A 72,089-nucleotide genomic window follows, 5' to 3' on the forward strand; every position below is an offset into this window, starting at 1 on the left:
ATAATACGACACCGTTTTAATTTGAAAAGTCGTTTTAAAAACGCCTTCGAATGTGTTTTTTTTATTTTTTTAATATATGAGAACTTAAAGTAGCGTATTCAGTCTCCCTCTTTCTGACTATAACCTTGATTTCACTCTCTCTGTCTCTCTGTCTCTCTTCTCTTCAAACCCCTTCGTATTTGTAGAACCGCAGCTGAACCCCATTTGTATTTGCAGATCGATTCATGTATTCGTAGATCGATTCAAGTATTATTCACTCTCAGTCTTGCTCTCTCTCTCTCTCTCTATAAACCCTTGATTTCACTCTCTCTCGCTTCAAACCCCTTCGTTTCAGAGACAACCCTTTATATTTGTAGAACCGTAGCTGAACCCCTTCGTATTTGCAGATTGATTCAAGTATTCATAGATCGATTCAAGCCTTGTCTCTAGTTCATGTTCGCGCTCGCAGCTCTTTCTTTGTAGTAAGTGTTGATCAGTCTCATTTCTATCTTCTTACTGATGGAATCATTCGATTAAAGTATGCTAGGTTTCATCTACTTTGTCATTCTTAGATCAGATTGAAGATCTATTGATTCGATTCAAGTATGGTAGGTTTTGATTGAAGATCTATTGATCGATTGAAGATCATAATGTGTATTGTAGATGTTAAAATTGAACACAAAATAAATATATGCATACATATATATGAATAGATTGAGAAATTTTTTAAAAATAGATCTCAATAAGAAACTCTGTAACATTTTATATATTCATATGGATTATATGTTGAATTATGTATCAAATGAGTACGGCCAAGTTCAAAAACTAGCTATGTTTGCTTAAAACAATGGATTGGAATTCACTAAAGTGATGGTTTCATTTAATAATTTATTAAATTTGATTATTTCAGCCGTTTGATGTTTTATTAGAGTGCTTGTCTTCAACTAATAGATTTGTTTGATGATAAGAAATTTGTAGCAATTTGTGATGCTGCATCATAGCCCTTTTAAGACTTCATTCATGAAGAAAAATAGAAGATATTTTGAACCATTTGAGTGAGTTTCTTTTATTTTTTATGCATAATAAGTTGTTGGAAACTTCATACTTTATCATCATAATAATATGAAGGTGTAGACACCCCATTAAATATGCATACCTTGTATATAAACAAGTTTTGTTCTGCCTGGTCATATATGCCGAGACTGCAAGCAGTGAAGACTCCAAGAATGTATATTCATCTAAACTTCTCTATATGCATACCCGGTATATATATATATATATATTTTTATAGTGTAGTCGAAGTAAACAAAGAAGATAAAGAGGCTAGTTATTTTTATTTTTGTATTTGCAGTTATGCTATTTAGCTCTAATTTGTTCAAAATTATCCTTTGAATCTACACAAAACATAACATGTTCTGTTTCTGATTTTGCTAGGCAAGTTCAATCTTTAACAATTGTATTAAAAAAATTTAAGACCTGTAACAATGTAAAATTTTTTAAAACACAACCAAACAGGATTTCTTGGGAGCTAGTTTTGCTGACTTGATGGTGTTCCCTACATGGTAAGTCAAACACATTCCTTTCTCAAAGTGTTCCTAGAATTTCATCTGATAAAAAGAGCGAATTTCAAATGCTCCAAATACTTCAATTCCATTTGATTCAATCTTGTTGCACATTTATCACAGATTGATTGCATTTGAAACAGTGCATTTATAGAATTGTTGTTGTGGTGGTGGTCGTCGTCTCTACGTCTGCTCGAGTTGAATTTCAGATCCTCTATTTTTGAAAATATATATGTACATATTTTATCATGGTAGCTAGTCATGGATTGACATTGCCACATTGACTTTTTCTCTTTTTCCATTGACGATGTTCGTGGTGCTTAGATTAATAAACGGCATTTTAACTTAAAAATTATAGTTTATGTTTATAAAAAAATATAGCTTTTGAATGGCCCTTAATTCTTATTGAATGCAAGAATATTGTAATTCTTCAACAAAAGTTATAATAGGTAATGGTAAAATTTAAGACAATAAAGTACACAGTTTTAAAAGATTGGTTTGGGATGAAAACTAGGAAACAGGAAATATGAGAAGGCATTAAAATTTATGGAGAATTCAATTTTGAGATGATCGAGTCCGTTGAAATCAATGTTTGTCTTGAGCCTCTTACTGAATGGAAAGGCCATTTCAGACCCCTATGTGGACATATACATAAATTTCACTTGTTAGACATATTAACTCTACAGTGTGTATCTGAGCTTGTGAGTCTCATATATGTAACACATTGTACCCATTTGCATTTGAGTTCACGCGTTTATGAAAGAACCATGTAATAGAAAATGATGAAAAACTTGGTTCAAGGTCATTACAGAAGAGCGTGATACTCCTCTGCAAATTTACCTATAAGTAAAAGATGAATTCATTATTCATTTCTAGGTGGCCAAACAGGTTAACATAGGTGGAAACTTATTCTATATGGACATGGGTCAATGGGTCATACATGTCCATCATTGATAGGTAGAAGAGTCTCAACAAATTCTAAACTATGATGGTTTTATATTACCAGTGTAAGATTGAGATGTTTTAGACTTGGGCTATTGGTTGGTTTTGGTTTGTCATGGCATGGTTTTTCTTGGTTGCTCATTGTTGTTTCCCTTTCTTTATTGATTCACTGAAAAACAAAACAATGATGCATGTTTCAATGTTCTCAACTCAACTGGCTCATTGAGCTAGATTGTAACGCCGTCAAAATAATAACATTAAAACCCATCAACTTAGACATGCATTGGTATAAAAGATAAATATTCTTCTATTCATCAGAGTAGTTCCTTACAAAAGTATTACATGTTAACAACAAAAGCAAATGCCCTACGGGCTTACAGCTTTCCAAGTTAACACTTGGTTACAAAAAGAAGAGTGCTAACTCAATACATATTAAGCCCTTGGCTTGAAATTACATGTAATACATCAAAAGAAAGCAAATAACAAAGTAGTCTGTCTGCCTCTAGCCTCCCAAACTATGTCTTTAGAGGTGGCATGCTACCTGTACCTGAAAATGATGTCCCATAAAGGGTGAGCCGCAGCCCAGTAGAAATACACTAAACCAGCTATGAACAAAGACTAAAAGATTAGCAGTTGATAGATGGTCAACACCGATACACTCACTTATATCACATTTTAGTTTCATGACATTTAAGTCCATGTTACACTTCACTTTCCATTTCTTATTCAACTTAGAGTTTGAAAACAAGGCTCAGTGCACTGGCCAAATCATTTGATGAGATCATAATTCCCCACTAGAACACTTTCAAAATTCGTGATGGATATACATGTTGGTGTCATATCTAAGTCAAACAAAACATTTCCATATTTCTCAACGATATACATTTTAGTGCTATATCAAATCAAACAAACAATTCAATATTTCACAAATGATAATGATATAAATTTTAGTGCTATATCAAATCAAAACAAACACTTCCATAAGTCTCAAATAATACACATTGTAGTGTTGTATTAATGAGACAAAAACACTTCTAATTCGCAGCCTGATACACATTGTAGTGCTGTATCACTGTCACAAGATTCGGCTTAGAGGTTCAGCCCATTTCTTCCAATAAACCGTGGAGTACAGCCCCTTTCTTCTCCCACACAATACAATGTATATAAACAATTATCATATACACATTCAATCTATCAATACACATTTTAGTGTTGTATTGTACTGACCACCATATCCAATGGCTTACTTAATTGATTAGTTTTAGTTTGCCTAATCATCATGCATTGTCTACAACAATCAAGACTATCCTCCACCGATAGCCCAAAGCAGTTATTTCTATACTGAAAATAAATGCACCAAATGGATATATAATCAACATCTCAACTAGGTGAGCGATGAACGAATCTAACTACACCCTTTAATCCCATACACATCCAATTCCAACATTCTCAATTTAATTCCTCTTTTCTACAAATTAATTATATCAATTAATTTATCAATGTAATTAGAGTATTTCCCATAATTAACATCACAACCCTAAGGTTCCATTTTCACCAATAATCCAATATTGATCTCATTTCTCTATGCCAAGCATGCATATAAGTTTATATAAACAAAACCCCAACTTTTGTAAAATTACACAAAGGCTCAAACTTTCTAAAAATAACCCAACAACCCCCAACTCATCAAAATGCTAAAATTCAAAGACAAAACTCATGAGAATGAGTAGGATATCCCTACCTCGAAGTTAGAGCTCAAACGGAGAAGTTGAAGAAAACCAAAATGCTCCAAACTCAAAGATCCACGGATTAAAATGGAGCCCACGACGATCCACACACTTTTTACAAAGGCTGGAGGATAGTGAGACACTCTAACTAGATCAAACCCTAGAGAGAAGGGAGTTTCTAGAGAGAGGAGCTCTCAAAATATCTTTTTAGAAAGTAAGAGAGAGAGAGAGAGAATGTAAAAAGTGATTTTAAAATGCCCAGCTGCCAACTGATATACGACATTCCCGCTCAAGCGGAGAACACAACGCTTGAGCGTCAAGAACAAAAAACTAGGTACGCTTGAGCACAAGAAGGCCCGCTCGAGCTCCAAGACAGAAGAATAAAGTACATCCGCTCGAGCGCGAAAACCAGTCTGCTCGAGCGTAGATTTCCCCCACCCAGAACTTACACCAAAAAGTACTACCCGCTCAAGCGCCAGGGTACTCGCTCGAGCGCGACCGCCCGAGCATAAAAATCGCACCTGCAGAAGTTTTGCAGGGACACGAAATACTGGGAGTGTGCAATCTCCGCTCGAGCGCAACAAGGCCCGCTCGAACGGAACGACCAAAAACCTGGCAACAAGATTTTAGACCAAGGTTCAACCCACTTGTTCGAAACATGCCCAACACATCCTAAAACTCAAACAAATAGAGTTAAAGGACGACAACAAGATAGATACAACTACCAACTCCACGGAACCGAGTCCGGAATACAACAGAACAGTAAAGGGACAACCGGGATCGCTATAACCTCCCCCCCTTAAAGAATTTTGTCCCCGAAATTAAATACAAGTTTTTCAAAAACAAGATTTTCTCAATTCCCAACATTATCACAATGCTATATCATATTCAGTTTTCATGATATATTTCCATTTCTACAATACATCCAACATATGTAATGTTACATTAAACTTCCATTTTGAGGCAAGTTTCAAAATACTTCCATTAAATCAAAACATAAACCATGTTTTACAATCTAAGATATATTCAATACTCTTAAGGTTCAACAATACAACAAAATATACAATACATGCTCAAACATCCATAAATAGATCCGGATATCTCTCTCGGACCTCCAACTCACGTTCCCAAGTGGCTTCCTCCACTTCGTGATGTTTCCACAAGACTTTTACCAAGGGAATGGTCTTGCCTCGCAAGACTTGATCCCGCCTATCCAAGACCCGAACCGGTCTCTCCTCATACGAGGCATCCTTATCAACTTCTAAGTCGGTCCAATCCAATACATGCGATGGATCTGGCTCATACTTCCGAAGCATACTCACATGAAACACGTCATGCACTCTGGACAACTGCGGCGGCAAAGCTAAACGATAGGCAACCTCGTCAATCCTCTCAAGGATCTCTAAAGGGCCAATAAATCGAGGGGACAACTTCCCACTCTTCCCAAACCTCATCAATCCCCGCCTAGGTGATATCTTCAGAAAGACATGATCACCCACCTCGAATACCAAAGGTTGCCTCCTACGGTCGGCGTAAGATTTCTGACGACTCTGGGCTGTAACAAGCCTCCTACGGATAAGCTCAACTTTATCCGTCGTTTCCCTCACTAACTCCGGACCCAACAAAGGTGCATCACCCACCTCAGCCCAAAACACTGGAGACCTACACAGTCGGCCATACAAGGCCTCAAACGGTGCCATACCGATACTAGACTGAAAACTGTTGTTGTAGGCAAACTCCACCAATGGCAAGTGCCTCTCCCACGTCCCACTAAAGTCAAGGACACAACTTCGAAGCATATCCTCAAGGATCTGAATAGTACGTTCAGACTGCCCGTCAGTTTGAGGATGATAAGCCATACTAAAGGTCAACTTAGTGCCCAAGGCACTCTGCAAACTCTACCACAACCTAGCAGTGAAACTAGGATCTCTATCTAAGACGATCGTTACTGGGACCCCGTGCAATCTCACTATGTCCCGAATATACAAGTCGGCGAGATGATCCACCGAATCTCTCATGCGCATAGGAATGAAGTGCGTCGACTTAGTCAACCGGTCTACAACCACCCAAATGGCATCACTACCCCGCTGAGTCTTCGGAAGACCTACAACGAAGTCCATAATGACATGTTCCCACTTCCACTCGGCAATAGGCAAGGGTTACAACAAACCCGCTGGCCTCTGATGCTCGACCTTCACTTGCTGGCACGTAAGGCACTTCGATACGAAAACAGCCACATCTCTCTTCATACCCCGCCACCAAAACTGGCGACCCAAATCCCGATACATCTTAGTGCCTCCCGGATGCAACGCAAGGCGCGAATGGTGGAACTCTCGGAGTACTTCCTCTCGGCAAGACTCCGGCACAAACAAACGGTCTCGGTATCTCACACTCAGGTCGGGATACACCGTCAAACCTTTCTCAATCTTCCCACTGGAGATCTTCTCTCAGAAGGACTCTACCTCAAGGTCACCTCTCTGTGCCTCTAATACTCGGGTCACAAGTGTAGGCTACGCAACAACAGAAAACAAGGCCGCAGCCTCAACAGATTCGCCAGAAGTAAATCAAACTCGCCGAGTGCACCCAACATATCCCACTCCCGGATGGCTATACAAGCCACATCACTAATAGGTTTCCTACTAAGGGCATCGGCCACAACATTGGCCTTTCTCGGGTGATAGGGCAACTCAAAATCATAGTCCTCAATGAACTCCATCCATCTCTTCTGCCTCAAATTCAAGTCCCTCTGTGTAAACAGATACTTCAAACTCTTATGGTCCGAGAACACCTCGAACCTCTCACCATAAAGGTAGTGCCTCCAAATCTTCAAGGCGAAGATCACTACTGCTAACTCTAGGTCGTGTGTAGGGTAATTTTTATTGTGTATTTTAAACTGACGTGAGCCATAAGCTACCACTTTCCCCTCTTGCATCAACACACAACCCAAACCCTCTCTTGAGGCATCACAATAAACTGCATAACCCAACCCTCTCTCTGGAATAATCAAAACCGAAGCGGGGGTCAATCTAACCTTCAACTCTGGGAACGACTTTTCGCAAGTCTCACTCCACACAAACTTGACCCCTTTTCGCGTCAATCTAGTCAACGGCGAAGCTAGCCTGGAGAAATCTTTCACAAACCGATGGTAATACCCAGCTAATTCCAGAAAACTGCGGATCTCAAACACACTCTTAGGCTGTGCTGAATCTTGCACTGCCTCTACCTTGGATGTATCAACAGACACCCCTTCCTCAGATACCACATGGCCTAAGAATTTGACCTCTCCTAGCCAGAACTCACACTTTCCAAACTTAGCATACAGCCTATGGGCTCTAAGCAACTCAAGCACCACTCTCAAGTGTTCTTCGTGCTCCTCCTCAGAAGGCGAATAGATAAGAATGTCGTCCACGAAAACGACTACAAATCGATCCAAGAATTCCCGGAAGATTCGATTCATCAAGTCCATAAAGACTGCCGGTGCATTGGTAAGCCTAAATGGCATCACTAGAAACTCATAATGGCCATACCGCGTACGGAATGCCGTCTTTGGAATATCCTCCTCCATGACCCTCAACTGGTGGTAACCTGATCTCAAGTCTATCTTAGAGAAACAACGGGAACCCTTCAACTGGTCAAACAAATCATCTATATGGGGCATAGGGTATTTATTCTTAACCGTAGCCCGATTCAACTTTCGGTAGTCGATACACAATCTCAAGGCACTATCTTTCTTTTTAGCAAAGAGGGCCGGTGCTCCCTACGGCGAAACACTAGGGCGAACAAAACCCTTATCTAGCAATTCCTGGAGCTGAATCTTCAACTCACTCAACTCGGCTGGGGCAAAGCGATAAGGTGCCATAGAAATCGGCGCTGTGCTGGGCACTAAATCAATTGAGAACTCTATCTCTCGGTGAGGTGGCAAACTAACGAGATCCTCGGGAAAAACATCCGAATACTCACAAACCACCCTTGGCAATACAATCTGGGTCTCATCACACTCACCACTCATAAAAGCTAGCAAGTAGACCACTAAGCTTATTCCGCCCTCGCGGATCACACATCGGTGGCAACACACTACCAACCCAATCCCCCAAGAAATGGAAACACTCCCCGCTCAAGGTACATACTGTGACCCTCTGGCGGTAGCAATCAATAATAGCCCAGTATGACGATAGCCTGTCCATACCCAAAATAACATCAAAACCCTTCATGGGCATGACCACAAATGAAAAAGGAGGCCTATGGTCGGCGACATCTATATCACAACCTCTAACACCTTGTTTCAAGATCAACTCACCACCAACAGGCGATACTACACATATAGGAGATGCTAACTGTGCCAACTCCAATTCCAAAATAGATGCAAATGCAGCAGATACAAAAAAATGAGATGCACCCGTATCAATCAATACACTAGCAACCGAGTTACAAAACAGAAAGGTACCTCTCACTACTGATGGAGCCGGTACTAGGTCCTGCGCGGTAACAGCATACACGCGCCCTGTAGGCCCCTGATCCAACTGCTCACCCCTCGGAGCAAACGACTGATGCACTGACTGGGACGACGAAGCTCTCGGATTGGCCCTCGAGGCCTGCACAGACTCAGTTGGCTGAAAACCCTGCGTCTGCCTAGAACCAGACGCGCCCGAAGTGGCACTCAACTGTGGGCAAAACCTCTTTAGGTGCCCAGGCTGACCACACTGATAACAAGACAAGGGCTGACCCCTGCACTGACTCTGGCTCTGCGGTCTAGCTGAAGATGAAGCAGCTCTCTGATCTCCTTCCCTCTGTGGGCAAACTGAAGCCTTGTGGCCCAACTGACCACACTTGTAACAGGTGAACTCCCCCTGATTACCTCTCCCCGAGCCTACACCCGGCACTGGAAAGGTCGACCTAGCAACACCACCCTGAGACTGCTGAGGGTTAACACCCCTCTGTCTCCTGCCATCACCATGACCATCTTGGCTCCTCTTGGAGCCTCTCTGTCCCTCATTTTCCTGCATCATGATCTCCATATGGGCTGTAGCATCAACCAAGTGCCCATAATCTCGGATCGTCGAACCTCCAACTCTCATCTTGAGGCTGTGGCTCAACCTCAGCTTGAACTCGATACAGCGGCGTTCCTCGGACGCCATAAGTTCAGGTGCGAACCTGGACAAGCTAGTGAAAGTAGCCTCATACTCGGCTACTGAAGAACTCAACTGCAAAAGCTGACAGAACTGGTTTCTCAACTTCTCCCTGACTGTTGGAGATAAATACTTCTCCTGAAAAGCCTCCACAAAAGCTTCCTACGTGCCAGCAATACGGTCCCTCATGTATTTCCACCACTGACCCGCACCCCCTTTTAGCTGGAAGGATGCCAAGGTCACTTTCAACGCTCTGTCCTCGATGCCAAGCATCTCGAACGTCTTACTCATTTGTTCTAACCACTCGTCAGCTTTCAGTGGCTCCTTCGGATCCCCAATAAACTTGTCCGGGTTAGACCGGAAGAACTCCCTTTTCAAGAAGGAAGGCCCTGCATCAACAACTTGGGCCTGCACTGGAGCATGAACTGAATTCTCAGCTCGGAAAATACCCACAGACTCCCTCAAAGCATCGGCTATCCCTCGGGCTAAAGCGCCCATAGCCTCCTGACCTGCTGGCTCGACCACATTGGCCTGACCAACCCCCTCCTGCTGTGTCGGAATATCATCCGGTAAAGGCATCTCCTACTTACCACGTCTGCCACGTCTACCACGTCCTCGTCCTGACATCCTAATAAAGGTAACGAAGAACGTTAGCACATTCATAAATGTGCCAAAACTAAACACTCGCGTCCTAATACAGGGACAACTGTAATTCACTCCACGTAAGCACATAAACACATAAGCACTTACGAATTTCATTTCTGGATAATGATACTCCCGAGGCGTTACTAGAGTTCCGGTTAGAAACACCATTGATCAAGTGCTTTTCCAACAAGACTCACAGAAACACAAGGATCCAATCAACATCCTAGAAACTAAATCCCATACCCAAGTAGTCACATAAACATGCTATCAAATAAACACATAATGTCACACATAAGTCTCTAACAAGCGAGACAAACCCATTGTGATATTAATCACTTCCCACGTACCCAAAGTATTCGAACCCGGTACGCTCTGATACCAAGTTGTAACGCCCTCAAAATAATGACATTAAAACCCATCAACTTAGACATGCATTGGTATAAAAGATAAATATTCTTCTATTCATCAGAGTAGTTCCTTACAAAAGTATTACATGTTAACAACAAAAGCAAATGCCCTACGTGCTTACAGCTTTCCAAGTTAACACTTGGTTACAAAAAGAAGAGTGCTAACTCAATACATATTAAGCCCTTGGCTTGAATTTACATGTAATACATCAAAAGAAAGAAAATAACAAAGCAGTCTGTCTGCCTCTAGCCTCCCAAGCTATGTCCTTGGAGGTGGCATGCTACCTGTACCTGAAAATGATGTCCCATAAAGGGTGAGCCACAGCCCAGCAAAAATACACTAAACCAGCTATGAACAAAGACTAAAAGATTAGCAGTTGATAGATGGTCAACACCGATACACTCACTTATATCACATTTTAGTTTCATGACATTTAAGTCCATGTTACACTTCACTTTCCATTTCTTATTCAACTTATAGTTTGAAAACAAGACTCAGTGCCCTGGCCAAATCATTTGATGAGATCATAATTCCCCACTAGAACACTTTCAAAATTCGTGATGGATATACATGTTGGTGTCATATCTAAGTCAAACAAAACATTTCCATATTTCTCAACGATATACATTTTAGTGCTATATCAAATCAAACAAACAATTCCATATTTCATGAATGATAATGATATACATTTTAGTGCTATATCAAATCAAAACAAACACTTTCATAAGTCTCAAATAATACACATTGTAGTGCTGTAACACTGTCACAAGATTCGATTTAGAGGTTCAGCCCCTTTCTTCCAATAAACCGTGGAGTACAGCCCCTTTCTCCTCTCACACAATACAATGTTTATAAACAATTATCATATACAAATTCAATCTATCAACACACATTTTAGTGCTGTATTGTACTGACTACCATATCCAATGGCTTACTTAATTGATTAGTTTTAGTTTGCCTAATCATCATGCATTGTCTACAACAATCAATACTATCCTCCACAAATGCACCAAATGGATATATAATCAACATTTCAACTAGGTGAGCGATGAACGAATCTAACTACGCCCTTTAATCCCATACACATCTAATTCCAACATTCTCAATTTAATTCCTCTTTTCTTCAAATTAATTATACTAATTAATTTATCAATGTAATTAGAGTATTTCCCATAATTAACATCACAACCCTAAGGTTCCATTTTCACCAATAATCCAATATTGATCTCATTTCTCCACGCCAAACATTCATATAAGTTTATATAAACAAAACCCCAACTTTTGTAAAATTACACAAAGGCCCAAACTTTCTCAAAATTACCCAACAACCCCCAACTCATCAAAATGCTAAAATTCAAAGACAAAACTCATGAGAAGGAGTAGGATATCCCTACCTTGAAGTTAGAGCTCAAACGGGGAAGTTGAAGAAAACCAAAATGCTCCAAACTCAAAGATCCACGGATCAAAATGGAGCCCTCGACGATCCATACACTTTTTACAAAGGTCAGAGGATAGTGAGACGCTCTAACTAGATCAAACCCTAGAGAGAAGGGAGTTTCTAGAGAGAGGAGCTCTCAAAATATCTTTTTAGAAAGTAAGAGAGAGAGAGAGAATGTAAAAAGTGATTTTAAAATGCCCAGCTGCCAACTGATATACGACATTCCCGCTCAAGCAGAGAACACAACGCTCTAGCGTCAAGAACAAAAAACTAGGTACGCTCAAGCGCACGAAGGCCCGCTCGAGTGCCAAGACACAAGAATAAAGTACATCCGCTCGAGCGCGAAAACCAGTCCACTCGAGCGTAGATTTCCTCCTCCTAGAACTTATACCAAAAAGTACTACCCGCTCGAGCGCCAGAGTACCCGCTCGAGTGCGACCGCTCAAGCGTAAAGAAACCCGCTCGAGCGTAAAAATCACACCTGCAGAAGTTTTGCAGGGACACGAAAATACTGGGAGTGTGCAATCTCCGCTCGAGCGCAACAAGGCCCGCTCAAGCGGAACGACTAAAAACCTGGCAACAAGATTTTAGACCAAGGTTCAACCCACCTGTTTGAAACATGCCCAACACATCCTCAAACTCAAACAAATAGAATTAAAGGATGACAACAAGATAGATACAACAACCAACTCCACGGAACCGAGTCCGGAATACAACAGAACAGTAAAGGGACAACCGGGATCGCTATAACCTCCCCCCCTTAAAGAATTTCGTCCCCGAAATTAAATACAAGTTTTTCAAAAACAAGATTTTCTCAATTCCCAACATTATCACAATGCTATATCATATTCAGTATTCATGATATATTTCCATTTCTACAATACATCCAACATATGTAATGTTACATTAAACTTCCATTTTGAGGCAAGTTTCAAAATACTTCCATTAAATCAAAACATAAACCATGTTTTACAATCTAAGATATATTCAATACTCTTAAGGTTCAACAATACAACAAAATATATAATACATGCTCAAACATCCATAAATAGATCCGGATATCTCTCTCGGACCTCCAACTCACGTTCCCAAGTGGCTTCCTCCACTCCGTGATGTTTCCACAAGACTTTTACCAAGGGAATGGTCTTGCCTCGCAAGACTTGATCCCGCCTATCCAAGACCCGAACCGGTCTCTCCTCATACGAGGCATCCTTATCAACTTCTAAGTCGGTCCAATCCAATACATGCGATGGATCTGGCTCATACTTCCGAAGCATACTCACATGAAACACGTCATGCACTCTGGACAACTGCGGCGGCAAAGCTAAACGATAGGCAACCTCGTTAATCCTCTCAAGGATCTCTAAAGGGCCAATAAATCGAGGGGACAACTTCCCACTCTTCCCAAACCTCATCAATCCCCGCCTAGGTGATATCTTCAGAAAGACATGATCACCCACCTCGAATATCAAAGGTCGCCTCCTACGGTCGGCGTAAGATTTCTGACGACTCTGGGCTGTAACAAGTCTCCTACGGATAAGCTCAACTTTCTCCGTCGTTTCCCTCACCAACTCCGGACCCAACAAAGGTGCATCACCCACCTCAGCCCAACAAATTGGAGACCTACACGGTCAGCCATACAAGGCCTTAAACGGTGCCATACCGATGCTAGACTGAAAACTGCTGTTGTACGCAAACTCCACCAAGGGCAAATGCCTCTTCCACGTCCCACTAAAGTCAAGGACACAACCTCGAAGCATATCCTCAAGGATCTGAATAGTACGTTCGGACTGCCCGTCAGTCTGAGGATGATAAGCCGTACTAAAGGTCAACTTAGTGTCCAAGGCACTCTGCAAACTCCGCCACAACCTAGCAGTAAAACGAGGATCTCTATCTGAGACGATCGTCACTGGGACCCCGTGCAATCTCACTATGTCCCGAATATACAAGTCGGCGAGATGATCTACCGAATCTCTCATGCGCATAGGAATGAAGTGCGCCGACTTGGTCAACCAGTCTACAACCACCCAAATGGCATCACTACCCTGTTGAGTCTTCGGAAGACCTACAACGCAGTCCATAGTGACATGCTCCCACTTCCACTCGGCAATAGGCAAGGGTTGCAACAAACCCGCTGGCCTCTGATGCTCGGCCTTCACTTGCTGGCAAGTAAGGCACTTCGATATGAAAACAGCCACATCTCTCTTCATACCCCGCCACCAAAACTGGCGACCCAAATCCCGATACATCTTAGTGCCTCCCGGATGCACCGCAAGGCGCGAATGATGGAACTCTCGGAGTACTTCCTCTCGGTAAGACTCCGGCACAAACAAACGGTCTCGGTATCTCACACTCAGGTCGGGATAAACCGTCAAACCTTTCTCAACCTTCTCACTGGAGATCTTCTCTCGGAAGGACTCTACCTCAAGGTCACCTCTCCGTGCCTCTAATAATCGGGTCACAAGTGTAGGCTGTGCAACAACAGAAAACAAGGCCGCAGCCTCAACAGATTCGCCAAGAAGTAAATCAAACTCGCCAAGTACACCCAACATATCCCACTCCCGGATGGCTATACAAGCCACATCACTAATAGGTTTCCTACTAAGGGCATCGGCCACAATATTGGCCTTTCCCGGGTGATAGTGCAACTCAAAATCATAGTCCTCAATGAACTCCATCCATCTCCTCTGCCTCAAATTCAAGTCCTTCTGTGTAAACAGATACTTCGAACTCTTGTGGTCCGAGAACATCTCGAACCTCTCACCATAAAGGTAGTCCCTCCAAATCTTCAAGGCGAAGATCACTGCTGCTAACTCTAGGTCGTGTGTAGGGTAATTTTTCTCGTGTATTTTCAACTGACGTGAGCCATAAGCTACCACTTTCCCCTCTTGCATCAACACACAACCCAAACCCTCTCGTGAGGCATCACAATAAACTGCATAACCCAACCCTCTCTTTGGAATAATCAAAACCGGACCGGTGGTCAATCTAACCTTCAACTCCGGGAACGACTTTTCGCAAGTCTCACTCCACACAAACTTGACCCATTTTCGCGTCAATCTAGTCAACGGTGAAGCTAGCCTGGAGAAATCTTTCACAAACCGACGGTAATACCCAGTTAATCCCAGAAAACTACGGATCTCAAACACACTCTTAGGCTGTGCCGAATCTTGCACTGCCTCTACCTTGGATGTATCAACAGACACCCCTTCCCCGGATACCACATGGCCTAAGAATTTGACCTCTCCTAGCCAGAACTCACACTTTCCAAACTTGGCATACAACCTATGGGCTCTAAGCAACTCAAGCACCACTCTCAAGTGTTCCTCGTGCTCCTCCTCAGAAGGCGAATAAATAAGAATGTCGTCCACGAAAACAACTACAAATCTATCCAAGAATTCTCGGAAGATCCGGTTCATCAAGTCCATAAAGACTACCGGTGCATTGGTAAGCCCGAATGGCATCGCCAGAAACTCATAATGGCCATACCGCATACGGAATGCCGTCTTCGGAATATCCTCCTCCCTGACCCTCAACTGGTGGTAACCCGATCTCAAGTCTATCTTAGAGAAACAACGGGAACCCTTCAACTGGTCAAACAAATCATCTATACGGGGCATAGGGTATTTATTCTTAACTGTAGCCCGATTCAACTTTCGGTAGTCGATACACAATCTCAAGGCACCATTTTTCTTTTTAGCAAAGAGGGCCGGTGCTCCCCACGGCGAAACACTAGGGCGAACAAAACCCTTATCTAACAATTCCTGGAGCTGAATCTTCAACTCACTCAACTCGGCTGGGGCAAAGCGATAAGGTGCCATAGAAATCGGCGCTGTGCCGGGCACTAAATCAATAGAGAACTCTATCTCTCGGTGAGGTGGCAAACTAACGAGATCCTCGGAAAAAACATCCGAATACTCACAAACCACCTTCGGCAATACAATCTGGGTCTCCTCACACTCACCACTCATAAAGCTAGCAAGTAGACCACTAAGCTTATTCCGCCCTCGCGGATCATACATCGGTGGCAACACACTACCAACCCGATCCCCCAAGAAATAGAAACACTCCCCGCTCAAGGTACATACTGTGACCCTCTGGCGGTAGCAATCAATAACAGCCCGGTATGACGATAACCAGTCCATACCCAAAATAACATCAAAACCCTTCATGGGCATGACCACAAATGGAAAAGAAAGCCTATGGTCAGCGACCTCTATATCACAGCCTCTAACACCTTGTTTCAAGATCAACTCACCACCAACAGGCGATACTATACATATAGGAGATGCTAACTGTGCCAACTCCAATTCCAAAACAGATGCAAATGCAGCAGATACAAAAAAATGAGATGCACCCGTATCAATCAATACACTAGCAACCGAGTTACAAAACAGAAAGGTACCTCTCACTACTGATGGAGCCGGTACTAGGTCCTGCGCGGTAACAACATACACGCGCCCTGTAGGCCCCTGATCCAACTGCTCATCCCTCAGTGCAAACGACTGTTGCACTGACTAGGACGACGAAGCTCCCGAATTGGCCCTCGAAGCCTGCACAGACTGAGCTGGCTGAAAACCCTGCGTCTGCCTAGAACCTGACGCACCCGAAGTGGCACTCAACTGTGGGCAAAACCTCTTTAGGTGCCCAGGCAGAGCACACTGATAACAAGACAAGGGCTGACCCCTACCCTGACTCTAGCTCTGCGGTCTAGCTGAAGATGAAGCAGCTCTCTGATCTCCTCCCCTCTGTGGGCAAACTGAAGCCTTGTGGCCCAACTGACCACACTTGTAACAGGTGAACTCCCCCTGATTACCTCTCCCCGAGCCTGCACTCGGCACTGGAAAGGTTGACCTAGCAACACCACCCTAAGACTGCTGAGGGTTAACACCCCTTTGTCTCCTGCCATCACCCTGACCATCTTGGCTCCACTTGGAGCCTCTCTGTCCCTCCTCTTCTTGCATCATGATCTCCATATGGGCTGCAGCAGCAACCAAGTGCCCATAATCTCGGATCATCGAACCTCCAACTCTCATCTTGAGGCCGCGCCTCAACCTTTTCTCGAACTCGATACAGCGGCGTTCCTCGGACGCCACAAGTTCAGGTGCGAACCTGGACAAGCTAGTGAAAGCAGCCTCATACTCGGCTACTGAAGAACTCAACTGCAAAAGCTGACAGAACTGGTCTCTCTGCTTCTCCCTGACTGCTGGAGATAAATACTTCTCCTGAAAAGCCTCCACAAAAGCCTCCCACGTGCCAGCAATACGGCCCCTCATGTATTTCCACCACTGACCCGCACCCCCTTTTAGCTGGAAGGATGCCAAGGTCACTTTCAACGCTCCATCCTCGATGCCAAGCATCTCGAACGTCTTACTCATTTGTTCTAACCACTCGTCAGCCTTCAGTGGCTCCTTCGGATGCCCAATAAACTCGTTCAGGTTAGACCGGAAGAACTCCCTTTTCAAGAAGGAAGGCCCTGCCTCAACAACTTGGGCCTGCACTGGAGCCTAAACTGGATTCTCAGCTCAAAAAATAACCACAGACTCCCTCAAAGCATCGGCTATCCCTCGGGCTAAAGCGCCCATAGCCTCCTAACCTGCTAGCTCGGCCACATTGGCCTGACCAACCCCCTCCTGCTGTGTCGGAATATCATCCGGTAAAGGCATCTCCTGCCTACCACGCCTGCCACATCTACCACGTCCTCGTCCTGACATCCTAATAAAGGTAACGAAGAACGTTAGCACATTCATAAATGTGCCAAAACTAAACACTGGTGTCCTAATACATGGACAACTGTAATTCACTCCACGTAAGCACATAAACACATAAGCACTTACGAATTTCATTTTCGGATAATGATAGTCCCGAGGTGTTACTAGAGTTCCGGTTAGAAACAGCATTGATCAAGTGCTTTTTCAACAAGACTAACAGAAACCCAAGGATCCAATCAACATCTTAGAAACTAAATCCCATACCCAAGTAGTCACATAAACATGTTATCAAATAAACACATAATGTCACACATAAGTCTCTAACAAGCGAGACAAATCCATTGTGATACTAATCACTTCCAACGTACCCAAAGTATTCGAACCCGGTACGCTTTGATACCAAGTTGTAACGCCCTCAAAATAATAACATTAAAACCCATCAACTTAGACATGCATTGGTATAAAAGATAAATATTCTTCTATTCATCAGAGTAGTTCCTTACAAAAGTATTACATGTTAACAACAAAAACAAATGCCCTACGGGCTTACAGCTTTCCAAGTTAACACTTGGTTACAAAAAGAAGAGTGCTAACTCAATACATATTAAGCCCTTGACTTGAATTTACATGTAATACATCAAAAGAAAGAAAATAACAAAGCAGTCTATCTGCCTCTAGCCTCCCAAGCTATGTCCTTGGAGGTGGCATGCTACCTGTACCTGAAAATGATGTCCCATAAAGGGTGAGCCACAGCCCAGCAAAAATACACTAAACCAGCTATGAACAAAGACTAAAAGATTAGCAGTTGATAGATGGTCAACACCGATACACTCACTTATATCACATTTTTGTTTCATGACATTTAAGTCCATGTTACACTTCACTTTCCATTTCTTATTCAACTTAGAGTTTGAAAACAAGGCTCAGTGCCCTGGCCAAATCATTTGATGAGATCATAATTCCCCACTAGAACACTTTCAAAATTCGTGATGGATATACATGTTGGTGTCATATCTAAGTCAAACAAAACATTTTCATATTTCTCAACAATATACATTTTAGTGCTATATCAAATCAAACAAACAATTCCATATTTCACGAATGATAATGATATACATTTTAGTGCTATATCAAATCAAAACAAACACTTCCATAAGTCTCAAATAATACATATTGTAGTGTTGTATCACTGTCACAAGATTCGGTTTAGAGGTTCAGCCCCTTTCTTCCAATAAATCGTGGAGTACAGCCCCTTTCTCCTCCCACACAATACAATGTATATAAACAATTATCATATACAAATTCAATCTATCAATACACATTTTAGTGTTGTATTGTATTGACCACCATATCCAATGGCTTACTTAATTGATTAGTTTTAGTTTGCCTAATCATCATGCATTGTCTACAACAATCAAGACTATCCTCTACCGATAGCCCAAAGCAGTTATTTCTATACTGAAAATAAATGCACCAAATGGATATATAATCAACATTTCAACTAGGTGAGCGATGAACGAATCTAACTACACCCTTTAATCCCATACACATCCAATTCCAACATCCTCAATTTAATTCTTCTTTTCTTCAAATTAATTATACCAATTAATTTATCAATGTAATTTGAGTATTTCCCATAATTAACATCACAACCCTAAGGTTCCATTTTCACCAATAATCCAATATTGATCTCATTTCTCTATGCCAAACATGCATATAAGTTTATATAAACAAAACCCCAACTTTTGTAAAATTACACAAAGGCCCAAACTTTCTCAAAATTACCCAATAACCCCCAACTCATCAAAATGTTGAAATTCAAAGACAAAGCTCATGAGCTCAAATGGGGAAGTTGAAGAAAACCAAAATGCTCCAAACTCAAAGATCTACGGATCAAAATGGAGCCCTCGATGATCCACACACTTTTTACAAAGGCCGGAGAATAGTGAGACACTCTAATTAGATGAAACCCTAGAGAGAACGAAGTTTCTAGAGAGAGGAGCTCTCAAAATATCTTTTTAGAAAGTAAGAGAGAGAGAGAGAATGTAAAAAGTGATTTTAAAATGCCCAGCTGCCAACTGATAGACGACATTCCCGCTCGAGCGGAGAACACAACGCTCGAGCGTCAAGAACAAAAAACTAGGTACGCTCGAGCGCAAGAAGGCCCGCTCGAGCACCAAGACGCAAGAATAAAGTACATCCGCTCGAGCGCAAAAACCAGTCTGCTCGAGCGTAGATTTCCCCCTCTCAGAACTTACACCAAAAAGTACTACCCGCTCGAGCGCCAGGGTACTCGCTCGAGCGCGACTGCTCGAGCGTAAAGAAACCCGCTCGAGCGTAAAAATCACACGTGCAGAAGTTTTGCTAGGACACGAAATACTAGGAGTGTGCAATCTCCGCTTGAGCGCAACAAGGCCCGCTCGAGCGGAACGACCAAAAACCTGACAACAAGATTTTAGACCAAGGTTCAACCCACCTGTTCGAAACATGCCCAACACATCCTAAAACTCAAACAAATAGAATTAAAGGACGACAACAAGATAGATACAACTACCAACTCCACGGAACCGAGTCCGGAATACAACAGAACAGTAAAGGGACAACCGAGATCGCTATATAGATGGTGAATTGGTTGGCCATGATGTATTATGGTGCATGTTGTAACATACCTTTTCCTACTGCTATCTTCCTTTGTGGTAGATGCGTGCTAGATGCGGAACTAATGAAATATGTTGGTGAAGCTTATCCAAAAGGTGTACATTCAGTTTATTGTGTCAGAGGAAAAGATGTGGAAGAACCAGGATCTGATTTGGAGCTTGTTGTGGTAATTTCAGCTGCTCGACATAGCCCACAAAATTTCTGGTGTGTTAAACTGACTCCACTTTATTTGGCCTTATTCTTGTTGCTTAATTTATATGTAAACCATTTTAAATTTTAGCCTGTGGTGAAAAATTGCTCGAGGTTCTGCCTCATTTAATTGTATATTTATTGACGTATTTGCAATGACACATACTTCTAGTTTCCAAATAACACATTGAATCATAGTATTTTTCTTGAGTGATTGCAAGACTCGTTGCTAAATTCTGAGGCATTCTTTGAAAGTTTTAGGTTCTGTTTGTCTTTAGGAATTTGAAATGTATGGATTTGACGTTCTTCATTCAAGAAAAATAACTTAAATTTACATTTGAGAGTTTAGCTATAGATTTCAAGATTATATTATGTAATTTTGTCATGATAGATTTGGAATCACTATACAAAATCAGTTATTTGAAATCATGCCAAGGATTCTCCTTCTAGCTACATCGATCCTACTAAATAACTTATCTTCTATCTCAATTTATCTTCTTCTATAGTTCTATCCACCTATAATAACTAACACTACAAATTTTTTTTTTTAAAATTCAACCTCAAATACTTTGATTTGAAATCCACATCCATCCAAACAAACTCTTAGATATTGTGTGAGAAATTGGATTAGGTTTTGTGGACAAAGTGGATGGTTACTAACGACTGCCATAAGTGTGCTTTAGACTAACAACCAGCATGAAACATTGATTGAAAGCTTTGACAGCTCTTAATAAATGGCTAGAGACGGGTTCAACTTGTTGCTTAAACTTGTGATGGGGAAAAAATGTATATCCAAATTCAAGAGTCATTTATGACAACTAGCATAATGTTTGTGTGGATTATGACCCGACATTTGTTTGATTCCCAATTCTCTTTCTCTGTGGATTCTCACACCAAAAAGACTTAAATCTTCTTCTTTTTCCTACCAAGCTTGTTGGCAGTTTCTATTTGTGAACACTTCCATTTTCTGTATTTGCCAGTTTCCTTGACAAAGCAAAATTTTGGTTCTCTTAAAATTACATGTGGTAACTTGTATATAATATTAAATAAACATATAATATTATGAAAGGCAACTTTTAGTTTGCTAATTATAGGTCTTGTATTCATAGAATTTATTTTCTAATGCTTCCAGTGTGCTATTGTTTATGTTAGATTGTTAAAATTCTATTGCAGTAATATAAAAGCAGTTGCTCCATTCTACAGAATTTGATTGATCAAGTATGTAATGATAATTGTTGTTACTTAGTCGACCTTGTAAAGCAAGGATCCTCTAGAGTGATTTTTTCCTAAAGTTTTCTAGAGTGTTATATTATATGGTTGAGATTTACTGGCAAGTCATATCAATTTTTCTGATGTGACTTGCCAGTAAATCTCAACCACACAATGTAGCACTCTAGGAAACTTTAGGAAAATTTCACTCTAGAGGATCCTTGGTGCGACCTTGTACCCCTAAATATGTGTTTTCTTTGAAGATGTGGCAAGGTATTGGTTCTTTTACAATTATTCAGCTATTGCTAATATTTTTCCCTGTCTATCATACAGCAATGGAAGCTGGCGCTCAATATGGAATGTTGAGTTCAAGGATGATTTACAAATAGTGGATGTGAGAGGCAGAATACAGGTATGCGTATTAACTTCTGTAATGCACAACCATGTATGATTCTTGAATTAAACAGATCTCCTTTCGATGTTTTGTGTTTAGATTAAGTGAAGAATGAATCTATATGCATGGTCTGATATAAACAAACCCAATTCAGTTGTGATTTTCTTCTTCATTCAGGTAGGTACCCACTACTTTGAAGAGGGAAATGTCCAGTTAGATGCTAAACATGAATGCAAGGATTCAACAATATTTCAGGTGGTTATGAAAACTCACCCACCCTTGATATTTATCTGTTTTCTCTTTCAATTTTTTGGCGTGCTACGTTACCATTATGTTTAGTTCCACTGCTCCTACTTCTTTCCAATATTTCTCTTTTCCAAATCCTTGAACAGTTGGACACTGTAGACTTGGTCAGTAAGCAATTATATCACCGAACAAGTACACCTTAATACAAAGGCATCAGATATATTAGGTGCAGATGCCATTTCAGAAAATAGATTACAACTTAGGTTACTTGACTTGTATTCTCCAATCTGGTTATCAAGATCACCCAGAAGATCTTCCAAGTCATGTGCTTAGAATATAGACTGAAGCAGGATGGAATTTTTTTCTCCTAAATACTTCTAGCTAATGAGATCACAGTTGAAGATGCTGATAATTTATTGAACCTTGTGTCATATTTGTCTGGCATTTGCGTTAACTCACAAATTTCACAGGGCACTTCTAACAGTTCCCATTAATTCCCTCGCATGAAAATGGTGTTGGGTCGTATAACTTATCTTCATTTTTAATTCCCTGTACCTACATATTTGCGTTACCCAGAAAAGAAAATGTAATAAATAGAAGTAAAAATTAAGAAACACGACTGTGTCAAAGGTACCTGACCTTTTGTGATCTTAGTGACTTGGAGGCAGTCTGCATGTCTACAATATGATTTTGTCCCGAGTGACTAATATGCCTGGTTGAATGTTGATCATATTTCATTCTTTGGTAATCTGTTTTTTCTCTCTTTGGCTGATATTTTTTATATTTGTTTCAGTCCGTTGATGACTCTGCAATATCTTTGACCAACATTATTCGTCATCATGAGACAGAATACCTTGCTGCTCTTCAGGTTCTGTATGTGTTTCTATTTTAGTCCAATACTTGGAATTTTCTAGAAGGCCTTTATTGATAGTTACATATTGGCAGGCATCCTACTCAAATTTGCCGTATTCCACATTCAAGGTACTCTCTAGACTAAACTGTTTGTGGAAAATTTGCATCAGCCAAATCATTTGAATATTAGAAAAGAATTACCTTGGATTGTTACAAATGACAAGCATGGAGCCTCTCTAGTTACTGGGCATTCCTTGAAATGGTTATTGCTTGAAAGCCTCAAAGTCCCGCAGTAGTTTAGGAATGGCCACCTCACTGATGTTCCTTTCCCTCCTTGATGCAGGACATCACTGTAAGGGCTGTTCTGGGGCTGTGAAAGTGCTGAAATTTTAAAAAGAAAAAAAGGAGGAGAAGATAGGTCTAGGAATCACTCTTAAAATCCCTTAGGCGTCACACTTAAGGTTTGATTGCATCATATAATTCATAAGAAAGTTTCAAAGCTCCTAAAATTCTATGAAATATTTAGTCTATTGAATTAATAACATTACATGGCTTTATATAGAACTAAGAGACTTCCTAAATTAACTAGAACCAAAAAAAGAAACTTTAAAAATTAATTTAAGATCAAATAAGAAGCATAAATAAAATCTAATTAAATAACTTGATTCACAAGACGACCCATGGGCGACCTATATAACCCATGTATAGAAATTATGAAATTACCAAAACACCCTAAACTAAAATAATAATAATAATAATAGAACATGACTCATAAGCCTAAAACATAACTATCTAGGGTTCCAAATGAGTTGCTCATCATCCAATGCATGCCAAATCAAAGCTTGGGCCTCATAGGCATCTCTTTCTCGTCTCTTGTGCACCTTAAGAGGCTGCCGCCACTTGCCTTATGGAGGTATTGTGATCTAATGGTGATGCTTATGGAGGTATTGTGATCATTCTAATGTTATTACCTGTGAATTGATTTTTAGGTCTGGAGATTTTTAATAAATTTTTCTGATGTTCTGGGGCTTTGACCATTTATGCTGGATGAATTTGTTCAAGCTTTTCATGATTATGTAAGTTCTTGAGATCCGTGTATTTAATTTTTCCTTTAGACTATTTTCTTTATCCTTACTCTCATCTTATTGTTTTAGCTGCTCCTTACTATTTTCAGGATCCAAGGTTGTTAGGGGAGATTCATGTTGCTCTTTTAAGATCCATAATTAAAGATATTGAGGATGTAGCAAGGACACCCTCTTCGACTGGGCTGGGAGTAAATCAAAATACTGCTGCCAATCCTGGAGGTGGCCATCCATAGATTGCTGAAGGGGTAAGCTTTGTTCTGTGGTTGGTTTTTGTTGCTGCTTCTATCTTGTTGTCAATTGTGGCTTGATTTTGTGTTTGTTTATTCTGAAATATTTTTATTCCTTTGTTTTACTTTCAGGCGTATGCTTGGGGCTTTGATATACGCAGCTGGCTGCGCCACTTAAACCCACTGGCCTGGCCTGAGATATTGCGACAATTTGCTCTATCTGCTGGATTTGGGCCAAAATTGAAGAAAAGGAGTATTGAAATAGCATATCTTCGTGATGAATTAATGACAAGTTTTGGTATAATTCAGTAGAAGCATATATAAATTGTTGCAAACAAATATTATATGAAGGCCTGTCACCAAGATCTAGAGGACTTGGCCAGCTCAAGATCAGCATGAATGTGATGTCATCAGATTAATCTCACTCCCGTTTTTTGTGCTTGCATTCCTTGTCCTGAGCTCAGTACCTCCTTTATGGGGTAGATTAACCTCACTTTTGTTTTCCTTGCATTCCTTGGTTCTCTCTCTAGTTCATTGGACGATTTAAATCAATTTTCCTGAAAAGCTGTTGGCCACTTGCTTAGGTTACAATTCAGTTAACCTTATTGTTGGTTACAATTCACTTTTGGATATGTTATTTTGTTCTTAATGGTGATTGGATATTAAATTGAATGGGAGTTATTATTTCATATTAGTATTATTTTTTAGTTTAATTACAGGTATTTTTTAGTTCAATCACATAAAATTAGCACAATTAAAAAAAAAAGAAGGTATCACGGCGTTTCTAAAAATGCCGCTAAATATTATATCAATGGTTGGATTTTTTTAAAAAGAGATAAGGGGGCGTTTAAAAACGTCGCTAAATAACCTGGTGATGTCATATTACCGTTAGTAGAACTTTTAGCAGCGTTTATAGCCATATAGCGACGTTTCTAAAGCGTCATAAAGTTATAGCGACGGCCGCATCTTCGGCGTTTGGTATTAAACGTCACAAAAAATTTGACGGCATTTTTCGGACCTATAAAAACGCCGCTAAAATCCTCATTTCCAGCAATGTGCTCTGTGTGTGGTGTGCCATTGTGTGTTATGCCTTGTGTGTGCTGTGTGAATGGTGTAAAGAATTGGTGTGAGAATGGAAGAGAGAGAAAGAGAGTTGGATGGAGTGGTTTCAGCACACACCTAGTTTTACTTTCACCATTTTCTTGTATCAAGAAGCTGTAGCTTAGTCAGAAAATATTTTTGAGAGAGAGAGGGAGGTAGTGCCTGGGAGAGAGCTCAGAGAGACCCAGAGAGAGAGAGCCTTCTTGCATGTGTTGTCCTCCCCCCCTCCCCTTTTGCTTCAAACAAGTTGGAAAATATAAAGAGATATTTTTTAATTGTTTATCACCCACCATGCCAACAATCATAAAAAATCCACACCCCTGGTGCCCACAGACGTCAATTATTCTGAAGAGGGAGAGATAGTGTGTTTGTTAGGTGTCTCCTCTCCACCCACTCTCACCTGCCCTCCTCTTTTTTCAATTTCCTCCACCACTTTTCAAACCCACTTCACCGAATTATTTTCCACCCAAAACTTATCATCACAATGTCCACTCTGTTCCCCTTTGAATCCAGCAAAAACAAAATCCTTTTCCATCTCAAAACCCATTATCCTCATCTGACCCTCTCTTTTTCTTTTCTTTATTTTCTTTTTCATTTTTTTATTTTTTTGTTTGTTTTTTTTATTATTTTATATAAAAAACACCTAAAAATGTGTACACACACATAAAATTAGATAAAAATTATAAAATACTACAAATTGATAAAATATTAGTGATATAAAATAATTTGACCAAAATAGGTGAGGTTTGGGATTAAAGCTTAAATTTGATTTTTCGGCTGAGAAATTCATAAAATGACATATTTTAATTTTTATCAGCAGGTGGTCAAAAGAAAGTGCCCAAGTCTTAGGTCAAAATGGGGTGTTTACAGTTGCCCCTTTTTGACAGAGCTTGAAATCATTTCATAACGTGAGTGAATGTCAAAGCCCGAAGACGACCCTTTTGACAAGGCCGTAAGACTTGGGCAATCAAACAGGATGCAATGCATGTGGTTGAACCCGAAGGTTGCCTACGTATCCCTTTGCAAGGAATCAAACAGACGTAGTTCAGGGGCAAAATGCAAATGATATGCTCAAAATGTATTTTGAAAGTTGGACTTACACGCTTCGCGAAGCCGGTTGTTTAAAAGTTCATGATTTATGCAATGCAATGCAAAGTCATGGAGTGATGATAAAGATATGAAGATGGCGACATGGGAGGCAAGCTTAGTGCAAAACACACGAAGCAAGCCATATTTCTACCTGGCTATGTTTGCAACTTTCCCTATTCTCCAACAAGGTGACAGACTAGGTTGGTTCAGTTTCTAGAGTTGAGGCACATACAAGCTATCTCAACCTATGGGGCTATCATACAGATTTCAAGCCGGGGAGACACCCCTAGGTATTTAAACCAGACTTTAGTCTCAGAAATCCCGAACCTTTTGCGTTCTAGGCATCGCCATTCGAACTCTAGTTTTCACCGTCTCAGTTGATCTCCTAGGAACTTATTACAAACACAGTTAGGTGGCTATACCAAATCAATTGAAGTCGTTCGGGCACGACAAACACCAAAGGAATTGCACCTTTAGAGGATTTAAGGTCTCCTAGACCATTGAAGTCGTTCGGGCATGACAAACACCAAAGGAATTGCACCTTCAAAAGGATTTAAGGTCTCCTAGACCCGAGGGAGTGCACAAGATGGTGCGATGCGCAAGATAGCGCGATTAAATTGAAATTGTACAAGACAGTGCGATGGGATCGAAATTGTGCAGTAGGTGTTTAATTGTGCGATAGATGCACAGAATGTAAGGAGGAAAGATGGTGTAAACACCAAGCACACCTGCTGTTTTTAACCGATTTGCAATCCTAACGCGTCTCACGTGAAATGAGGAGGGGTGGTGTAAACAAATAGGCATACCTGACTGTATTTTAACCAGGGTGGTGTAAACAGACAGGCACACCTGACTGTATTTTAACCGGGGTGGTGTAAACAGACAGGCTCACCTGACTGTATTTTAACCGGGGTAATAGACAGGAGCACCTGACTGTATTTTAACCGGGGTGGTGTAAACAGATAGGCTCACCTGATTGTATTTTAACCGGGGTGGTGTAAACAGACAGGCGCACTTGATTGTATTTTAACCGGGGTGGTGTAAACAGACAGGCGCATTTGACTGTATTTTAACCGGGGTGGTGTAAATAGACAGGCTCACCTGACTGTATTTTAACCGGGTGGTGTAAACAGACAGGCTCACCTGACTGTATTTTAACCGGGGTAGTGTAAACAGACAGGCTCACCTCACTGTATTCTAACCGGGGTGGTGTAAACAGACAAGCACACCTGACTGTATTTTAACCTGGGTGGTGTAAACAAACAGGCGCACCTGACTGTATTTTAACCGGGGTGGTGTAAATAGATAGGCTCACGTGACTGTTTCTTAACTGGGGTGGTGCAAACAAACAGGCTCACCTGATTGTATTTTAACTGGGGTGGTGTAAACAGACAGGCTCAACTACTATTTTTAACCGGGGTGGTGTAAGCAGACAGATGCACTTGACTGTTTTTAACCGATTTGGGTGAATGCGCAAGATAGCGTGATGAAGGTGCACAAGATAGTGCAATGTAGGAATGCACAAGATAGTGCGATTGATTTGAGATGCACAAAAGAGGCGATGCCCAAGATCGGGCGATTGAATTTGATGCACAAGACAGTGTGTTGCCCAAGACAGAGCGATTGAATTTGATGCACAAGACAGTGTGATGCCCAAGACAGTGCGATTGAATCTGATGCACAAGACAGTGCGATGCCCAAGACAGGGTGATTGAATTTGATGATGCACAAGACAGTGCGATGCCCAAGACGGGGCGATTGAATTTGATGCACACGACAGTGCGATGCCCAAGATAAGGCGATTGAATTTGAAGCACAAGACAGTGCAATGCCCAAGACAGGGTGATTGAATTTGATGCAAAAGACAGTGCGAAATACAGATAGATATATACGGATATATACACAGACATATACAGTACATATACAGGTATATACGACACAGACATATACGGACGTATACAAAAATTTATATAGGTGGGGAATATTCCGCTTGCGACTGTCAGTAGGAAGGTGCCGTTATTGAGAAGGCATATTCTGTTTGTTAACGTCAGCACACGTACATAAAAAAGAAACGAAAATCACAAAATCCATGGATACGGGGGTTCGACCCTCTGATCTCAAGCTTAGTCTTCTAGTCCTCAACCATTGAGCTGAACCACTGAACCAAGCCATTTTTGTGACAAATAATTCAAACAAATACAAAACCAAAACAAAACAAAAGAAACACTCGTTTGCTATGGGGGTCGAACCCCTGACCTCAGGTTTAGCCTTTTAACCCTCAAACGCCGAATCAGATCATTTCACCAAGTCACCCTTGTGACAAAAATATTCGAATAAATGTATATAATACATAAATATACAATACATATACACATTTATATGTAACTCTCCTGCCTCTCCTATTTTTGTCTCACTTTCTCTTCCTTCATCTTCTTCGAGCGTCGTGTCTGTCGCGTGATTTCAACAATCGCGGTGCCTGACCGACAGGCTATCCAATCCTGCCCCGATAGTCAATGATCGTCTCGGTCTTCCTCTCTCTTTGTCTTCTTGTTTGGTTTCGTCCTCTTCTTAAATTGAGGCCTGCGAGAGAGGGCAGAGCAAAAGGCTGCAAACTTTCTCTGCTACCATTCTGCAACCTCTTTCTTTTGCATTACTCTTCTCTGCCATGGCCTCTTCACAAGGTTCTCTCACTCTTTTTCCAGACCTAAACAAGTCCACGATAGAGATGGCCGATTATGACTCCCCTGAACCTCAACCACGAGCTCCTCATCCTTCCCCTGTTTTTAACTTTCCAGCGATGTCAGTTGAACAAATCATGGCGGCACAATCTGACATCAAAGTAAACTCGTATACGCTGAGGTGATGTGTGGAGACCGTGACTGCGAACTCTAACTTGTCCCGTCGACTGCAAAACAGGACGTGTGAGGTACATCAGTTAAATGCACAACTCTCCTTCCTCCAACGTATGTACAAAGACGCTCAGGGAGAAATTGGTGTGTTGAAAAAGTAAAACAAAGAACTGAAATGACAGACCACCTTCGTGGCTCGATTCGGAGTTTCTTCACACAACCGATTTGATGGCTGAAGAGGAATAATCTCCTTCGGAAGATCTGCCAAAGCCGAGGCAGAGTCTTCAAAAGCTTCGAAGGAGTAAAGATGAAGCGAGACAGGTGATGTAAACTTAAGCAACGAAGTTGTGTGCTAATAAAGCCGGTTGTAATCTTCGTTGCCGAGTTACTGCCGAAAAATTGAGAAAATGCTACTCTTTTATTTTATTTTATTTTATTTTTGTTTTTCTGGGTTTGTTGTTTTTGTTTTTGTTTTTTTTTTTTTTTTTATCTCTGTAATCGGGGATGTCCTCCCCTGACTGCAATAAAATTAGTTTAGTTTTTGCACATCAATGGCGTGACTGGCATATCACTTTGAACTTGAAAACATTTTTACTTGATTGAATTTGAGAGTGATTGAATTTTGAACTCTGAATTGAACATTGATTCTATACTGAATTGAATCAAAGAATGACTTAACGAAACAAGAACGAAGCAAAACGATCCAAACACACTTATATACACTGACTGGTATGAATACGCCGACTGGTATAAATATACTAACTGGTATGAAAGGAACACACTTATATACATTGACTGGTATGAATACACTGACTGGTATGAATACACACTTATATACACTGATTGGTATGAATACACACTTATATACACTGAATAGTTGACCGAAGCGATGGAGAAGACAGAATCTCTAACTCGACTATGTCCCTAGTTCATTGCCTTGACCCTTTTTTGTCTCTTGATTTTTTTTTTTTTGTAAAAATGTTTTGATCAACATAAGAGTTAGATTAGCATACTTATTCCATTTTCTCTTTTGAAATCACGTAAGCTAAGCTGTGAGCACTGAAAATTTTCCCTTTTTAAATCCAAAGAATGGTCTAAGTTTTGAAAAAATGGAATAATTTTTGAGAAAATCAGTCAACTTCATTCAAATTAATCAAGACTTATTTTTGCAAATGGCCACTATCCAACCAACATGGAATCAATCATTGAGGTGCATAGCCTCAAGCCAGATAACCCCGAATTGGTTCTGTTGTAGCAACAATGATAACCGAACCGAGTCGATCTGAACCGAATGAAACCGAGTAGGACTGGACCAAACTGAAATGAACAGAACGGACCCAAGTTGAATTGAACCAACTGAACCAAGTAGAACAAAGACAAACCAAGCAAACGCAGACAGGACAGCCAAGTCGACTAAAGACACACCAATCAAACATGGATGAGATGAATAGGAATCAGGCCATCGTAGTTCGGGCTAAGGGTCACTCGGGAATTGACACTCTCCTTTTGTGCTCTAACTTTTGCCAAAGCCGTCTTTTCAGGTTTTCAACCTTGCGAGCTTCTCATTTTTTTTTTCTCTTTTTTTTTTTTCATTTTCATTTTTTCATTTTTATTATTATTATTTTTTTCATTTTATATATATATATATATATATATTTATTTTTTTGCTCTAACTTTTGCCTGGGTCTCCTTTCCGGGTTTTCAGCCCAGCGAGCCTCTCAAGGGTTACTTTCAGTTTAACTTGTCCATGTTGATTGGGTGTGAAATCTCTAGGCCATCTATAAGAACGACTGCTACACTTGACCAGTAGATATGATCATGTAGGGACTAGACTAATTGGGTCTGAATTTGCCTCTAGTGTTGCCCCTAGTGTAGTGGATAGGACCTCGACTGTCTTTTAATAATAAAATCCATTCTCTCAAATTCTGGGTTTTGCCTTTCTGGGTGGTCTTCATTGGGAAACGATTCAGTTTTAACTCTTTGATCATATCCAACCTTTTGCCCCTAGTTCAAGGGCTCCTTCAAATCTAAATCACATCCGACCTTCTTGCCCCTAGTTCAAGGGTTGTTTCCAATCTGAATCACAGGCTCTACATAGTTCTGGCTAAGGTTCACTCGGGTATTGACACTCTCCTTTTACGCTCTGACTTTTGCCAAAGTCGTCATTTCGGGTTTTCAACCTTGCGAGCTTTTCATTTTTCTTTTTATTTTTCTTTCCTTTTTTGTGCTCTAACTTTTGCCTAGGTCGCCCGTCTGGGTTTTCAGCCCAACGAGCCTCTGAAGGGTGGTACCTTATTGCCCTTAGTTCAAGGGTTGCCTTTATTTCAGCTATGCGAACCTCACACTTTTGCCCCTAGTTCAAGGGCAGTTTCAAATCTGAATCACATTCGACCTTATTGCCCCTAGTTGAAGGGCTGCCTCCAATTGAATCACATCATGGTCCCTAGTTCAAGGGCTATTTCCAATTCGGCTACGTAAGTCTTACACTTTGATTGATCATTGAATACAAAGTTTGAAAGCGAAGGAGCTAAGGAGGTCGGACCTCAAGTCAAGAGGGAGCCTATGATGTATAATTAATTCCAGGCATGTCTTCATAGGACCACGCAAAAACAGTTTTTGAAATGTTTTCACAAAGTGACTAATCACTCGTACTCTTACGAAGACAAGATAGAACCAATTTGGACCAAGCCAGGATCCTTCTCAGTACCCACATTAACAAAAATGATTTTATTCATCAAAGGCTTAGCACACCTCTCTTTCTCTCAGTTGATCAAAATTTGCAAATCTCGAGAAAATTCTTTCTCTTTGTTTTTATCAGAGTTTTGGAAAAAATTTTGAAAAACTTTGGTCAATGCTATGATTTAAAGGCACAAAGAAGTAGACAGACTCTATGGCATTTTTATTTTTATTTTTATTTTTTTTGTTTATTAAAAAGATACTATGGCTCAGCAATGACAACATACTTTTGACAACAGACTCAAAAGAAAATGACAAAGAAGACCTAGACAAGACATAAATGTCTAGGTTAGCACTATCGAAAACAACAGACTCTGACTCACTAGAATGACTCGAGCCTGATCGTAACTCTACAAACTTGGTAAAATCAAACTTAGACTCAACACTCAATTCAGAACTCAGAATAAAACCATTCTCAAATTGCCAGACAACTTGTGGGCCATCTACAATGTTCAAAATATAGCCCGTGCAATCAACAAGTGGACACTCCTCAATTACAGAAACAAAACAAAACTTCCAATTATGCCCCACTAAAAACACATTGAACTCCACAAACTGAAATGTTGGAACCACTCATTCAAATTTGAGCCCCTGTATAGATCCAATACATTGCACATAACACATAGCAGGAAAGACAACAAACACCCCTATGGAGGGTAGGGTTATCCTGTCCTAGCTTGAAATGATCTAGGGTTTCATTATTCAGACAAGTGTTATCATACATCCTAGAACTGGGAGAGCATCATGTCCTAATATTGAAAGGTACTAGAGCTCACTATATGTACAAGGTTGGCTCTACTTTAGGGGTTGAAGTCAAGGTGACATTACCAAAGAGTCCTTCAGGCCATAACCAATGAATATTTTTAGGAAATCAGAAGAGTCAACATAGCCTCTCTTCAAAGTCTGAGAACCTTCAGATCTCAAAAGGTTATAACACAAGGCCTCCAAAGTAATGTAGAGACAGGTGTAGTGCCACAAAAAGTGTGCATGTGCTCCCACCAGTATCTGGGCAACACAGGGACTTTAAGTGCATCAATGCATGCAATGCAATAAACATATAATTGAAAATAAAAGTCATATCATGGAGTTCGAGTCAAGATTTCATAAAATCCCCAGCAGAGTCGCCATAAAATGTAACATGCCCGGGGGGGTACCCGCGCACGTTAAACAGTTCGGACTCCCGAGATCCCTTTGATCTAGTCTCACGAGTGCAATGTGAAACATAGACGAGAATCCAGATTTGGTAACTTTTATTGAAAATCCATTTTATTTCAATTTTGTCAAAAATGGACTGCGTCATCAGATTTCAGAGTCGCCACCTAATATTTTGGGAAATTAGGAAACCCATGACTCGTGCCAAGGCCACTGTTCATCGTAACCAACGACGCTTGGCTCGGAAACTTAGTTTTGAGAGGGGAAGGTCAATAATGAGCACCCCCACTTACCCGATCAAAAGATCAGCCTCTACTAAACTATGATATGACTTTTATTTTTTTTTTTATATGTTCATGTTTTGATTATTTTAGTAAATCCTAAAATTTACTATGTGAAGCATACAAGTATAGACTAGTTTGCTCAAATTGGAACAATTCAACTTCATTTGTTGTTTTTCGAAAATGGTTTGAATTTGCCACTTGACAAAGTGGGCTTAAAGTTTGTGAATTTGCCACTGCAAAGTAGGCTCAAAACGTACATTTATTGAATTGTTCCAATTCAAACAACAAGCCTTCATCCACAGGCATTGTGGGAGCCGAATAATGGCAAAATCAGAAGGTGTGTACCTTAGAAGACTGATATTAATCGGCTGTATCCTATGAGAATGGGAAGCCGAATATAATACATGTGCCGAATAAGTGTAGATCCTTAGAGCCGAATAAGAGAAAGGACAATGATTAAAAAGTAGGCCCTGGCCCCGAGGATCAAAAGGAACAAGTATAAATACAGGAACAATGGATTGAGAAAGGTATGTAAGAATCACTTCACTTAACTTAGTAAAGAAGCTATCCTGAGTGTCTGAACTGACTTGTCCGTCGGAGTGCTAATTCCGGCACCCCCGACCGGAGTTTTGTATCTTTTCAGGTGACTAGTTGAGGATCACTAGCGTCTCCCAGGATCTGAAGAGTATTTCCAAACCACTTTCCCCACAATTGGCGCTGTCTGTGGGAATACTCAAATGCATCCATGGCGGGCGTGACTGAAGATCCTCCGATAGCCACTGACGAGAGCGCACAGGGAGATAACCTCACTCCAGCAAATATGCTCGGAAAGGAAACCATCGCTGCAAGATGCGCCTTGAACTTCGACTCACCAACGACTTCAGCACAAGAAACAATGCAAGCGATCATGGAACAAGCAAAGCAGAATGAACAAAGGTTGGAGAACATGATCGCTGAAAATGAACGTTGTAGACACCCCATTTTCGACCGACCTTAAGACTCAGACGTCACCGATTAAGCGCTTGGTGATGTCGCATATTGTGCTCGTTCTGAGGTTGCGGAGTCTCGGCTGCTAGCCTTGCCTCCGGACTTCCGGACTCTTTCGTGTCTTGCCTCGATTTGCGAACCAGGCTCTGTTTTCTCTGTTTTCTCTTTCCAAAGGGAGGGAGAGGTCTCGTAGATCATCTCTCAGTGGCCGTAGGCTACGTTTCGTGGTCGTAGGCCATTTTTCCTGTTTGGAGCCCGGTTTTCAATTTTTCGGAGCCGACGACCGTGTGCCTCGGTTCGGGAAGGCCTAACCACCTCCGTTTGCTCCGGTTTTCAGCACACATCTTATTTACTCCCTTTTGGGGGACACTGTGGCTCGAGAGACCAACTTCATGGTCGAACGCCACCTCCGGTGCTTAATAGCCTGTTTTCGGGGCCCCCAGGTCGCGTGTTTCGGTCCCTGAACCTTCGCTTTCCATCCGTTTTGGTTCATTTTTGGTGGAGACCTTATTTTCATTGTTAGGAAGCTTGTAGGAGGGTGGGAGGCCATCAATTGTTCTGAAAAGCCAGCTTTATTTCTTCGTCGCTCTCCGTCGCCCATTTTCCTCACTAGAAAGCTAATGTTGACCACTCTCGGGCCACTTTCTTTAGCCCTAAACCCCATATTTGTGTTGTACACACCTGGGAGGCCACCAATATGTATAGGCCGGCCAGTAATTGTCCTTGACCCTTTTGAACCCCTCTAAAAAGTTGGCTTTTCTCTCTCCTGGTTCACATTTTCTGGGTTTTGACCACATATTTGTGTTGTGCACACATGGGAGGCCAGCTTTTTGGGATGGGAGGCCAGCAATTTTCATTGACCCTTTTGACCCCTGGCCGGCCGGCCACCTGAACCTTTTGAACCTGGCCGGCCAGAATCCTCTCTCCAAGTGCCTTCCAGCTGTACCCTCTGTTTTCTCCCAGATTTTGTATCCGAGAGGCTGCCTTTTGGGGGGAAAATTTGAATTTGATTTTCCCTCCCATTCCTCCACTCTCCCCCTCTGTATAACCAGCATCCCTCCTTCATGTTTGATGGTTACAAAAAATTGTTTAGGGCCATTGCATACAATCCTCCCTCTCCCTCTCTTCCAAGCCTCAAAACACCCTTGGTTCTTGGCCATTTACACACCAACCCATAGCACAAGGCCTCCATCCTCCATTCCAGTATTTTGGGACTATTTTGAAGAGGTTGAGAGCTCAGAAATTTGGTCCAAGAGCGGCTGAAGTTTGGTCTTCAAGGGTAAGTTTTCTTCTCGTCTTTTCTTGCCTTATTTTGCTCTATATCTAAGCCATATTTGCTAGCATTTTTGGGCTCCGACCCAAGATGTAAATGGTCTTATTTTGAACTTATCTTCATGTTTGATCAAGGGTTTTTCTCTGTTTGAAGCCACCTGCTACCCCTTTCCCTTTATCCCTCTTTTTTGGCTATTTCTTGCATGATATGTTAGCCCTATTTTTAAGCATTTCTGGGCTTCGATCCAAACTGTAAAGTGCTTCCTTTTGAGCCCTTCTTCAACTTTGTTGAAGGGCTCTTCACTTTTTGAGGCCAGCTACTACCTCTTGCTTTCTATCTCTCTTTTAGGGCTTTTTTTACATCATATTGTAGCCCTAATTGTGAGCTGTTTTGGACTTGGTCATAAACTGTAAAGTGCCTTATTTTGAGCCCCTCTTAAACTTTGTTGAAGGGATCTTCACTGTTTGAGGCCAGATTCTGTCCCTTGTCTCTATTCTCTCTTTTAGGACCATCTTTGCATGATAGTTTAGCCCTATTTGTGTTTGTTTTTGAGATTTTTTATAAACTAGAAAAAGTTTTTTTTGAGGCCCTATTGATGTTTGATTAAGGGCATTTTCTTTTTTGAGGTCATCTCCTTCCTTGCATGCCTTATTTCTTCATGTTTTGACATGTGAGCATTTGCATTGGCCTTGTTTTGGCCTTCTAGCCACTGAAATCCAGTGGATTTTTAGTGGCTAAGACACTGTTTTGAGAGCCAAAATTAGAGGGGGGGTGACCCCCTCTCTCCTTCTCTTGTTTGGTGGCCTTTTTGGCCTTCCAAAGAGACCCTACCTTGCATGCTTCGAAATCACTTTCCAGGGTCAATTTGGTGAGTTTTAGGACTACCATATTTGATTTTCATAGTTTTTTATTCCATGCTAAATGTCTACCTTACATGTGCTTAATAACTCCTTGCATGGCCCTCTAAAGTAACTCATCCTTTTTGCATGTGTTGGCTTCATTTCAGTGATTATTTGGGCCTATTTTCACATGTTTTGTTCACTGATTTTTTCTGGTTTGGTGAGATTCCATATGCTTCACACACTTTCCATGTAAACCATGTTTGCTAGTCAAAGTTGCATGCTATTTTGTCCACCATGCTAGCATCTTTTGGCCATGCTTTGAACTGGAAATGTTCATGTTTTGGGATTGCCTTGGCTCTGTCTTCATGATTCATGATCAAATAATGCATGCTTTGTATAGTTATAAGTCATTCCATGTGCCTAGTTTCGAGTTTCGGGTTTCATCTCATGCATCGGATGCCATTTTTCCATGTTTCGGGGCTGTTTAGCATCATATTTCTAGGCTGGAATTTGTGAGTTTGCATGCCATCTTGCATCCCTTGCCATGCCTTGTTAGAGTTACATGTTATGCTTTAGGTTCGGTCCTCGATTGCGTGCATGCGTGCACGCATTTCGAGAGTCTCATTTTCACCTAATGGCTACTGATGTGAGTGTGGCTGAGGTCCACTCATGTTAGTGTAAGTCCATTATGCATTGTGTATGCCATTTCATTTCATAGCATTGCGTATGCAAGGTTGTATGTTAGAGCATTGTGTATGCCTCGTTACATCGTGCATTGTGTGTGCCATTTCATAGCATTGCGTATGCTAGGTTGCATGTTAGGATTGCATTCATGCATGTCATGCATATTACATTGTGCTTGGGATAGGAGTTAGCTCAAGTACGGGAAACGAGGGACATTTCGTACTCCGAGTGACGGAACGTGTCTCAATACCCGGTCGCCGACACTCCGGATTATCCATGATGGAGTCTAGGCCTTGTTGTGTCCATATGTGCATTCATTTCATATTGAGTCATGCAATTCGACTTCTCGGCCATCATGCATCGAGATGCGTGATTGGTGGCACGAGGATCAAGGACTACACTCCCTGAAGAGTAGTCATGCATACATATGTGAAAATACTTTGCCATGCCCCTTTGTTGCTCTCTGTTGCAGCAAATCATAAATCAGCAACCTTTCGGAGCCTGGCACGCATCCCAAGAATAATTGTAAACAGAGGCAAACCGGGGCATCACAAGGGATTCTCCGCACAAGGCAACCCGAGCATGCATCATTCATCATTTGGAACAGAGCTGAGGCGGTCCATGAATTTGCGTGCCAATTTACTGCTTTCCTAGATTAATTTGTTAATTAATTAGGATTCTGTATTTATTCGGGACTGTATTATTTATTCATTTGGGACTGTATTATTTATTCGGACCCTCTGAGCGAGGGCGCAATTGTAATAAGTGTGCGTGCGTGTGATGTATATCTTCCAACCCTACGTCTTTCTCCCTTTTATTTACCAGCTTATGATGGTTAGATTAGGACATGTTTCAATTAGCATACTTATGCTTGCATGTTTGCATCATTCATCTGTCTTGCATGCACCGAGCTTGGCGCATCATGCTAACTGCATTGTACTTCAATTCCAACTTGAATACTTGTTAGTTGTAGCATTTCACATGCCATCTTTAGAATAGCCGAGCCTATCTTAGTTGCATTTTGCATGTGTTGCATTAGGCATTTCTGTATAGTTAGGATCATGCATGGATTTCTAACATAGCTTTTGTTTTGGCTTGGAGTACTCGGTAAGTGTTTATGCTTTAGCATCCTTGCATGCGTGTGAGTGACTGCCATGATAGTATGCTTACCATGAGGCTATGTGCTTATGTGATATAAACTGCCTGAATGCCTGTGGGTGAAGGTTGGGTTATTTGAATTGAAACAATTCATTAATTGTGAGTTTTAAGCCCACTAGATAGTGGCAAAATCATGTTTTCTAAGCCCATCCGAGGGTGGCAAATCCATGTCTTAGCCTACTTGCGGGTAGCACCATCAAACCATTTTCAAATAAACAAACATGAAATGTTTTGTTCCAATTCAGGCGACCCAGTCTATACTTGTATGCTGTGCGCATCTGTAGACGCGCCCGCGTGGGGCCTCGCTACAGCTCGGACTCGATTTGTGTCACGGTTCTTAATCTGAACCAAAGAGTCCAAATCCGGCAAATCGTTTTGAGAAACAGATTTTTGAAAAGAAGTGCCAAACATGGACTGCTTTGCCAGATACAGAGTCGCCACCTAAATATTTTATTTTGGGGGAATTTAGGAAACCCTAACTCGGTGCCAAAGGCCACGCGTCTGTCATCACCAAAGTTGCCTCGGCTCGGGAACTTGGGTACGATTGGGGAAGGTCAGCTATGAGCACCCCTTCTCGCCCGATCTGAAGATCGGCCTCTACTAACCGTGATATCCGTTTTTGAAAACGTTATGTGTTCTTATTCCAATTATTAGCCTAGAATTACTATGTTTTGCGCACGACAAACAAGTATAGACTAGATTGCCTAATTTGGAAATAAGCATTGCATATCCGTTTGTCTTAAAAAAAAGCACTTTGGAATTTGCTACTCGCAAGTAGGCTAAAATACGGATTTCAACGAGTTTTCCCAACTCAGACAATCCAACCTTCACCCACAGGCATTCAAACAGTTTATCACATAAGCATCTAGCCACATAGTAAGCATGCCGTCATGATAGCATTCACACGCATGCGATATGCTAAAGCATGAAAATACTTACATCGTACTCCGTGCCAAAACAATAAACTAGTTAGCCAACATGCATGGTCCTAGTTCATGTCAAATTGACTAATGCAACACATACAGGGTGCAATTAGAGTAGGCTCAGCTAACCTAAACATGGCATGTGAAATGCAATCAATTGATGCACGTATTCAATTTGGAATTGAAGTACAAATGCAGTTAGCATGATGTACTGAGCCCGGTGCATGCAATACTGATGAATGATACACGCATGCATAGCATCAGGTATGCTAAATTAAACATGTCCTATTACTAACCATCAAAGCAGGTAAGTAAAAGGGAGAAAGAAGTGGGGGTTGGAAGACATGCACACACTCACCCACACTTATTACAAATTCGCCCTCGCTCAGAGGGACCGAAAGAATAATACAAATTAACTAACTCGCAAGCTAATTAATTATTACAAATCACCTAATTAATTAACAAATTAACTAAGCATAAGGAAAGCAATAAAAGGGGGGCTCGGGAAGAGGGTCCGATGTGCGCGTGCTCGGGTTTTGCTCGGAAGTGCACTGCCATGTATAGGCCGCCTCTGTTTTCCCTGCTCTGCCTCTTTGAAGACTGCCAAAGTCTCAGAATTGCTTCCCTGGACAGTGGGAGACACCACCGGCTGAGTAGAATAGCCACCGGCAGTGGTATATGATCATCGGCTGTTGGTGAAGCTATCGGCCACCAATGGATTGCCGGTCGGCACTAAACACTGCCGGTCGGCAAATAATGTCTGCAGAACCTGCAATTGATAGCAGCAGAGGGCAAGGCATAGCATGGCAATGCAATTCAAGCAATGTATGCACCAATCCTATCCCTCATCATGTGTATGACTCAAAGGGACATGGTCCTTGGTTCTCGGACCACCAATCGCGCATTTCAATGCGTGATGGCCCAAAGAATCAAGTGTGCATTTTTGATATGGAATGCAATGCACATGAACAAACCAATGGGACTCAACCTCTATCATGACTTGGTCAAGAGGTAGAGCATGCATGCCAATGCAATGCAATCCTAATCATGTGAGCTAGCATGCAACATGAGCATACAAGCAAGTGATGTACACTAGGTACACAAACTAAGCAAACAAGCAAACAAGCATGCCATAACTATGCAAACTACTAAAGCATGCAAGATGCAATCTAATCATGCGACGTGCTAGCAACTTGACCAAGAGAATGCATTCCAAGTGCGAGTGATTTCAAGCATGCAACACATGCAACCAAAGCATGCAAACATGGGATAATGTAACAACACTTGAATGGCATGCAAGGGATGGACTTACACTAATTGGACAGCTCTAAGTTAGGTCCAAAACAGTGGCCAATGTGCCCAAAATGAAGGACTAACACACACGCGCACATGCATGCAAAGGGTGTCCAATACTTCAAGCATTTAAAAGCAATTCTCAAGCACACTAAAGAGGATGCGAACATGGACAAATGACATGCATTAAGCTCTGAAAATCATGCAAGAACATGGTGCCAAACCAAGCAAACAAGATAGGCTAAGCATGTAACAGTGGTCCAAGATTCAAGGCAAGCTAAAGGGGGTATTTGACCACACTTAGCAAGACCAAACATGGCAAGAATTTAATGACCAAAAACAAAGTTTTAGCACATAAAACAAAGCCCAAAAGACCACTTAGATGGCATCTAAATGGCTTGAATTCAAAAGCATGCACAAATGCACTTTCAAGGAGCATACCACACAAGCTCATAAGGCATCAAAGAGGCATCCAAGGCAAGCATACAAACATGCTAAGGGGACTGAAATGATGCTATAAATGGTGCCAAACCATTAAAATAAAGCAAGTAATGCATGCTACATACTCACACACTTAAGGCCAACAAGCCAAAATGCAAAGGGGCTATACTAAACATGTCATGGCCGACCAAAATGACTAAGGACAAACCTCAAACATGGCAAAATAAACACAAAAGCTTCACAAAGCCAAGCCTAAAACATGCTAAAACAATGGTTTACAACCTAAGGCATGTTAAGGCAACAAATTGGCATTACAAGGCATGTATGCTAAGCAAGCATGGTGTACCAAAACCAACATACAACAATGCTATTTCATGGCAAAATAAGCATAAATAACAGCCAAGGCATGGTCAACATGAGGCTTAGCTAGGTGCTCATTAAAGAGGCAAAAATGGCCCTTTTCAAGGACAACAAGGAGATGGGGTGACCCTCTCCTTCTTGGGACATCAAGGCACCATCCTTACCACTGAAATCCCTCAAGATTTCAGTGGTGAGGAGGCCCAAACACCAAAGTCCCGGAGCTTACACAAAATGGCACAAAATGGAGCCCTTCAAGGCTTAAGAGGGGTCAAACACCTCCAAACCACAAAACACTCTAAACAAACTATTTAGAGGGCCCAAAAATAGAACTTTTTTATATTATACACTAAGCTCAAAAACAGTTCTAAGATAGGTAAAAATATTATGCAAGAATGGGGTAAAAAGGGGGTAAGATTGTTACCCTTGTTGACCTTCTTCACAATGGTGGACCAGCCCCTTCCTTGAGCTCAAAACAGCTCCCAAGCTTCAAGAACAAACCTCTGGCCCTTCAAGAACCAAGAAAAGGTGTAACACTATGTGTTTGTGTGCAATAGTAAGACACAAACACACTTATACACACACAAAGGCAAAATGAGAGAGAGGTATAGAGATAGAATATATATCAATCCTAACCCTAGAACTCAAATCCTAAAATGGCTGTCTAAAATGTCTATCCTCTTCAACAAGAGGGAAGACCTCTCTTTATAGAGTTTTTTATCTTGTAAAGCTTACAAGACAAGCTTCTAAAGAGAGAGATCCCTCCATACACGTGTATGGAGGGGAGCCAAATGCAAGACAGTTGTATTAAAATATATGCAAAAGCAGATGAACAGTAGTCGGCTGCTCAAAATTGCCATTTTGACAAAATGGACTGCCGACCGGCAACAAATAATGCCGACCGGCAATATACATTGCCGATGGCAACAAAACACCAGCCGGTGGCCTCTGGCCATGGCCGGTGATGTGTGGGGATGCCTCACAAGACATTCCCTGCCCCTCCAAGGCAAAACACAAGTGTTTGGTGCAAAACCAGACACTAAACAGTCGAGTTCGGAGATCCTGAGGCAAAGCGCGTAGCCGAGACCTCCAGGAACTCCAAACGAACACAAACAAGGGTAATCACCAAGTGTTCCAATGGTGACGTCCAAGTCTTGAGGACGGTAAAAAATGGGGTGTCTACAGTTGCCCCTCTTTGACAGAACTCGAAAGTCATAACAATGACGGGAGTGAATGTCAAAGCCCAGAGACGTCCCATTTTTGACAAGGCTGAAGACTTAGACAAACATGCAAGACAAACAAGGTATGGGCAAAATGCAAGACAATACACAGAGCCGGACATAACTTATGATCATGCAAAGAAAGCTGTAATGAAGCATACATGCGACAATTTTAAGCTAGCATACACCGAACTACACTACAATGCAGAAAGGATGTAAGAGAATTATGCAATTCTCAATACGTCTCACTCGGAGGATACAATACCTGTGCGGCTCGTCTGGTTGCACCAGCCTCAAATGAACCGTACATACAATATCGTGCCTGTGAAGAAAACAACTCAACAGGTACGATATTATTAGCAACAAAATGATATGCAATATATACAAAACAATGTAGAAACAATGCAAATGAAGATACAATATAATTGAAACAATGCAAACTATATGTAAAGCAATTGAATCATGATCCACTCATGAGCGGTTCGAAACCACACCTATGTCAAATAGATTGATGGAGGTAACAAGTCTGTTTACCATAGAACGGCCAACTGAACTATGAGTAATGTAGACGGACGCAAGAACAAGTATTGGGGGGGAATGACAAAGGTGGGGAAACGACCCGCTGAGGAAAGGACTACGATCCTAATGCTGGATGCAACAATTACACTACAATGCAGTATATACAATGGAAATGCTAGGGAAATGGCAATGGATATGGCACGCGGGCCAAACCAAATCTTGCCTAGGCAAAGCATGTACGCATACAAGCCAGGTCTAACATAGAACGGTCCACTGAACTATGCTTCGACACGAGAAGTATGGGCACATACCAGACCAAGCTCAACCATGGAAAGGCGCGAGCCATATGCGGAGGTGATGTAATGAATGCATGCAAGCTACAATGCAATATCTACACTAGGATGGAAAAGATACGATGGATAAGGCACGCAGGCCAAACCAAATCTTTGCCTAGGAAAGGCATGTACCCATACAAGCCGTGTCTAACATAGAACGGTCTACTAAACTATGTTTCGACATGAAAAGTATGGGCACATACCAGACCAAGCTCAATATGGAAAGGTGCAAGCCATAGGTGGAAGTGATACAGTGAATGCATGCAAATTACAATGCGATATCTACAAATATACAATGGAATGGAAATGGATATGGCCTGCGGGCCAAACCAAACCTTGCCTAGGAAAGGCATGTACACATACAAGCCGTGTCTAACATAGAACGGTCTACTGAACTATGTTTCGACGTGAAAAGTATGGGCACATACCCGACCAAGCTCAATCATGGAAAGGCGCGAGCCATAGGCGGAGATGATGCAATGAATGCATGCAAATAACAAGGCAATATGCACTATATTCTAATTATGCATGACAATGCAACTATTTACGATGATGCATGACAATGCATGTTTTTTTGTTTTTGAAATGCAAATGATGTATGAAATGCATGTTGCATGGAATGCGCGACAACACGCGGCTTTTGAGATGCACGACAATGCGAACTGTTTGATTGGGGGATATAAAGATTGGGATTGGATATTATATCCGGTGGGGTCCATATATCCCATGTTTGCAATTTTTTTTTTAAGGGGATATAATATCCGGTGGGATTGTATATCCCCCAAAAGTGGAGGATATACAATACCACACCCCCCCCCCCATTATATCATATCCCCTTGGTGGGAATATGATGTAAAAAGTCCAATTTACCCTTTTTTCTATCTAAATATATTTTTTTGAATTTAATATAATATAATTATTGAATTTAATTTAATATTATTGAATTTAATATAATATAAATATTATTGAATTTAATATAATATAATATTATATAATTTAATTTAATTTAATTTAATATAATATAATTTAATGCAAATTTTGAATTTAATATAATATAATATAATATTATTGAATTTAATTTAATATAATATAATTTAATATAAAATTTTGAATTTAATATAATATAATATTATTTAATTTAATATAATATAATTATTGAATTTAATTTAATATAAATATTATTGAATTTAATTTAATTTAATATAATATTATTTAATTTAAACCAAATTTTGAATTTAATATAATATAATATAATATTATTTAATTTAATTTAATTTAATATAATATTATTGAATTTAATTTAATATAAATTTTGAATTTAATATAATATAATATTATTTAATTTAATTTAATATAATATAATATTATGAGGGCAATCTTGGAAATTACTTGTTATATCCCACAATATATTTTGTAAAACAAACATGCATAACATATATCCAATCTTATATATCAAGTCAACAAACATGACTTGGGGGATATACTATCCAATACTTATATCATATTCATTATATATCCTGACTAAATCCCACATCATATTATATCCTCCATTTTATATCCAACGAAACAAACGGGGGTCTTGCACCTTCCAAGGATTTAAGGTCTCCTAGACCGTACAATATCTGTGTGGCTCGTCTGGTTGCACCAGCCTTAAATGAACCGTACATACAATATCGTGCCTGCAAAGAAAACAAACTTAACAGGTACAATGTAATTAACAATATGCATATTAATGTATTTGAAAATGCGTGACAACGCAAAGCAAATGGGAAGCATAACAATGCTGTGAAGGCACAAACATGTAAATGAGCATGCGGTCTACGCAGGCAACGAAATTGATCATAAGCATGCGGTCTACGCAAGCAATGAAATTGAACATAAGCATGCGGTCTACGCAAGTAATGGAATTAATCACAACCATGCGGTCTACGCAAGCAAAACATGCAGTTTACGCAAAATATGCGGTCTACGCAAGCAAAACATGCAGTCTACGCAAGTAATGAATTTGAACATAAGAATGCGGTCTACGCTAGCAAAACATGCGGTCTGTGCAAATAATGCAATTGATTATAAACATCCGGTCTACACAAGCAAAACATGCGGTCTACGCAAGTAATGAAGTTGAACAAACATGCGGTCTACGCAAGCAAAACATGCGGTCTACGCAAATAATGAATTTGAACAAACATGCGGTCTACGCAAGCAAAACATGCGGTCTACGCAAGCAAAGTAATGAATTTGAACAAACATGCGGTCGACGCAAGCAAAACATGCGGTCTACGCAAGCAAAGTAATGAATTTGAACAAACATGCGGTCTACGCAAGCAAAACATGCGGTCTACACAAGTAGTGAAATTGAACAAACATGCGGTCTACACAAGCAAAACATGTGGTCTACGCAAGTAATGAAATTGAACAAACATGCGGTCTACGCAAGCAAAACATGCGGTCTACGCAAGTAATGAATTTGAATAAACACGCGGTCTACGCAAGCAAAACATGCGGTCTACGCAAGTAATGAATTTGAACAAACATGCGGTCTACGCAAGCAAAACATGCGGTCTACGCAAGTAATGAATATGAACAAACATGCGGTCTACGCAAGTAATGAATATGAACAAACATGCGGTCTACGCAAGCAAAACATGCGGTCTACGCAAGTAATGAATTTGAACAAATTTGCGGTCTACGCAAGTAATGAACTTGAACAAATATGCGGTCTACGCAAGCAAAACATGCGGTCTACGCAAGTAATGAAATTGAACAAACATGCGGTCTACGCAAGTAATGAATTTGAACAAACATGCGGTCTACACAAGCAAAACATGCGGTCTACGCAAGTAGTGAAATTGAACAAACATGCGGTCTACGCAAGCAAAACATGCGGTCTACGCAAGTAATGGAATTAATCACAACCATGCGGTCTACGCAAGCAAAACATGCGGTTTACGCAAGCAAAATATGCGGTCTACGCAAGCAAAACATGCGGTCTACGCAAGTAATGAATTTGAACATAAGAATGTGGTCTACGCTGGCAAAACATGTGGTCTACGCAAATAATGCAATTGATTATAAACATCCGGTCTACGCAAGCAAAACATGCGGTCTACGCAAGTAATGAAGTTGAACAAACATGCGGTCTACGCAAGCAAAATATGCGGTCTACGCAAGTAATGAATTTGAACAAACATGCGGTCTACGCAAGCAAAGTAATGAATTTGAACAAACATGCGGTCTACGCAAGCAAAGTAATGAATTTGAACAAACATGCGGTCTACGCAAGTAGTGAAATTGAATACGCATGCGGTCTACGCAAGCAAAACATGCGGTCTACGCAAGTAATGAAATTGAACAAACAGGCGGTCTACACAAGCAAAACATGCGGTCTACACAAGTAATGAATTTGAACAAACACGCGGTCTACGCAAGCAAAACATGCGGTCTACGCAAGTAATGAATTTGAACAAACATGCGGTCTACGTAAGCAAAACATGCGGTCTACGCAAGTAATGAATATGAACAAACATGCGGTCTACGCAAGCAAAACTTGCGGTCTACGCAAGTAATGAATTTGAACAAATATACGGTCTACGCAAGTAATGAATTTGAACAAATATGCGGTCTACGCAAGCAAAACATGCGGTCTACGCTAGTAATGAAATTGAACAAACATGCGGTCTACGCAAGCAAAACATGCGGTCTACGCAAGTAATGAATTTGAACAAACATGCGGTCTACGCAAGCAAAACATGCGGTCTACGCAAGTAGTGAAATTGAACAAACATGCGGTCTACGTAAGCAAAACATGCGGTCTACGCAAGTAATGAAATTGAGCAAACATGCGGTCTACGCAAGCAAAACATGCGGTCTACGCAAGTAATGAATTTGAACAAACACGCGGTCTACGCAAGCAAAACATGCAGTCTACGCAAGTAATGAATTTGAACAAACATGCGGTCTATGCAAGCAAAACATGCGGTCTACGCAAGTAATGAATTGATTGAATGCATGCAAAATGCAATGAGATGCGCAAAACCGCGCGATGCGTTTCAGACAACGCGAGCGCACAAGACAGTGCGATTGATATGTGATACGCGTGGGGCAACTTTTGAGCTTTGTAAAAGCCAAAAGGATACGAAAAGGATACACCTTGCACGAATTCGAGTGCCACGCACAGAAGACACGACCCAAGGTCACAACGGAGGCCGGTTGAGTATCGGAGATGCACTTTCTTGTACTTCTTTGGGCTATGAAGACCCAAAACTACAGATCTGTCCCAAATAAGGATGCAGGAGGCTCACCGGCCGGAAGAGGAGGCCATCGGCTGTCCATCGGCCATCAATACATTCCACCGGCCAAAAATGTAGCCGACCGGCCAAAAGTGCCTGAATTGGGGCAGATTTGACTTTTCACCTCGGGTCTTTTAAAATAGGGTTCCAAACCCTATTTTACACATCCTCCTTAGCCGAAAATTCATTCCTTCTCTCTCTAGAGCATTTTTCTCTCTTCTTTTCTCCGTTTCTTTGCGTTTCACGCCTCTTTCGTCGTTTGATTCGCGTATATCTTCGCGTTTCGAACATTTTCATCTGAATATTTCTTCATTTCGGTGCTCCCTTTGCCATTTCCATTTTTTGGGGTTTATTCCCCTCGAGTTTCTCTCGACTCGCGTGCCTTTTTCACTTCCCGGCTTTTCGGGCCACTTTTCACCCTCTCGAGTTGACTTTCCGGTTGAATTTCCATATTTTCGCCCGGTTTTCCCTTTTTCGACTATTTTCTCACCATTTTTGACATGGCCGACGATATTCCACAGGGTGGGAATCCCCCGGATCATGAGATAGATCCCGGCGTTGAGCTCCTCCCGTTGAGCGTCCGCCCATTCGACCCGGCGACCTACCGGCCGGTGATTCATGTGCTACCTCCTGACGGACTTCGCCAGTTTCCGAGTTTCGACAGAGCGATGCCACCAGGGCTCCTCCTGCGTGAGCCTACATCTCACTTATCCTTCAGCGCTTCCGAGGTAACATTCCTTTCTCTGTTTTATTTTCCGCAATGTAGAATATAAAAACTGCCATAGCTGATTACATTCTTTAACTGCTTGACTCAGATACACTGACACATTGTGCACTGTAGTTGATCGCAACCATACTGGCAACTGATATCTGTTTGAGGCTGACGTGTGCACACACACTGCGTTGGCCCTGAATCACTCAAACACACCAACACAGTATACACTGCACACACTGTAGTTTATTACAATCACACCGATACCCGATATCTGTTTGAATCTGAAAGGCTTGCACACGTGCTATATTTGTACTGAACCACGCCAACACGCTGACACATCACACATTGTAGTTCACTATAAGCACACCAGCACCCGGGATCTGTTTGAATTTGAAAAACTTGCACACATGCTATATTTGTATTGAATTCTGAATGCCCTTCAAAACTAGTATATTCAGTATTGCCTCGCAATTATTTGTTTGAAAACAGGGAGATTCCCATACCATCCGCGGGTATGGGAACATTGCTGCTCGGGACTGGTATGCTGAGCTTCCCGACGCGGTTCGCCACATTGTGGACCAGGCGGGCTTCGGCGCTTTCTGCAGGGGATTATCCAGACTCACCGAGAGCAGGCCTTCCTCGCTGCTCTAGCGGAGAGGTGGTGGGACACCACCGACTCGTTCCATCTATCTGCGACGGGAGACATGACGATGACTCCCTATGATTTCTCGATGCTCACAGGCATCGGGGTAGGGGGTGATCCGATCCCCTTTGACACTGATATGGATGAGTGGACTGCCGCTCAGATCCATCTGCTTGGCGAGGTGCCACCTCTTGCCCGTCCAGGCTTTGTTCGTTACTCCTGGTTCGAGGTGCAGTTCAGGGTCCAGCCCGCGTTGGTGGAGGAGGCTCTGATGACTCCGGAGGCCGTGGAGAGATATGCACGCGATTTTTTCATGTTCCTGCTGGGGACGACCATTTTCGCCGACCGGGCGAACACCGTGCCCCTCTGCCTGCTTAGTGCACTGGTGGACGTCAGGCAGATCTTGCACTATGATTGGGGTGGCGCCACTCTGGCCACACTCTATGGGTATATGAGCTCGGCTTCCCGTGGCAGCGGACAGTTGCTCGGGGGCTACTGGCGTGCTTGGGAGGTACGTTTCTTTCCCGCTTTTCATTTCTGCTTTTCTATCTTCTGTACTCTGTACTGTATTCTGTATTGCACACACTGTAGTCTGCTTTTCACTAACTGTATACTGCACATACGGCACACACATACACTCTGCTTTACACTGACTGTACACTACTAACTGTACACAATACACTACACAACACGCGGCACAATATGTGGCCCTGTTATTCCTGTTTTATTTTGCATTCCGCTCTTATCTGATAATCATATTGATGTTTTCTCTGTAGTTGTGGGTCTATGCCTACTTTTCCAGGCTTGCACCCGTGCCAGACACGGAGACCCCCCTCGCCATCCCGTTCTCGCGACGTTTCGACGGGAGATGCATGCGGAGGCCACGAGAGACATTTAGCTTCTTTCGCCGCTACTTCGACACTATCACCCCGGCCGAGGTATGTTTTATTTCAGAATTTATCTAAGCTTTGCTTTTCACTGCATATTTCAATAACGATAGATAACAAACTGTATGTCACTTTCAGATCACTTGGCGGCCTTGGGCTCCGTTGCCGGCGACGATTCGGGACCGATTTGCCGGTGCTGAGGAGACCTCACGTTTCCGGATCTTACTGGAGGGCCCGGTCTGTCGGGCTTGGTACCTAGGTGAGCGTTTCCTATGCCAGACCCTAGGGTTACCAGAGCAGATAGTCCCGGTTCACCCTCCTGAGGACAAGAGGGAGACCGAGAGACTCACTACCGAGCAGATGGCCGATTATACTATCGGCTGGGAGGCGACCCGCTTCAGAGGCGTCGGCGACTACAGAGAGTACGTGCAGACGTACATTATGCGGTCTCTGAGCGGCGGCCGTCGAGCTGAGGGAGCCAAGCCCGTGGCGCCAGCAGCTAGGGCAGGAGCGGGAGCTGGAGCAAGAGCTTCGAGGAGGGCTCGAGTTCGCGGCAGGGGCGGAGTTCAGGGTGGACGGGGGACCGGTTGGCCTGCTCTACCCACTTTACTGACATACAGAGGGCAGCATGGGGCGACCTACCAGATCCCCGTTGCTCCTCCCCTGGCTGGTCATGAGTTAGCCGGCATCCCCGACTTGCCTCCGGTATGTATTACTTCATTTTGCATCTTGCATTGGCATTTCATTTCAGTTTATTTGATATTCCGTGGAATACTGATATATCTTGTACTTTTGCAGGCGTCCTCCGAGTACACCCGGCAGTTCGTGGAGTTGAATGCCTCCATGATGGGGATGCTACAGCGGACCTTCGACCTCCTGGCCCTCTATAGTATTCCGGTATGTTCTTCTGATCATGGCCTCAAATTACTCACAAGCTGATTCACGTAATCCGATGCACGACACAACACCTGACACACTGATCTCACAACGTCTGATACACTGCATACACTGCATTCTGCACTGTACTCTGCACTGATAAACTGCTCACGGCATTCACACATTGTACTCATACCCTGCATTCTGCACTGATAAACTATCCACAGTATTCACACACTGTACTCATACATTGCATTCTACACTGATAAACTGTCCACAGTATACTGATACATTTGCCTTTTATGTACTTTTTCAGCCTCCCTTCCAGATTCCCGTTGTAAGAGGTGCTCCAGCTGGACCTTCCGTCCCCGCCCGAGGGAGAGATGAGGAGGGCAGAGTATTCCCCCGCACCAAGGCGGGGCGCACTCATGTCGGGAGTAGTTCGCGGGCTCCAGTCCCTGATGATGATGACGAGGAGTCGGAGGCGGAGGCAGAGTCGGAGGCAGAGTCATCGGAAGAGGAGACCGGAGGCGGCATTGGCTCGGGCTCTAATGACGATGCTGATGATGCTCCTGGACCTTCATCCAGGAAGAGGACTAGGACAGACCGATAGCCCTCGGAGCCGCTTGACATGCATACAGATTTTTGTTGTTTTTCTTCTTTCTTGTACTTTTCCCTTTTGTTGGTAGTTAGGATACTTTGTACTGCCACAGGCAGATTTTTGTTTCCAAAACTTGTGTACTTGAAAAGATGATGAAATTAAACAGGCTTTTTTATCTGAAAAAGTGTTTACATCCGTATATCTTTACATTTCATACTTTGCATTGCATCACACCATATTACACCTCAATGTAAATGAAATTGATTGGTTGTCTGAAAATTGAACACTTGCACTGTAATAATCAGATAACTAAACAGCCTCCAAAATAACCCAAGCAACCCACTGCCTGACTCTGGACACACAGCCCTTACTCTACTGGGGATTGATCTGCATACAGCTCGTAACACAGCATTTGGTTCATTTTGCACACAGCAAATCCTGAACAAACAGCCCAATCTGACAAGACGGACTACGGAGGTGAAACCAACTGGAGTTGAAACACGCTCAGATGCCCCAATTTTTTGTTCTTTTTGCTTTGCACAGATGTAGGGAATGGCACAGCACTCTGAGCATAAACGATTTTTGAAATTAAATAAGGGTTTTCAACCGGGGTATCGAGCCTACAACTAACACAGCGGGGAGGACTCAAACAAAAGGGTACACGACCTAAACACAACGAGACACGCTCGGGAGAGACCTAAAACAAAGGTTGAGGTAAACAAAACAAAAGACACGACATACAGGCGCGTTAACGAAGACGGGGGACCTCAGATCACGAGGAGCCAGTTTCTCTGGGTATTGTTTCCCACCCTTTTCTCATTTGTGATTCTCACATCACTCTGGCACTCAAGCTCGGTTTTTCTCTCAAAACCCTTTGGCTCGCTTTTTCTCTCAACTTACACCTCTCTATTCTTTATTCTCTCATTTTTCGTCCCTCCCCAAGGTGATTAATGAATGAATAGGAAGTTACGGGTTCATGCCCGATGCCGTTAGCTCACAACTGTTTCTTCTGGTGGGTAGAGTGCCCTCCTGGCAAGTATGCTAACGACGGGGGAAAGACAGAACGCCTGACTCAACTGTGCCCCTAGTTCATCATTTTGACCATTTTTTTGTTTTGGTTCTACTAAAATAGTTTTGATCAAGATGAGAGTCGGATTAACGTACTTGTTCGATTTTTGATTTGAAAACCATGCAAGTCAGGCTGTAAGCACTGAAAATTTTCCTCTTTTGGGTCCAAGAAAATGGTCCAGTTTTGGGAAAATAAAATAATTTTCGAGAAAATAGTCAACCTCAGTAAAAATTCTCAAAAACTCTATTACAAACAGTCAATGCTCAATGAGCATGGAACTTACTCTTTGAGATGCGCAACCTCAGAACGGAGGCAATGGAAACTTGCCCCTGGCTTGAAGGACGCTGCACGGCAACGGAAAGTTGCCCCTGGTTTGAACGGCGACTCACGGCAACGGAAAGTTGCCCCTTGTTTGGATGATGCCACAGCATATTGTAAACAGTTCTCACCAGTGATGATCATGACCGAACTTTCTCGGATACAGAGAAGACGAAGATGGTCAAAACCAATATATGGACACAGTCACTTTGAAGGTGTTGGCGACTGGACTTTGGGATGAAATCGGAACCATTGTATGGACTGAGACGCTATGAAAGCGTTGGGGGCTGGACTTCAGAATGAAGTTGCCTACGTATCCCAAACATGGGAATCAAGCCTTACGTAGTTCCGGTTAAGGTACACTCGGGTATTTTAACCTTCACTTTTCAGGCTCTAACTTTTGCCAAGGTGCCTGATGCGGGTTTTTGACCTTGCGAGCTTCTTTTCATTTTCTTCTTTTTTTTTGTATCTTTTCATTCTCTTCTTCTTTTTTTTTGTATTTTTCTCTTGCTCTAACTTTTGCCTGGGTCGCCCTTCCGGGTTTTCGGCCCAGCGAGCCTCTCAAAGGGTAAAAGTGTAACAAGTCCATGCCAAATGGTTTTTGAAGTTGAAGCCTCTCCGTATCCAGGAGAACGGCTGTTGCAATGATTTGCAGAAGAATCCGTCATGGTTGCTTCACGAGCTTCTTCTGGTGAGATCTAATCTTTTTGATTCGGCTTTGGTGCCTCTTGCTCGAGGGCTGCTTCAAAACTGGCCACACGGGCCTCCTCCGACAGTTGACCGTTGAATGTTCCGAATGAGTTCGAGGTTCAAAACAAACAGGTCGAATCTTCAGGCTAAGAGCGATCCTAGGCTGCACAATCTTAAGAGCGATTCCACACAGGTCTTCACAGGGCCGCGTAAAACATTTGTTTTTGAAAGTTTTTAAGAAAGCGACAAATTGCTCGTGCCGAAGATAGTGTGGAACCAATCTGGATCAAGCCAGGGTCCTTCCCAGTACTCACGCTGACAAGCATGATTTCATTCATTAAGGGCTTAGCATGCTTCTCTTTCTCTCAATTGATCAAATTTTTGCAAAACCGGAGGAATTCCTTCCTCTTTGTTTTTATCACCGCAGTGTTCAAAAGGGGTTTTCGAAAAACTTAGGCTAATGCAGTGAGTTTGGCGCGCAGGAGAGCAGGCGAGATGTACTGTTAGCCCATTCAAATCCTCAGGCACAACTAACTTACACTGAAAGCAAGCATGAAAATGAGATAGCCACAGCTATTTTATTCAGATTTGTTGGTATAACTGGCCCCTCGGCAGAAACAGACTCAAAACAAAAACGGGTAATTACAAGACAAAACGATGTTCGAGGCAACAACCCCGGAATCACCTGGTATTCTATACAAAGGGGACTGACTCGCTACAACAAGACAGGCCCTTAAGCAAAAAGACTGACTCAAGACAAAGTGACAGACTCAAAACAAAAGACTGACTCGATACCCAAGGCAGAATTTACAAAGCTAGCGTTCACAGATGCTCAAAAATGCGTGCCAGACGCCACATCCAAAATATACCAAATGTCGCCCGCAGGTGGTTCACTTTCTGATTACATACTTGCAGTATCTGTGTCCTCAAAATCCAATAACTGGGTGGTAACGGACTTGACTGAGATGGGCGGGAGGATAACCTCGTTGTCAATCAAATCTTGCACCTCATGACGGAGGCGGAAACAATTGTTGGTAGCATGGCCTGTTTGTTGGTGGTACGCGCAGTACTGAGCAGCATCATGCGTAGCAGGGAGATTCTTCGGGAGAGGCCGAGGCTCCAAGGGTTTAAGGTGTCCCCTCTCGGCAAGGATCTGAAGTGCCTTAGACAGAGGCATGTAGAGAGCATGAAAGATCCTGCGCCCTCGGGGAAGGTACTTTGAAGTCTGAGCATTCTTACTAGACGCACTGGCGAAAGGGTTGGCAGGCATTGCCTTGGCTTTCTAATCTTTCCCAGGTGCAGGGTTGGGAATAGGAGGAACTGTTCTGGCATGACGGGGCCTATCCCGATTTTCTGACTGGCTTGAACTACCCTCAGGTGGAGTGGGGAAAGCATCCTCCACAGTTTTTGCCACAACTGCGGATATCTGTTGCTTGTTCATCCCCCCGGCTTTCAAAGCCTCGACTGCCCGCAGCAGTTGTTCAATGGGATCAGCGTCTGCCTTCATTTTGTTCTTGCCTCTGGCCTCAGCCTAGTCAAGGGTTTGGGTTGCTACCTTAGAGTGAAGCCTGGTTGTTGCTGACATGTCGTGGCTGTAGTTGGAAGCCACCTCTGGCTGGCTGAGCTCTATCACAATCCGCCCCAGTAGGGGGGCTCCTGTGGTTTGAAATTCCCGGCATACGGTGCCGCTGGCGGTGAAGCCGACATTCCATAGGCCAGATCGGCCACGGATCTCTGGAGGTCACCAATCATTCCCATCAGCTCGAATGTAGTGGGCTCACGAGCCTGATATAACTGGGAAGTCCAGATCGGGTGCGCGACAGGCGACCTGGGCGGATGCGATACATCAACATTGGTTTCATCCTGTAGGGTGATCCCTTGATCCAGCGTAGCTGTCATAACCACAATCTCTTCTGAATTCTGCGTCATCATAAGTCCTGCCTCAGCAAGGGAGAACACTAGCTATTCTGTATCAATTCTCTGGACACTCTGAACTGAAAGGAAAAACAAACAGCATTTCAGCCCAAACAGATCAACCACAGGTGTAGCCGAATAACTGCACTCTATTGCTGATCACTGTTCCCTAGAATCACTGTCCCCAAAACTGAACCTGATACCCGCAGATAACTGATTCTCATAAACTGATACTGATGCCCTCAGGTGTAATACTCAATCTTGCAAACTGATATGTATTTTCCTGTAGAGATACACTCTAAAAGCACATAGCAAGTAAAGAGAGCGAAAACACCCCTATGTTGGGGTAGGGTTTCCCTGTCCTATTTTGTCAGGCGCTAAGGTTCCACTATGCACAGAGCAGTTTCAAAACAACCTATAATCGGGTAAGCAGCCTGTCCTAACTTGGAATGGTCACTATGGATCCGAATATGCACTAGGTTGAATAGTCGAAAAGGGTGCCCCGGTAAAACCAGGGTTTGTGTTCCCATACTGTCAGAGCCCATAACTTATGGTCATGTCTTGACAAGACAAGCCTCTGGCAAACCGTTCAGGAAAGGCAGATGGCAAACACGGTGTCCTAGGCGCACAATGCACATGCAATGCAAAGAGACACATAAATGAAATCAAAACAGGATATCACGAGTTCGAGTCAAGCTCTCTAAATCCCCAGCAGAGTCGCCAGAAACTGTAGACGCGCCCGCGTGGGGCCTCGCTACAGCTCGGACTCGATTTGTGTCACGGTTCTTAATCTGAACCAAAGAGTCCAAATCCGGCAAATCGTTTTGAGAAACAGATTTTTGAAAAGAAGTGCCAAACATAGACTGCTTTGCCAGATACAGAGTCGCCACCTAAATATTTTATTTTGAGGGAATTTAGGAAACCCTGACTCGGTGCCAAAGGCCATGCGTCCGTCATCACCAAAGTTGCCTCGGCTCGGGAACTTGGGTACGATTGGGGAAGGTCAGCTATGAGCACCCCCACTCGCCCGATCCGAAGATCGGCCTCTACTAACCGTGATATCCGTTTTTGAAAACGTTATGTGTTCTTATTCCAATTATTAGCCTAGAATTACTATGTTATGCGCACGGCAAACAAGTATAGACTAGATTGCCTAATTTGGAAATAAGCATTGCATATCCGTTTGTCTTAAAAAAAAGCACTTTGGAATTTGCTACTCGCAAGTAGGCTAAAATACGGATTTCAACGAGTTTTCCCAACTCAGACAATCCAACCTTCACCCACAGGCATTCAAACAGTTTATCACATAAGCATCTAGCCACATAGTAAGCATGCCGTCATGATAGCATTCACACGCATGCGATATGCTAAAGCATGAAAATACTTACATCGTACTCCGTGCCAAAATAATAAACCAGTTAGCCAACATGCATGGTCCTAGTTCATGTCAAATTGACTAATGCAACACATACAGGGTGCAATTAGAGTAGGCTCAGCTAACCTAAACATGGCATGTGAAATGCAATCAATTGATGCACGTATTCAATTTGGAATTGAAGTACAAATGCAGTTAGCATGATGTACTGAGCCCGGTGCATGCAATACTGATGAATGATACACGCATGCATAGCATCAGGTATGCTAAATTAAACATGTCCTATTACTAACCATCAAAGCAGGTAAGTAAAAGGGAGAAAGAAGTGGGGGTTGGAAGACATGCACACACTCACCCACACTTATTACAAATTCGCCCTCGCTCAGAGGGACCGAAAGAATAATACAAATTAACTAACTCGCAAGCTAATTAATTATTACAAATCACCTAATTAATTAACAAATTAACTAAGCATAAGGAAAGCAATAAAAGGGGGGCTCGGGAAGAGGGTCCGATGTGCGCGTGCTCGGGTTTTGCTCGGAAGTGCACTGCCATGCATAGGCCGCCTCTATTTTCCCTGCTCTGCCTCTTTGAAGACTGCCAAAGTCTCAGAATTGCTTCCCTGGACAGTGGGAGACACCACCGGCTGAGTAGAATAGCCACCGGCAGTGGTATATGATCATCGGCTGTTGGTGAAGCTATCGGCCACCAATGGATTGCCGGTCGGCACTAAACACTGCCGGTCGGCAAATAATGTCTGCAGAACCTGCAATTGACAGTAGTAGAGGGCAAGGCATAGCATGGCAATGCAATTCAAGCAATGTATGCACCAATCCTATCCCTCATCATGTGTATGACTCAAAGGGACATGGTCCTTGGTTCTCGGACCACCAATCGCGCATTTCAATTTGTGATGGCCCAAAGAATCAAGTGTGCATTTTTGATATGGAATGCAATGCACATGAACAAACCAATGGGACTCAACCTCTATCATGACTTGGTCAAGAGGTAGAGCATGCATGCCAATGCAATGCAATCCTAATCATGTGAGCTAGCATGCAACATGAGCATACAAGCAAGTGATGTACACTAGCTACACAAACTAAGCAAACAAGCATGCCATAACTATGCAAACTACTAAAGCATGCAAGATGCAATCTAATCATGCGACATGCTAGCAACTTGACCAAGAGAATGCATGCCATGTGCGAGTGATTTCAAGCATGCAACACATGCAACCAAAGCATGCAAACATGGGATAATGTAACAACACTTGAATGGCATCCAAGGGATGGACTTACACTAATTGGACAGCTCTAAGTTAGGTCCAAAACAGTGGCCAATGTGCCCAAAATGAAGGACTAACACACACGCGCACATGCATGCAAAGGGTGTCCAATACTTCAAGCATTTAAAAGCAATTCTCAAGCACACTAAAGAGGATGCGAACATGGACAAATGACATGCATTAAGCTCTAAAAATCATGCAAGAACATGGTGCCAAACCAAGCAAACAAGATAGGCTAAGCATGTAACAATGGTCCAAGATTCAAGGCAAGCTAAAGGGGGTATTTGACCACACTTAGCAAGACCAAACATGGCATGAATTTAATGACTAAAAATAGAGTTTTATCATATAAAACAAAGCCCAAAAGACCACTTAGATGGCATCTAAATGGCTTGAATTCAAAAGCATGCACAAATGCACTTTCAAGGAGCATACCACACAAGCTCATAAGGCATCCAAGGCAAGCAGACAAACATGCTAAGGGGACTGAAATGATGCTATAAATGGTGCCAAACCATTAAAATAAAGCAAGTAATGCATGCTACATACTCACACACTTAAGGCCAACAAGCCAAAATGCAAAGGGGCTATACTAAACATGTCATGGCCGACCAAAATGACTAAGGACAGACCTCAAACATGGCAAAATAAACACAAAAGCTTCACAAAGCCAAGCCTAAAACATGCTAGAACAATGGTTTACAACCTAAGGCATGTTAAAGCAACAAAGTGGCATTACAAGGCATGTATGCTAAGCAAGCATGGTGTACCAAAACCAACATACAACAATGCTATTTCATGGCAAAATAAGCATAAATAACAGCCAAGGCATGGTCAACATGAGGCTTAGCTAGGTGCTCATTAAAGAGGCAAAAATGGCCCTTTTCAAGGACAACAAGGAGAGGGGGTGACCCTCTCCTTCTTGGGACTTCAAGGCACCATCCTTACCACTGAAATCCCTCAAGATTTCAGTGGTGAGGAGGCCCAAACACCAAAGTCCTAGAGCTTACACAAAATGGAGCCCTTCAAGGCTTAAGAGGGGTCAAACACCTCCAAACCACAAAACACTCTAAACAAATTATTTAGAGGGCCAGAACTTTTTTATATTATACACTAAGCTCAAAAATAGTTCTAATATAGGTAAAAATAGTATGCAAGAATGGGGTAAAAAGGGGGTAAGATTGTTACCCTTGTTGACCTTCTTCACAAATGGTGGACCAGCCCCTTCCTTGAGCTCAAAACAGCTCCCAAGCTTCAAGAACAAACCTCTGGTCCCTCAAGAACCAAGAAAAGGTGTAACACTATGTGTTTGTGTGCAATAGTAAGACACAAACACACTTATACACACACAAAGGCAAAATGAGAGAGAGGTATAGAGATAGAATATATATCAATCCTAGCCCTAGAACTCAAACCCTAAAATGGCTGTCTAAAATGTCTAACTTCTTCAACAAGAGAGAAGACCTCTCTTTATAGAGCTTTTTGTCTTGTAAAGCTTACAAGACAAGCTTCTAAAGAGAGAGATCCCTCCATACACGTATATGGAGGGGAGCCAAATGCAAGACAACTATATTAAAATATCTGCAAAAGCATATGAACAGTAGTCGGCTGCTCAAAATTGCCATTTTGACAAAATGGACTGCCGACCGGCAACAAATAATGCCGACCGGCAATATACATTGCCGATGGCAACAAAACACCAGCCGGTGGCCTCTGGCCATGGCCGGTGATGTGTAGGGATGCCTCACAAGACATTCCCTGTCCCTCCAAGGCAAAACACAAGTATTTGGTGCAAAACCAGACACTAAACAGTCGAGTTCGGAGATCCTGAGGCAAAGCGCGTAGCCGAGACCTCCAGGAACTCCAAACGAACACAAACAAGGGTAATCACCAAGTGTTCCAATGGTGACGTTCAAGTCTTGAGGACGGTCAAAAATGGGGTGTCTACAGCATCACATAGTAAATCTAGGCTAATAACAGGAATAAGAACGCATAATGTTTTCAAAAATAGATATCATGGTTAGTAGAGGCCGATCTTTGATCGGGCGAGCAGGGGTGCTCACGAAGTGACCTTCCCCAATCGTACCCAAGTTCCCGAGCCGAGGCAACTTTGGTGATGACGGACACGTGGCCTTAGGCAAACGAGTCAGGGTTTCCTAAATTTTCCCAAAATAAAACATTTAGGTGGCAACTCTGTATCTGGCAAAGCAGTCCATGTTTGGCACTTCTTTCAAAATCTGTTTTCTCAAAACGATTTGCCAGATTTGGACTCTTTGGTTCAGATTAAGAACCGTGATAATTTGAGTCCGAATTGTAGTGAGCCCAAATGAACAGAACGGGACTCACCCTCCCGGGGCGTTCGGGGACGTCTACAAACGTCTCCATCAAGATTTGGCCCTGGAAGTAGCAAAATCAAGAGAAGTCGTACGCCAAGATCCCAAACGACCTCCGAGGGTAGGTGGACAACGACCTCGAGCCCGACCAAAGGAGACTGATAGCGACTCCAACTCATCACCCACGGAGCTCAACAAGAAGGGACGATCCGAAACTTCCAGCTCCTTCGAAAAGAGTCTACATACAAGGAACAAGCACAGAAGAAGCAGTTTAGACGAAGAAGACCAGCACGATCCTTTTGTCCGACAGATTGCAAGGGCGGCCCTGCCCAAAAAGTTCAAAGCTCCATCATTCACTCTTTACGACGGAAAATCAGACCCCACTAATCATATCCGTCACTACAAGCAGGCCATGACATTGCATGCAGACAACGAAGCCCTCATGTGCCGAATATTCCCTAGCAGCTTGGAGCCATTAGCTGTCAGGTGGTATTACAAGTTGGAGCCAGCTTCGATCAAAAGCCTCCATCAATTACAGAAATCCTTCAGGGCCAGGTTCATCACCAACGAGGTACAGTCGAAACAGGCCGACTCTCTCTAGGCTATGCAGATCCAGTCAGGAGAAACACTCAGAGTGTATTCGGCGCGCTATTGGGAGTGCTTTAACCTCGTCGACGACGCTTGCAACGACTCCATGGCCATCACCGCCTTCAAAATGGGACTACATCCCGACAGTGCTCTTCGCAGTTCCTTGACCAGAAGACCCGCCAAAACAGTCTGGGCATTGATGAAGAAAGTTGAAGAGTATTACAAAGTGAAAGATGATGCCTTGAGAATAAAAGCCGGACAAATGTCCAACAAAACGGCCCCCCTTGAAATTGCTCAACCAATAAGTTCCGTGCCACCTCCGAGCCCTGAGCCACGGCAACGCACTAAATGAGACAAAAGGCGGGATTCTCGCCGATCAAGTGATCAATGCTCCTACCGGACGAATGAACAACTGCAAGTCGACAGCAAGCGCTCGAGGTGTGCCGACAAGAAGTACACAGAGTTGTCAGAACCAATCACTGCAATAATGGCCAAAGTCCAACACCTTCCATTCTTCAAATGGCCATCAAAGATGGTGGGGCCACCCGACACGTGAAGAAGGGATAGGCGGTGCGAGTATCACAAAGATCACGACCACGAAACTGAGAGCTGTTACGCATTAAAGGATCACTTGGAAAAACTGGTGCAAGACGGCCGACTGCAACAGTACGTGAGAAAGGGAAAGCCAATCCAGGCATTAGCCTTGAGGACCTCCACTTGGCGTGATCCATATAATCTACAGCCTGCCTGTGTCCCCAACCGTGCACACAATTCAATCGCATCCAATCCCCCAAAAATAGCGTATTCCGACCAAATGGCCCAGAGAAACTCCGACAATTACTTTTAATGACTCCGATCTTAGTGGCACAACAGCCTCCTACATCGATCCGTTGGTCATCAAATTACGCATAAAACGGTTCACCATTGAACGTATTCTCATAGACCTAGGGAGTACTTTAGAGGTTATGTATTACAAAACTTTCATCAAACTCAGCTTCAACGAGTCAGATCTGTCTCCAGCGCCTCACCCATTGTTCGGCTTTAATACGAATCTTGAGTACCCGTTAAGGAAGATCATACTACCTGTTCGAGCGGGCTCCAGAACGGTCGAAGTAGAATTCCTGGTTGTAAAGCTCCCTTCGCCGTATAATCTCATCATGGGGTGAACCTGGTTACATATTATGAAGGCTATTCCAAGCACTTATCATCAGCTTGTGCGCTTCCCGACAGCCCATGGCATTGAAGAAATCCGTGGCTCCCCGCAATCGGCACAAGCAGAGATTTTATGAAAACCCTATCACTGACCCGACCTATGGGCTTTGATACTTGTATATATATCACTTTTGCAATGCAAACCATTTTTCTTCGTCGCTCAATTCATTTCTCGAAGCCCCCTTTGGTGCATGACACCTTAGGGCCGACTAAGACTCCGGATTCGGAGCGCCCTTCGTGGATATCACGATTGGCCAAACTAAGTCTCCGGATTCGGAGCCCCGTTTGGTGCATGACACTTTAGGGCCGACTAAGACTCCGGATTCGGAGCGCCCTTCGTGGATATCACGATTGGCCAAACTAAGTCTCCGAATTCGGAGCCCTCTTTGGTGCATGACACCTTAGGGCCGATTAAGCCTCCGGATTCGGAGCGCCCTTCGTGGATATCATGACTGGCCAAACTAAGTCTTCGGATTCGGAGCCCCCTTTGGTGCATGACACCTTAGGGCCGACTAGGACTCCGGATTCGGAGCGCCCTTCGTGGATATCATGATTGGCCAAACTAAGTCTCCGGATTCGGAGCCCCCTTTGGTGTATGACACCTTAGGGCCGACTAAGACTCCGGATTCGGAGCGCCCTTCGTGGATATCATGATTGGCCAAACTAAGTCTCCGGATTCGGAGCCCCCTTTGGTGCATGACACCTTAGGGCCGACTAAGACTTCGGATTCGGAGCGCCCTTCCCGGATATCATGATTGGCTAAACTAAGTCTTCGGATTCGGAGCCCCCTTTGGTGTATGACACCTTAGGGCCGATTAAAGGCTCCGGATTCGGAGCCCCCTTTGGTGCATGACACCTTAGGGCCGACTAAGACTCCGAATTCGAAGCGCCCTTCGTGGATATCACGATTGGCCAAACTAAGTCTCCGGATTCGGAGCCCCCTTTGGTGCATGACACCTTAGGGCCGACTAAGACTCCGAATTCGGAGCGCCCTTCGTGGATATCACAATTGGCCAAACTATGTCTCCGGATTTGGAGCCCCCTTTTGGTGCATTACACCTTAGGGTCGATTAAAGTCTCCGCATCGAAACGTCGGTTACAGAGCCCCATCGGCGCAAGATGTCTTTGGGCCGATTAAGACTCCGAATTCGCAGCGCCTCTGACGCGTAACACCCTAGGGTAGATCGTAACTCCGAATTCGGAGCACCCTTCGGCACGAACAAAACAAAACAAAACATGCCAACATTCGAAATAAGGTGCTTAGCTATGCATAAAAAAAAAATTAAAAAAAAAATCCAGAGTAAGACGCAAATGTTTGAAATAAAACTTTTTATTTGATCAAACAGTTGTTACATAGATGCAATCCGCGTTCGAACATTACAATATTTATCTTTAACTTCTAAGGCGAAAAGGGGAATTAATCACGTTGATATAGCGGAGGTCCCGAATCAATGCACGTCATTTGGAAGGCCTCCGCGGCTCAAAATGCCTTGATCCAACCGTGCCCGAATTAGCGTATCTCTGGACCTCCCTCTGACACCATCGACAATGTCAAGGCCAAGATCCAAGACAAGGAAGGTTAAGGGCAATGGTCGTTGTGTCTCTTTTCGGGGTGATCTGCTTCGACGACTTGGAGGCTGACGCACCTCCCGTTTCTTTTTTAACGACCTACCTCCCACACCGGAGAATTCTCCGCTGTGATCCATTGCGGCATCAAGCTCGGCCAAAGTTCGAGTTTGGCTGATTAAAGAAACTCTGTTTTACATCCACAATATTGTATAACCCCACGCAACAAATGGTGTTATATTAATAAGGTCACTGGCACGAAGAGTCCATTCCATTTATTTTTAAATGCTGGCAGTGACCCCGAGGCAATTTCATTAACACCAAAACCCCAAGAGACAAACGTCGGTTGACATTCACCACGGCCTAGGTACCCGAACGGCTTTTTGGAACACATGCACTGACTGGGACAGGGGCAGCGCTATCAATCCAACCGGCCAAGCATTTAGACCCCGCGCCGACTGGAATTTTCCACAGCCACTCCACGAACTAGCTTTTGGCCTCTTGAAATTACAGTGGCCACAATCAAGAATAAACGGCCATCACGATTGGGCCAACCCCGCCTATAAGCCGGCATATCACTATATGATCAATGTTTGTACATTCATTCAAACATCCATGTAATAAAACGAAACACGTATATACCGAATACGAACTACGACGGAATATTTATAATAGAACGTTTCTATTCAATCCAACAATAAATTACATAGTTTTTATTACAATTCAACCTTACAATGCGTATTCTTATACGGCGTCACCCTCATCCTTACTTTTCTCGACTTCAAAAGTGAAAAATGGAAAATGTTTACTGTGGTAGAGTGGCGATGCCGAATCAATGCCCAACGCTCAAAGAGCTTCCGCGGCTTGAGATGCCTTGATCCAACCGTGTCTAAATCCACGATTCTCACATCGGCAAACCTCTTCTGTAAGCTTCTCCTTGGTCTTTTCGATTCTAACTTTTCAGCCTTCATGAAAACCTTTTTCATAGGCCCTCCCCTTCTCAGACTCCATTGCAAGCATACTCGCCGTCTCACGATCGGCGAGCGCGGCACTGATAAGCTGACTAGTAACCCTTTCCTCCACAATTGGGTTTCCCTGCCCGACAAGCTGTGCATGAGCCGCCCTAGTCTTCCTTAACTCACGCTAAGTCGCCTCCGTGCGAGCCTCCAAACTTCGAATACGTTCCTCTTTCTTCTTCAATTCTCGACGGGCAGCGCGCAGCCGCATGCCAATTTCATAGGCAGTGTAAAGCCCTTTCACCGCCCCATGAATGCCTTCGCGAAGTACGTCATAGTCCTGGCGACCTACCATTGACTGCTACACCTCAGGAGGAAAAATTTGTCGAGCAAACTCGACCACTATATTTGGGTCTCGAACGATCGAGTCCGCCTTTTTCATGGGTCTATTCCTCACAAATACCACAAAGCTTAATGGGCACGGATTCGCGTCAGATCCCCTCTCGACTCGGAGTTGCGGAGATCTGCCCTACGACTGTTTGTCCCGCCTGGGTGACCTACTTTGACGTCGAGGAGACTGACACCTCTCGATCCCTAGAACTCCTACTTCCTGTGCGCGAAGGTTCACCACCTCGATTCATGTGTCCGCCCAGCTCAGCTAGCGTCCTCGCTCCCCCTCTGCTGTTAAAGAAGTGTCTGTTCGACATTCACACGATAAATCTTCCTCCAAGAGTTAGAGTCAGCTGTTTACTAAGCTCATAAAGGTTGTACCTTTGTTCATTTATCCTTTACATAGGCAGCGCCCTCGAGGCAATCTCATTAATTGAAAAAACCTCAATTGTCCGGCGCCTGAATGATCATGCACCGCCTGGGGCAAGGGCAGATTCATCAATCTATTCGGCTCAAGTGCCCCAGATAGCTCATGAATCGATTCTTCAAAATACTCAAGGTCGTCTCATCCGCCTCCCAAATGATCATGCACCGCCTGAGGCAAGGGCAGATTCATCAATCTATTCGGCTTAAATGCCCCAGACGGCTCATAAATCGACTCTTCAAAATTCTCAAGGACATCTCATTCGGCTCCCGAATGATCATGCACCGCCTGGGGCAAGGGCAAATTCATCAATCTATTCGGCTCAAGTGCCCCAGACGGCTCATGAATCGACTCTTCAAAATTCTCAAGGTCGTTTCATCCGGCTCCCGAATGATCATGCACTGCTTGGGGAAAGGGCAGATTCATCAATCTATTCAACTTAAATGCCCCAGACGGCTCATGAATCGACTCTTCAAAATTCTTAAGGTCATTTCATCCGGCTCCCGAATGATCATGCAGTCCCTGGGGCAAAGGCAGATTCATCAATCTATTCAGCACAAGTGCCCCAGACGGCTCATGAATCGACTCTTCAAAATTCTCAAGGTCATCTTATCCGGCTCTCGAATGATCATGCAGCCCCTGGGGTAAGGGCAGATTCATTAATCTATTCGGCTCAAGTGCCCCAGACGGCTCATGAATCGACTCTTCAAAATTCTCAAGGTCGTCTCATCCGGCTCCCAAATGATCATGCACTGCCTGGGGCAAGGGCAGATTTATCAATCTATTCGGCTTAAGTGCCCCAAACGGCTCATGAATCGACTCTTCAAATTCTTAAGGTCGTTTCATCCGGCTCCCGAATGATTATGCACCCCCTAGGGCAAGGGCAGATGCATCAATCTATTCGGCTTAAATGCCCCAGACGGCTCATGAATTGACTCTTCAAAATTCTCAAGGTCGTCTCATCAGGCTCTCGAATGATCATGCACCGCTTGGGGCAAGGGCAGTTTCATCAATCTATTCAGCTCAAGTACCCCAGACGGCTCATGAATCGATTATTCAAAATACTTAAGATTCATCAATCTATTCGGCTTGAATGCCCACAATACTCGGCATACGAGTGATAAATCAATATTGTCATCAGATATTCAATCTCTGAAAGCTCAAACACAGCAATGATTTTATCCAAAGTAGTTAAAGGCAAAACATTCTTCATTAACATAACTTCACAAACTGTGTACAAGTGGTGGTGAAATAACAAGGAAATTTTCATTAATAAGTTAAGTGCAAATAGTAACCAATTTATACATGAAAACTACCCTGAACCAACAAAAGTCTAAGTCTACCGAACAAAAACTTACAGCGGAATTAAAAATACTTAATAAAATTGAAATGTCTCCCAGATCAATCCTCAGGATCAGATTCGAGTGGCTCAATGTCCACTTGCTCGTAGGGAATTGGCAAGGCCAATGTAACTCCAGCGGCAGCAAAGGCTTTGAGCCACCCATGTTTGAACCCCTGATTCTCGAATTTGGGGACTTCATCTACATATTCCGTGTAAGCGGCGCTTTTTCCTGCCTCAAATGCCGCAGAAGCCTCAGAATCGGCTTTTTCCTTGGCCGTCTTGAGCTCTTCTAACTGAACCTTCACCTTGGGAAGCACCTCCTTGGCTAACTTGAGCGATTCTTCGCTCGCATTTGCCCTACTCTCAGTGTCAGAGCGGAGCTATTCAGCTGAGCAAGCCCTCTCCTCCTCTGCTTCAGCTCGCGCAATCTCCATTGCGACTCTCATCACTTCGAACTCGGCCCTACTCTTTTGACCGTCCGCCTCCGTTTGCAAACGATCAATCCAGCCAAGGGCATCATGCAGGCGGCGACCTAGGTCCGCGATCCTGCCAACCGTCTGCAAAACAAGTTGGGATCATCAGATACCTTAATGAAAACAAATTCAAGAGAATTTGAGATGGTCACTTACCAAGAGCGCCGACTGTGCAGATAGGGCTACGGCCATAACATCCGACACGGCGCGAAAGGCTGCAGTGTCAGTCGGCAAGGAAATTGAAGCCGCCAGGCTCAACGCCACGGCTGGATCCTCAATGGCTGAAGCGTCATAAGAGATCGGTATATCTTTGATCTTTGGCCGAACAATAAAAGGAGCAACCACATCCGACTCTTCTAAACGAGGCCGTTTGGAAGCAGGGCTAATTTCTGACCCAGCCTCTCCCTCGCCACTACGTTTTTTGCCCCGCTCCTCCGAAATCAGCCGTTCGTCAATGACCTATTCAACCTCTTTCCCCGCTTCGGCCGCAGCAACCTGAGCCGTCTCTTCAATAACGGGTACGAAAGTTTTAATCAAGGTGGGCTCAGAATAGACGGCCTTGGCCTTCTTTCGAGCAGCCATTCACTCGGCATTTTTCTTTTGCGCCATCTGCGTAAGGCTTTTCCCAGCCATACCTTCGAAAAAATCGCCGGGTAGGTCTCCCAAATTTGCAAAAATATCTCCAAAAGAAAACTCTGCCTGACCCGAAATGGACGGTGAAGGCTGGTTAAGTCCGGCAGCCTCGAACGCCGAGCGTATCGCCTCATCGACCTCTTCGGCCTCCTCAACGACCTGTCTGGTTGGTTCGACAACTACCTCTACCACCGGCTCCTTGTCTTCCCTCAAATCCGAATCTTCGAGGCCAATTTTTCTAAGGCTCTTGAAGCTGGGAAAGAGAAGAGCCGAAAGGTGTTGATCGCCAGATGGAATTGGAATGTCGTCCGCAGCCGAGAATGTAGTATAAGTAGGTTCGTATCGGAGGAGTATGTGAGCAGCTCTCCCTTGCTTTTGTACGTTCGGATGGCCGAAGTATCTGAGTGCAGACTTAATTTCCTCAAGGACTGCGTCGTCGGTTGAGGGAAGAATCTTCTTCAATCTGTTACCTATAAAGAACAAGGGGTGATTAAAGGAAAAAAACCGAATAAAAGGCAGATCAACAAACACGAGGCATTACATGGCAACCTGGATCACCCTTTCGTCTGGGAATAGGGTCTAGGCGGTCTTCGCCTTCACCGAACTCCCAATTACCTCGGACATTGACCATTACGTCATCAACTCTCTTACCAGAACTGGCAAGCATGGTTATCAAGTGATGGTCTGTGTCCTTGGCCCTGAGAAAGTATCGCCCCAGTCGACTGGAAGATTTGGCCAAAGCATAGTAGTGCCGAATCGCCGGAATGCCAAGGTTAATCCTAAGGCGTCAGTTCAACTCTATCACCCCGTGATGATTCGAAAGAAATTTACGTTGGGTTGTGAAGGAATCAGACTCCAATATCGAAGGATGGCTCTAAGCAATGGATGTAGGGGAAAACGGACTCCGCCCTCCGCTATGGATAAGAGAGGGAAGATGATCATATTTTGATCCTCCTTCTCCATTTCAAGAGTACTGTCCGTTACAAGAGATAAGTGGATATCGTCGGGAATGGAAAAATGTTGCCGGAATCCAGAAATACGACCCTCAGAAAGGAGGTCTTTCAAGTGTTTAGCCATTTTCGCAGGGATTCAAGGTTCCGCCGAAATCAAAATGACAAACAGAAAATAGGGTTGCAAAGAAGAGAGAAGAAGACTTACGAGTAGACGGGACAAGAATAGATGGAGAAGAATTGAAAAAAACGTGAGTCAGAGAAGGGTTGCCCGCTGGCGGTCCAAGAGTGTCGAACACTCGACAAAATGTGCACTTGAAAGGACTGAAATTTCAAATCGCAATAAATGCGAGACGCATGAATGAGGCAAGAAAGTGTAATGATGACCAAAAAGGTGTGCGCGTTCTGGCATCTGTATTGGGGCACGCGAAGCCGCCTGACCTATTTTGACTTTTCCAATTCAAGACCAAACACGCCGATTAACTATCGTCAATGGGGAGTTCGGGGGGCAATTGTGGGAGCCGAATAATGGCAAAATCAGAAGGTGCGTACCTTAAAAGACTGATATTAATCGGCTGTATCCTACGAGAATGGGAAGTCGAATACAGTACATATGCAGAATAAGTGTAGATCCTTAGAGCCGAATAAGAGAAAGGGCAATGATTAAAAAGTAGGCCCTGGCCCCGAGGATCAAAAGGAACAGGTATAAATACAGAAACAATGGATTGAGAAAGGTATGTAAGAATCACTTCACTTAACTTAGTAAAGAAGCTATCCTGAGTGTCTGAACTAACTTGTCCGTCGGAGTGCTAATTCCGGCACCTCTGATCGGAGTGTTTGTGTCTTTCCAGGTGACTAGCTGAGGATCACTAGCGTCTCCTAGGATCTGAAGAGTATTTCCAAACCTCTTTCCCCACAGGCATTCATACAATTATATCAAGTAAGCAAGTAGCCTCATGGTAGAATACTAACACATAGTAAGAAAAACACATATAAATGGGATGCTAAAGCATAAAAACTCACAGGTTGACCGACGTCCCTCGAACAACTACAAAATAAAGTTAGTAAAATATGCATGATCTTATATACAGAATCCTAATGTAATTCACTCATGAGATGCACTAAAGATTCGGCTTCTAAAATATGGCATGTGAATCATCTCAATAACATGAGGTAGTGCATAGAATCACAGAAGAGTTGACTAAATCCACATATATAAATGTAGCCAAATCTTAATGTATGAAACATGGGTGCAAAGCATGAATATGCATGACATGTCAGATATATACATATGTACAGTTAGGGAAAGCGATTAAAAAATGGGATAGAAAGAAGCGGAGTGGGAGATTATTACAACACTTTAATATTACAAATCCAAATGAGAGAGAGAGGAGATAATAATAATAAAATAAAATAAAATCTCACAAAACACTCAAAATCAAAATAAAAGTTTTAAACCTCGATCATTCAACAACTAGTAAAGATCCATGTATCTTCAATCTAGCAGGCCTCGGCCCACATCAACAAATTACCGTCCAACCCATGCACTCATGTTAAGCAACTTCAATGGAGGGCCCCACTTTGAGCCAAATGCACCATAATCATCAATATTACCACATGACAACAAATAACCCATTTCACTTTTTAACACTTGACTTCCTTCAACCCATGACCAAAGTACAAGAATGGTGGATCAGTCGCACCATCCTTGTAGCATGCAAACACCAGAGCTTGTCTGGCCCTTTCCCTTTTCCTTTCATTCTCCCTTGCTTCTGAATTTTCCCTTTCCCTAGCTTTTACGGCAGCCTCATATTTCATCCCTGCTGCTTTCCCGTGTTGGGTATTCAATACATAATTCACCAGAGTGGAGTTGCAGCGGTGGTGGCTTGGTAGTGATCAGTCACGACTGGAACAGGTGACAAACATGAGGCGTACAGGCCACGCGAGCTGGCTGATCGAGCGCACGGGGCAGATCCATGTCTAGCTGTCATGTATGTCTTTTTGTTTTGCTTCAAAGAGAAGCTCTCCCTCCCCTCTCCTCAGCCCTTTCCTCTTTTTTTGTTTGTTTGAAACACTCCAAAATCTCAGCCCCTGTGTGTGTGTCCAGAGTGTATCCGTGTGTGTGTGACTCTGTGTGTGTATCTTGTGTGTTTGCTGTGTGTGTGTGTGTGCTGGGTGTCTTGTGTGTTTGGTGTGTGTGCTGTGTGCGTGTGTGCTGTGTGCGTGTGTGCATGGGATCGGAGAGAGAGAGATCACAGTGGGTGTGTGTGCTGTGTTGATTATTGAGTGTATGGGCTGTGTGTGTGTGTGTTTACTGGGTTTGTATTGTTTGTGTTGTATGTGTCGTGTGTGTGTGGAAGAGAGTGGCAGTGTGTGTGGTGTGGGCATGGTGCTGTGTGGTGGTTATGCTGGGTGTGTGCCCGTGTACATGGGTCTGCCGTGTGTGCATGTGTGTCTGGGTTGTGTTGCTTTATGTGTGGTGTGCCATTGTGTGTTGTGCCTTGTGTGTGCTGTGTGAATGGTGTGAAGAATTGGTGCGAGAATGGAAGAGAGAGAAAGAGAGTTGGATGGAGTGGTTTCAGCCCACACCCAGTTTTACTTTCACCATTTTCTTGTATCAAGAAGCTGCAGCTTAGTCAGAAAATATTTTTGAGAGAGAGAGAGAGAGGTAGTGCCTGGGAGAATGGTCAGAGAGACCCAGAGAGAGAGAGAGAGCCTTTTTGCATGTGTTGTCCTCCCCTCCCTTTTGCTTTAAACAAGTTGGAAAATATAAAGAGAGAGATTTTTTAATTGTTTATCACCCACCATGCCAACAATCATAAAAAATCCACACCTCTGGTACCCACAGACCTTAATTATTCTGAAGAGGGAGAGATAGTGTGTTTGTTACGTGTCTCTTCTCCACCCACTCTCACC

General features: G+C 42.9%; 1 protein-coding gene across 3 annotated transcripts; it reads left to right on the top strand.

Moving 5' to 3' along the window:
* The first annotated feature begins 1,444 nt into the window (after positions 1-1,444).
* Positions 1,445-25,098, top strand: LOC114300211 (F-actin-capping protein subunit alpha-like). 3 transcript variants are annotated; one of them, XM_082920164.1, is made up of 9 exons: positions 1,445-1,541; positions 20,239-20,400; positions 21,928-22,006; positions 22,166-22,243; positions 23,028-23,107; positions 23,180-23,215; positions 24,076-24,162; positions 24,261-24,416; positions 24,531-25,098. In XM_082920164.1, exons 2-7 carry the CDS (start codon positions 20,261-20,263, stop codon positions 24,089-24,091), a joined length of 429 nt encoding a protein of 142 aa, XP_082776290.1. In that variant the 5' UTR covers positions 1,445-1,541; positions 20,239-20,260; the 3' UTR covers positions 24,092-24,162; positions 24,261-24,416; positions 24,531-25,098. The 3 variants fall into 3 exon arrangements, with proteins under 3 accessions (XP_082776290.1, XP_082776288.1, XP_082776289.1); XM_082920162.1 differs by having other exon boundaries at positions 23,028-23,102; XM_082920163.1 differs by having other exon boundaries at positions 21,937-22,006; positions 23,028-23,102.
* The last annotated feature ends 46,991 nt before the right edge of the window (positions 25,099-72,089 follow it).

This window comes from Camellia sinensis, chromosome 3, assembly GCF_055761805.1.
Source record: "Camellia sinensis isolate YWXY chromosome 3, ASM5576180v1, whole genome shotgun sequence".
NCBI lineage: Eukaryota > Viridiplantae > Streptophyta > Magnoliopsida > Ericales > Theaceae > Camellia > Camellia sinensis.

Coding starts and splice junctions, on each gene's coding strand:
- LOC114300211 (XM_082920162.1), top strand. CDS start 20,261: ATGAAATATGTTGGTGAAGCTTATCCAAAAGGTGTACATTCAGTTTAT. Junction 22,244..23,027: donor AGGATTCAACAATATTTCAG/GTGGTTATGAAA, acceptor TATTTGTTTCAG/TCCGTTGATGACTCTGCAAT. Junction 23,216..24,075: donor TGCCGTATTCCACATTCAAG/GTACTCTCTAGA, acceptor ATTGATTTTTAG/GTCTGGAGATTTTTAATAAA.